A 72089-nucleotide genomic window follows, 5' to 3' on the forward strand; every position below is an offset into this window, starting at 1 on the left:
TTGCCTGTTTGCCAAGTTGTCATAGATTTTTCCTCAGACTCCCTTTCTCTTCCTCCCTGACACTCTGTTGTCTCAGTGTTTTGTTTTTTGTTTTTTTTGCTCTCCCCCTCCATCCTGACTTGTCTTTTTCATCGCTGAACCTCCTGCCCTCAACCCAAACCCACCAAGCCCCTCAAAATGTCACTCCTCAGAGGAAGACGAGGCAAAACAAAGCAGACATGATTGTTCCCTCTCTGCGTGTGTGTTCCGTGCGTGTGCGACTGCTTGTGTGTGTGTGTGCCTTTGTATGACAGTGCCTGTCTGTGTGGGTGGGTGAAGTGTACATGCATATGTCTGCTCAGACAGAATGACGCATGTATGTATGTGTCTGTGTGACCGATTTACCTGTGTCTGCGTTTATTATGACATCTTGTGTGTGAAAGATTTTTCAACTTTTTTAAAGACTTTTGGTTTATATGTGTTTTTTTTTCATCTGCTTCTTTAAATGTCAGGTCAAGTGAAAAAGAAACTATATCTGTCATTAACAAGAGACTCAGTACACTTTGAATTTTGGGGCATTTTAGCCTTTATTTGACAGTTGACAGACAAACCGCAGAGTTGGGTGATAATTCTCTATGAGTTTGTTCCTATCAGCGTCCCCTTTGAAATAACACAGTCTTTTGTCCCATTGTTAGTATAAATACATTGATTAGTGCAGGATTCAGCATCTCCCAGTGATAACCTACCATTAAAATTTTGGTAATATGTTAAAGGTGATGAAAATCTGTCTCCTCATGGTCTTGATGTGAGGTTGAATTGAAATAGTAAGAACAAAGGTGACTGCAAGCTTCTTCACTGTGGGATTTTGCATTGTTGGTTAATCATTAGTTGTCAAAGTTAAATGCTTATTCATGGGGCAATTTTCATTCAATTGTAACATTTAGATAAAAAGATTGAAGAAAGGTAAGGCAACAGTCCATACAATGTTTTACCGAAAATGTGTCCAAGGAACAGGAGTTAAAAATGCACTGAACCGAGACAGTATGTGTGCAAATATCTCTGGGGTCTCAAGACAACGGGGTGAACCCAATTAGTACCTGTCCATCTTTGTTTCCTTGGTAACAAAGGGGGTGTTCGCTGAAAGGTCCAGTCAACAGAACCTTAAACTCTAGAGCCTTGCACTGCTTACCCTCTGTGTATACGTTTGTTTGTGCACAGTATGTGCAAGTGCGTGTATCCCTGCAAAGCTGGGCTATATGTGATCGACTGTCTTCAGGAATTTTTTTGGATGCAAGGAGTGTGGCTGTGGATGAGTGTTTCTGCATGTAAGTCTTGTGTTTGTTAGAGTGTGTTTGTGTGTGTGTGTGTGTGTGTGTGTGTGTGTGTTTGTGTCAGAGGGTGTTTGGATGGCTTTCTGTATTGACAGTGTAAGTTCAAGTCACGACTCAAGCAGCTGCTGTCAAATTACCCTGCAAAATCACAAAATCAAGTCTTTATAAAATGTCTCTGCACACATGCCAAACAAGCCTGACAAGCCTTGTCTCTCTCTCTCTCTCTCTGTGTGTGTGTGTGTGTGTGTGTGTGTGTGTGCGTGTGTGGAACGGCTTCACCTGTGAAGTGAGTGCCAATGTTTGCTCATTCGCTGGCAGCCTAAAAAAGGGACACCCTAAAATACTGGTTGATTTCACAGAAAAAAGGATCATACTGACTCATTTTACATACATTTGAGTTATTGTAAATGCACATTGTTCCTGCCCTCCATTCTGACAGGCTGGTTAACATTTTAAGATACTGCAAAATATTGCAATTAACACACAGCCATGAATGCATAATGCCATAGCTGAAAATCACCAGTCAGACTGGAAGAGGTTTTTTAGCAAGCCGTATTCTGGAAACGTCATCAGGCAGCATTTCTGATATTCGCCTTGCGTGAAATGTGTTAATGTAATGACAAATGGTCATTCCCAGTGCCCAACCCACTGAGAACGGCACTCCACGGCACTATGCGGCCTCTGTTTGCTCATTGTTTTGGTTCTTCAGCCACGCATGTACAGTGTGCTTGAGCGTCATTAACCTCTTGATGTGAGACCAGCCATTTCCAGTAAACCAACTCTGACAGTTTCACCGCAGCTACATACCCAGCGTGTAATGTGTGGGTGTTGCCGTAAGCGAGTGGCTGAAAAAGGAAACTGGAGCATCTAGCAGGTAAACATCCAGAGAGCTCAAACCGGCCCTTACTAGTGGTACATGTGGGAAATCTGTGTTTTCATCTTGTGAAATATTGCTGTGAGGACTATTATTAGACGTAATTATTAATATTTCACATGAAGAAATGTCCAAAAATGACATGTGCCTGTGTGCACGTGTTATAGTGTCTGTGATACACACGCCTCAAGAGAATATTTTATTTACATTTGCCAGGCTGACAAAAACCCATTTGTTTGAACTCGCTTCAATCTGTCCAATTTATCTTTCTCTTAGTGGCCATTAAGTGGCCTTACAGTGTTTTCAGAAAACACATTAACGGATATTTAATCCCTTACTGCATTACTGCGCTGGAAGTTTTGCATAAATTGTTGTGGAATCCTTGTTCTCTGTTGCTTTGTTGCTCTTAAACGTACAACTCTAACAGGACCAAAGTGTCACCGTAAGCGTACTACTGACTAGTTTGATGGCCATTAATGACAACTCTGTTCCAAGCACAGCAGTGAATCGGAATGTTTCAGACACTCGCGCAGTTATTTTGGGGCCAATTACAGAGTTAAGGACATGCAGGTAAAAGATACCGTTATTGATGGCATGCTTGAAGTAATGTGTGTCATAATTCATCTGCAATTTAACTTGATAATGATGTAAACCAGTATGACCCCTGCAAAGATGATGAGGAAGATTAGTTTATTCAGTTTGGACAGAATGAAGAATGCAGCACTTTATGGGCTCTTTTTGGACGGGCTGAAAGGGGACCTAGAATTAAATACGAGGTTTTGATTAAATCCATCTAAAGTCAAAAGCATTACTCCGATATTAAAAACAGTTAATGTCATCGTGTTTCCAATCAATCAGGTTTAACAGTTGCCTTAGCTGAATTTCAAAAAGCCGGGGTTCTTAGCCTGATGAGATTTTAAATCAGGCAATGTTTTTGTGAAAAAAACGGACAGGTGGAGAAGGAAAAGACATATTACGACACAGACAGAAGGTTCAGGAGAGGATGGAAGCAAAGAACACAGTGAGAGGATGTCCTAACAATCTGTTACATTTCAGTGTTGTTCGAGGTTCAACAAAGCAGATGAGAGTAAATAAAATCCACTGTTTCCTTTTTTTCTTTTTATTTAAACCCTCCCCTGCAGTTTGTCCTTTGTCTCTCCCATCTGTGTCCAACATACTGTTGAGACAAGCCGTCAGAAAGGTCTGCTCCTCCCATCAAAACCGGCTAAACACCGAGGGATCACGATTTTACAGACTGACTAAAAGCCTCAAACGACTGAAGCACTGCTTCATTGTCCCATAAAAGTGTGTGGACAGCCTTGTTGTTTCTAATCAGTTGCTCCACTGGCATCGAGAGCAAAATGAAGAAACTGAGAACGTGTTTTTAAAGTTGGAAGGTAATTCCCCTGTTTAAATTACAAAACATGTCTGCAGTTTTATGTTTTCATTGCCCTCTGTATAATAATTTGCAGCTATAACACATTCATCAGCAACATATATCCACACTTGCAAGAATATATATATATATATATGTCTATATATATATTACAACACATTTCCATCACTGCCACACCTGCTGTCACTGTGACAGTGCAAGAGAGACGTCTGCCTCGGCGGATAACTCTGTGGTACGGTAGGTGGTAAAAACACGTTGTGCTTGAGTTTGAACCAATGTCAAAGCGGTATTTGTGATGCCTGGCGCGCGCGTCACGGTATCATAATTTAGCTCCCGGATAGGGGGTTGGGTTTCCATTCCTTTTCTAACGGTAGGACCAAAATTCACTTCCGAAAGTTTGTTTCAGAAATAGGAGGGAACGCATACTCAATAATTGGAGGCCACGGACTGAGCCAGCTTTGACCTTCTCAAACCACGCATACACACACACACACACACACACACACACACACACACACACACACACACACACACACACACACAAACACGCACACAAACACACACACACACACACACACGACCTACACATCCAACTTCCACATGTGGGACACTCACTCGCTTCTCTCCCTCTCCATTGTCCAGACTGATTAATGAATATTTCATATTGCGCACCTTTACTGATATTAACATTTATTATATCATACAATATTACATTATATTCATGTCCATTATTATATTATACAGTACTGTACTATATTATGGTATTATATATTATTATTAAATTATAGAATATAAAATACTATTCTATTCTATGTATGCTGTTACGGTAGTTTTTAACATATTACTCTGTACTTACATATACATACAATATTACTTTACATCATATATACATATAATATAATACGTGTAATAGTAGTTTTTTATGCATGTCGAACCCGTTGTAGTTAAGAATCCGTTCTTGACTACCAGTATTATTAAGGGAGACAGTGGTTGCATGTAGCCAGTGATTGGGTGTTTTTGTTGCACTACTTGTGCTAGAACTGGCCCATCGTGGTGATTTAATTCTGGCCAGCAATGTTCGTCCTCTGCGCTTGTTGCACAAGTCACGAAGTGGATGCAAGAGACTGAGGGGTGTGTTCCCGGGAGAGTTAAGAAATAATAACGCCCACCTCGACCGCTAAATTTCCCAGCAACAATGCTGCTACCGGACTGTTATGAAAACAACTCTTCACCAGCTGTCCTCACCTACTCTATATAGTTATTAGAACGAAAAAAAAAAATAGATGTAACCTCTTTCGAAATACCAACAATAAAAATGTTGATTAAGCCTTTGTATCACAGTTATAAAACACTAAAAGATCATACCATCATATTTGCTGCACTGGGGCCACAGCGCTATTATGTTTTATTGCCTAAATCAATGGTGATGTGACAAATTAATTACATATTAGGTGGCTTTGTTTCACGAATTTCACAGGTGTTGCCATGGAAACATCAGCGCAAGGTGCTCATTCAATGGGTCATTGTTAAATAGCTCATTACTTAAATACCGCGTGTACAAAGATGACGAAGGATTCACGATAGAGAGAATAATAAAAGCGATCAATCCAATCCAATGATTATTCACAACACTTTCTCTTGAGGTGTTTGACATTAATACTCAAGACAAGAACCGAGAGAAAAATTCTGTCCCTGGTCGACAAGACTGCTTGTTTGTTTGTTTGTTTTGTGGGTCTCCTGTTTCCTAATGGCAGTTTCAGTTAACAGTGAGAGTTTATTCTGATCACATACAATCTTCCATGTGAAGGTTTCTCCTTTTCCTTCTCCTCACCCTTCTCACTACTCTCCCCCCTTTCTCTCTCTCTCTCAGAGATTATCTGCTGTCTGCCTCCTCACTTTCTAATTTTCCACAGATTTCTTTCCTTTTCCTCATCTTCAGTCTTCATTATTTCAGGCTGTTTTTGATCTCTCTAAATCATCCCTCTTTAACTCTCATTTTCCTCCACCTTTCGCTGCTACGCTCTCCCTTTTAAAGTATGTATGACGAAAAATGAAATGACAGCATTGATCGTGCAGTTAAACATTTAAAAAGACCAATTTTTATGTTTTCAACAAATGATCTCTTATCTCACATCGGAGGCTGGGGTGGATGGTTGGGTGGACTTTGCTGTTCTATTTCCACTTCCTACTGATAGTAAACCTCCCTTAACCTTGAACCTCCCAGTTCTACTCTGAACCCTGACCATGATCTTTCTTTCTTTCACTTCAACCAGGCCATTTCACTCATTTATTTTGTACATATAGTTGTGGAACGGAATGGCGATTGATCTGGTTTGTTGTTTAGGCTGTTGAACTTGTTTCTACAGTGCGTATACCGTACATTCCTATCCTCCTTTTTCTACATTGCCGTTGAATCTAACTTGATGTATATATAAGCTGCAACACCTTTGAATGGTTAATGTGAAATGTGTTAAGTGCATGTACGCACTTTTTTGTGTCTCTAAGTAGAGTGTTAAATCAGAAGAGAGCGTACCCTCTAACAGCTTTTTTTAAATTTTTTTTTTTTAAATATAGTTGTGGAAAACAGTAACACCTAACGTTGGATTTTTTTTTAATGGCGTCGCCTCCCTGTCAGCGCCCAGCTTCGTTCCCACTTTCGTTTCGGGTACAGTCAGTACCCTACAACTGTTGCTACTCGGACAAAATCAGCAATTCTAAACACCGACCCCATGCAGCGCATGTTTGTGCTCAGGGAGAAAATAAGACTGAATTAGAATGTTTTTTAAAATTCAATTTTTTTTAAATTTTTTTCACAGAGGTGGTAATGGACTGTGGTGGGCCGCCTCAGCGGTGTGTATTCACATAAAGCAAACACCACAATATAGAGGCAGAACAAGCAGTGCTAAGGGCAAAATGAGACTATAAAACTACTTTTAATTCATGCCAAAGATTTGTTAAATTATCCACTCACAAATTTTCAACAGATATTTTATATCTTTTTATATTGGTGATCCTCTGCAGTTAAAATGTTTGGCTCACCCTGCACTGCAGCTCTGGTAGGAGTTAAGTGTCTCACACAAAGACCTCAGCAGGGCCTCTGATTAGAGGATGATCCCATAATCAGAACCAAATGGAACCATGCAGAATGCAGCTGAATGGATTCTGAATTTTAATAAAAATATTCATCATTCGAATAAATGAGAATTTACTCTAATAAGTGTACTTTTTTTTTTCAATACAGTAAATTCAACATTTTTTTTTTTGAGCTGTTTGTACTACATTGTCCAACCATTCGTCCATTTTTTAGTCTTCTATCTGGGTCTGTGTGAAAACTAAGCAGAGCTGCCCAGATGTCTTTCTCAGCGGCCACATCCTTGATCTTGTCCATGGGGATCCTGAGGTGCTCCCAGGCCAGATTAGATCTGTAATCCCTGCAATCTCCTTCAAATTGAACGTGCCTGGACCGCTTCAGGTGGCTCCGATTAACATGACTTGTTGACTGCGGTTCATCCTAAAGCTTCTCTGGGACATACAAGAGCCTATCAAATCTGTAAGTGAATGTGCACGGACGCACAATTATGGAAACTAATTTGGGCTGTTTTCTCTTCTGAAAATCTGTGACCATGTACTGTACACCAGCTCGTCAGTCTTCTCCTCGAGTACCCTTTCACGTCCTTCCTTATACCACAACAGCAATGAAAAGACAATAATTCTGGTGATTTCATGCTCACACTGCTGAAAAAAATGAAACATATAAGTCTGTGCCATGACCAGCGTGTACAAATAAAGGTCAGTCGCTAATAAAGGCTGGGGAATTTAAAAAAAAACTGAGTGGGGTGGAACTACCTGCGGCCTACTACACCAGTTCATGTTAAATTTAGTGCAATGTGCATTTCCGCCTCACTTTTTTTTTTCTTTGAACTAATTCATACTTTAATTCCAGTCATTTCTTCTTTGCTGTACTCCCGCCCAGTGTTAAGCTACCGTGAGCCAAACTCAACACTTCCCAAAGGTTTTTCACATTAAAAGCCTACCTATGAGGGGAAGGCTGAGTGACTTTTCATGTGAAAAATTCTGGAGGAGTTTCATTCATGATCACTTAGCATTGTTTTGGGGGGAAAGAGGCGAAGAACTACACCTGAGATTAAGCTGGATTTATCAGCGCGACAGGTAAACAAGGAGGGTGTGTTGAGTTTTCACTAACTTGGGAACTGGGAAAAATAGATACAAAGGCTTCTCTCTAATATAAGCCACTGAGGTACATAAAGGCTCTGGCCACTATCTGGGATTTTCGTTGAAATAACACTCAGGCTCTGCCCAAATGTGTGATTTCAAAGTGCCTCTTTGAAGTTGACATCCCTCCCTCCCACTGTCACTCATGACGGACACCATTTAATAAACCCGTGTCACTGCTGGAGACAGACTGAATGAGACCTTTGCTTATATCTATTTTTGCCTGTGCTTCATTTGTATATTTACCTTTTCCAAAATGGACATGCTGTATAGTGTTTAGTCATCTATTCAGGTTTTTTCGCACTTCACCTCACATATATCTTATAAAAGAATTTCTGTCAGAAATAAAAATGTGAATTAAAGGGGCTGAATTCAGGCAAGACCCCTTTCCTCCATCTCTGAATTCAGCCAGGCAGTGAGATGTCTAATGTCTGTGTGTTGGTGCACCTCACTCCACCTGCTGTATTTCACAGGAAAAGTGCACCGGCTGTTAACCATCCATGAATACAGATGAGCAGCTTGCTGTGATGTGGCTAGGGGGGTCGCGGCGAGGCTCAGCAGAGAACTAACTTACCACATAATGAGTGATCCTTATCAGTCCAGCAAGAGCCACACAAGCTTTAAATGAAAGGCCCCCGCACACACACACACGCACACGCACGCACACACACGCACACACACGCACACACACGCACACAGACACACACACATACGCTCAAGTGCGCACACAATCTTCTCTCTGTCCCAATTTTGCTCTCTCTCTCTAAAACACACACACACACACACACACACACACACACACACACACACACACACACACACACACACACACACACTGGGAACACACTTTAAATCTCATAGATACCTACAGAAACACAAACAGAGTTATGTCGCTGTGAAGGTACATCTAAATTTTCCAGTTGGTACAATGCTGAATTTAAATAGAGATCACAGAGAGAACCTCATCCTTATCAGGGGAGCTGAGGTTGAAACACTCGACAAAACCGAGAGAGGTGCACATTTATAACCCCAATACAGACTTTGGCTTCTTAATGATACAGTAATAGCCACTTATCGGCTGAGTAACATTTAATGACAGGTGATTCAAATCAATTAGCTCACGGGGCAATAAACATGACCATGGGAAAATAAAAATAGAGCCCGTAGAGGGGTCTTTCTCAGCCCAGAAAGGTTTCAAACACCAGTCTGTTCATACTGTAGGAACCAAGGAGTATAGGAGAGAAAAGCAAAGAGTAAAAAAATAGAAAAATATCTGGCATTTATGGATACAAAATATTATAAATAAACATCTGAGTCACACATATTGAGGGTTAAGTAATACAAGACAAAATGTCGGTTATGGTTAGAAATCTCAGATTAAGTACTATGAATATAAATGCACAATATAAAGGACATAATTGAGACTGGGACTTCCTGTAATCAATTCTATCCTCATTTAACAGTTGGTAAGCATGGTAACCTGATTAAGAAACTGTAAATACTGAGATTGTTCCCCACAATAGTTTGAACCAAAGAAAACTTATGGGTGAATATCTTCAGTGATAGTCCCATGATTTGGATTCACCTTTCCCCAGATAAGAATAAAATGATTTGCTTTTCCTACGGTCAGTCAAAGCTTTAACTCCTCACTTTTCTCATGAAAAAAAATAACATTCTGACGATGTATGTATATTTTTTGTCTCACTAACTGTTAAAGTCTCACTGTCAGTGACTGAAATAATGATGTAAATAGCCCAGCATAATTACTTTAACTTTTTTCATTTTTAGTGAAAAGTTGGAGAGTGTAACTCCTGTCAAGAATGAAATGAAACTGAATTTTTAAACACAGGATTTTTTTTTTTTTAACCCTGAGGCCTCAGTAGACTTAAGCACTTCATAAGCTGGTTTCTGATTAATACATTTTAAAAAATGATAACTTCTAGTTATTGGCATCGCAAAGTGTAAAGTGTCTAAACTTAACCAAGCGAAGGATTTTCCTACACCACTGCACAGGTGTGCAGTTGGTCACCAACTATTCCAGTTGTGAATATCAATCATATGGCAACTACTTGACTTTTACATTAGATTTTATATTACCTCATATAGCATATTCTTGAACTTCTGAAGTCCAAGACCCAAACTGAACAAATTTTGTTTCACACTGGGACTGAGGCTCATTCAAATGTTCTCATACTTGCATCATGGGGAGATCCAAACTGAATAAACTCCATTTTCCACCTTGGAAGCCAGTTTAATTGAAATGCACTCTCTTTCTTGTCATGCGGGGAACCAAACTGAGTAAATGTAGTCTGTCCCCCTGCAGTCTCTCTGGGAGCCACTCTTTTTCAAATGGACTAGTAACTCTTGTCACGTAGGGATCTAATCTAGAGCATGAGGTGAAATGAAGTTAAAGCCACCTACCCAACCCTCATGGACAACTTTTGGTTTAAATCAAGAAGCACTGCCTGAGGACTACAAGGCAGATAAAGTATGTTGTCAGACATTTTTGCATGTTTCTTATCTGTAGTGCACCATTTTACACAGTTCTTCAGACTGTCTCTCTGTGCCTCAGTTCATAGTGTTTGCCTGTAGAAGCATTGGAGCCCAAGCAGCAGTTTGAAAAGAAGAGAAAACTTTAAATTCTTTCTTCTTTATAACTTGACAGGAGATAGATCAACAGAAATCATATTATTGGTGTCGTTAGATACCAGTGAAATAAATTAAAATTAACGTAGAATGTGAAATGGAAGAGAGAGGTACAGGGAGAGAGAGTCTTGGATGATGATTTAAAAACATAACATTGATACTTTTATCACTAGCAGCATATCCTCATCGTGCACTTTATTAAGAACACCTGTACAGCTGCTTATTCGTGCAATTAATCAATCAGCCAGTCATGTGGCAGCAGTGCATTGAATACATTCATGCAGATACAGATCAGGAGCTTCAGTTCAAGTTCACATCAAACATCAGAATGTGGAAAAATCTGCTGATCTCCTGGGATTTTCACACACAACAGTCTCTAGAGTTTACTCAAAATGGTGTGAAAAACTAAAAACATGCAGTGAGCGGCAGTTGTGTGGACAGAAACGCCTTGCTGATGAGTGAGGTCAGAGGAGAATGGCCAGACTGGTTGGAGCTGACAGAAAAGCTATGGAAACTCAGATAACCACTCTTTACAACTGCGGTGAGCAGAAAAACATCTCAGATTGCAAAACACGTCAAACCTTGAGGTGGATGAGCTACAACAGCAGAAGACCTCGTCAGGTTCCACTCCTGTCGGCCAAGAACAGGAATCTGAGGCTGCAGTGGGCACAGGCTCACAGAAACTGGACAGCTGAAGACCGGAAAAACATAGCCTGATCTGATGAATCTGGATTTCTGCTGAGGCAGCAGATGGTAGCGTCAGAATTTGGCGTCAACAGCACGAATCCATGGACCCAAAATGATTTGTGTTAACAGTCCAGGCTGGTGGTGGTGGTGTAATGGTGTGGGGAATGTTTTCTTGGCACACGTTGGGCCCTTTAATACCAGTCAATCATGGTTTGAAGGCCACAGCCTGTCTGAGTACTGTTGCTGACCATGTGCATCACTTTCTGGCCACAATTTGACATCTCAAAAAACTACTTCCAGCATGATAATGCACCAAGTCACAAAGTAAAGGTTGCCTCAGATTGGTTTCAAGAACATGACAATGAGTTCAGTGTACTTCAGTGGCCTCGCCAGTCACCAGGTCTGAATCCAATAAACGGCATCAACGTGAAGCTGGCAAATCTGCAGAAATTATGCGATGCAATCATGTTAAGATGGGCCAGAATCTCAAAGGCATGTTTCCAACATCTTGTGGAATCCATGCCATGGAGAACTGAGGCTGTTTTGAGAGCAGAGGCAGGCCCTGCCCACTATTAGTATTATTTTCGTAATAAAGATCTTGGTGAGTGTACATTCAAAGAGATATACAGCACAGTGCAGAGAGTATTAAGAAAGTGATTGATGTTGTGATGTTGTGTTGGCTCTGTACTCCTGCGCACTGAATTGGATATGAAGCATGACTGTAAGCTTCATGTGCTGATTCTCATCTTAAATATAAATAGTCCCCCAATTTCAGGATAGTAGAAGTAGAAAAGTGGCAAGGATGAGACACAAAAGTTGAGATAGGCCTCAAAGTTTTTCTTTGTTCAAGAAAATCATGATGCCAGTCACTAGTACTATTATGCAGACGGAAAGCAGTTGAGTATTGTAAGATTTTTGTATTGCAGATTGACTATGTCATCAACAATGTCTGATCTGTACTTTACAGAATCTCAAATACAAGCGCAAGTAGTTGCAATCTTGGTTGGAGGCCAGAAAAACTGTTTTGCGGGCTGACACTGGTTGTTTTGTTGTTCTGATAAAAATTGCCCCTTGAGTTGTGTAATGAAAGATACAAGACGGGGCTGAGGGAAAACAAACAAAACGACCACCCAAAACAACTATATACATGTTGTGTTTCATGTGAGTGTGATAATCTTCTGGAGTGACTTGCCTGCGTGGGAACACTTACGTATGTGCACAGCCCCTCCACAAACACACAATAATACAGAAGAGTGAACCCATTAGGCCCAGACTCAACAGTTTATAGTCAGAAACAAGAAATGGAAGTGAAGTGCGTGCATGTCTTTGATGAAGGGCCGGGGCCCCTTGAAACAGAAATTATGGAGTTTATTTACATCACATTGGAGCAGCTATCACCGGCCAGTCCACTTGTTCCACTGAACTTTAAAAGTGTTTCCTGTTATGCTGCAATAACAGGAAACAATTTCTTAAACATTTCCACATTCATGAGGGCAAGTGGTGTAAAAGCCAAGATTTCCTCTGCCTGATATCAGAACTGATGAATGGTGAGACATTTTCAACTCTACACCGGTCCATTGGAATAGGGCTGGAATTTATGATTATTTTCATTATCACATTATCAGTTACTCAAGTAGTCTATAACATGTCAGAAAAATGCCCAACACAGCTCAAAGCGACATCCTCAAATTTCCTGTTTTTTCAGACAAAAAACCACCAAAACGTTGAATTCATACCAATATAGACAAGAGAAAAGCAGCTAATCCTCAATTTTGAGAGGCTACAACAAGTTAATGTTTTGCTTTTTTACTAGATAAAAAACTTAAATTCAGTTTAATTATGTAAATTGATCATTTTTGCACTACTGTAGATTTTTTGCGCCTGCTTTACATCTTACTACAGTGCGTGGTTGTAGAACAAATACACAGATTTTCATGAATGGTATTGTGGTTTTCCAGTCCTGTATCAGGATCCTTTTCCATTTCAGTGCTCTAATCAGGTACTGCTTTACATTTGGAATACATACAGAATGCAACTACCTTCCAGTAACTTTTAGGATGGAAAAGCAGCAGCACTTTGGGTCCTGGAACTGGTGCTGTCATATCTTTCTCTACTCTGAATAATATTACTAATTCTGGTGGTGTACCCCTTTTACTATGCCACCCTCCTGCCCTTTTTCTAATCTTAATCCTTTACACAGGTGGGAATGAATCAGTTTTAAATACGGACAAAGTACAGTGTACCTTATTCTACCCATTAAAGCTACACAAACCATTTTGTTCCCTACAGAGGTGCCACAGAAGCATATCTCAGAGTTCATCACAGGATGTGGTAAGTCAAGGTTTTTCCAAGCTTTTAACAGAGGCTTAGCTGGTAACATGGCCTGGTTTGCACATGGGGATAAGGGTAATATAGTCTCTCAGGTTAGAAACTTGTGGGATAATGTTCTTTGTCTTAAAGAAGAAAAAACAAACCCTTAATACAGTCAATTTAAAGGTATGGTCAGTGATTCTAATCCAATACACTTTTTGTCAAATTCCTCATGGTCCACTAGCTGTGCATTCTGTGGTTGTGCTGAAAAAAAAAAAAATCCGGTATGTGTATGAAGCCCTGGCTCTGTAAATGTGTAACAAATAAAGAGGCTCGGAGCCACAAAGCACTGTTCCAGCAAATCAGCAGCAGGGGCCGTTTGTGCTCGTGCACAGGACAGGCCTGCTTTTCTCCCTCTTCCACTTCCTCGCCCGTGAGGAAGGGAGCCACAACATGATACTGAAACTCAAATGACATCGGAGATACCATCTTGCCAACTTGCTGTAAGAACATTTTACTTGCTACGACACATCTCATATTATTTGCTTTGGAATCACACGTCTTCGCCTGTGTAATATTACACATCCCGCCTAAGTGCTCTTCTGTGGAGTTACACCATAGTAATAAGAAAATCTAAATAGCGTCAGAGATATAACCCCGCCATGGTATTTTCTGCCTCGTTTTTTCAGAATTCGCAATAAACAATGTTGCTCAATTTATCACTCACGGTAGAGTATAAGTTACTGTTACTCTTGAAGTTACCAGCGATAATGTTACCGATACATAGCGAAGCTACTCCTCAGCTTAGACTGGCTCAGATAAGTATTTGGCTTCAACACCTATTTAAATATTGACAGCTTTTTTGTCACACTTTCTACAGTACTACAAAAAAAACATTCAATATGCCAACTATATTTTCCTAGCAATAAAAACTGCTTCCCTTTATTCAAGCTAACATTACCTCGGCCAGCAGATGCTCTGGATTCCGCCATGTTTTTCTTTTGGTCAGCTAGCCGAATTGTTAGTGTTGTTGCCTTGGCAACGCACGTCCATGAATTTAGGGGGCACTGAAGGGAGGAGTGTATTTGTTGGCTATTGAAGTCGAATATCAAAAGTCTTTCTCCAGACTCGTTTACTCCTCCTTTAAAAGGTAAATTAGCTATATGTAAATGCAATAAGAAGACAAAATTTATTAAGAAAATAAGTGCCCCTTTAAAACTAGCTTGGATCCACACCTCTGCCTGTATCTCCAGTCTTTTATCTAGAGATTCAAAAATATCAGGTTTTGTTCTGACCTGATGGCTGTGTCCAAGGATGGAAAAACTGGGGAACCAATTGAAGTTTTGTACGTTGGATTAAGAGTTCAGACGTCATCTTCCTGCAGCAGAGCACAAATCCATTCCTAACAATAATGTAAAAAAACACGAATGAGACGAACGCAGCTGAACACATTATTTATGAGTCTACTAGCAATATTTCTTTGATCAACACGACAACTGTGGATTTAAATGCTACCGCCGCTTCTGTGTCGACTGAAAATACATCGACGGGATGGATTCATCAGTTCCTACTGACTGGTTGGGATGAAGCAACCCATCTCCCAAACACGGACATGATGTCCGACTGAATGAGAACATGAAGACAGAAAAAGCCATTCAGTCTGATTACCAGGGTACTTTAAAAACAATCAACATCAACAAAAAATAAATGGTAAATAAGCCCAAGAGTGCTGAATAATAAGATGCCCAGTCCCCTTTTACTGCAACTACATGTAAGGTATTTGCAGCAATAAAATAAAACACAAACGTGTACATCTTTTCTCTTTTCCAGTGCCCTGAGTGGTCAAAATCACAACCATGTATATAGTTTGCTTGGAAACTCCCAGAAGTTGAAGTATATTGATGAAGACCTGAGTCATTTCCAAACTAGGCCTTTGTAGCTTCTGCCATAACAACAGCACTCCGTTACCTGTTGCTGTAGATGTACATACAGTATGTTTCATTTCATTGAGGTACTATTTTGAAAGGGCACGTGTTAATCACTTCTGGCATTTGTTAATGTTTCCCTTTTGGTCTTTTGTCTCTACAGCATAGTGACTGATTAAATTTGGATTGAATGATAGAACGAGGAATTCCCTCCTTAAAAACACTTTTGTTCATATTACAGTAAATAATTAGAGCAAAAAGTTTGATACAGGACCAAGAAAAGGTCGTTTGTCAATCTCTCTTTCCCAGAAGTAAAAAAAACATTTTAAAAGAATACAAGTTGAATTCTGTAATCCTCCTACATGAAATCATATTTAGCCCAGATATGATGCTGTTTTCCGGTAGCCACGGAGTTGATGCAGTGACTTTGTTAGCATATGAAAATAAAGTCATGTCAGCTGACACACACGTAACCCGCCTGACTCTGTCTCTGTTCTGTTTTCTGTGTTATTCTCTGTAAGCTGAGTATGTAGGTCACAGCGAGGGTGAGAGAAATGTGATTTCCAGAAGGTACATTCAAGGGATACAACATATCGGGAATCCTCACACACACACACACACACACACACACACACACACACACACCCTCATTCTCTGTGTTGATACGTCTTGCGTCATTGGAAATGAATCAGCGAGTCTGTCTTTCTTTATATTTTTCACATATTCATGATGTAAAGGACACATCATTTCATAAAAATCACCAATAAAAAATTGAACTCTCCCAAAGGATGAAGAATGTAGGTCACCATATCAGAGCAGGGCCTGACTTCATCATACAAATATGATGAGTGGGTGGGAGGTCAGTGCAAAGGCATTACGTGCACACACACACACACACACACACACTCACACAATAAAAAAATCCGTCAAGCCAAACTCCAGAGAAGCTGGGTAGGGACACACAACACTTACAGTGTTATGAGTGTGCAATGTAATTGGAAGAAGAAAGGAGATTACAACAGAATTGTACAGTACTTGACCTTGGCATCATCCCTAATGTTATTCTTCATCCTCGTGTTTGAATTTATGATTATTTTTATTGCATCGAAGACCAAGCACAGTGGGCCACAAAGAAAAAGGCCTTTGACTCTTAAGCTATGCATTACCCATTATAAAACATTTCATTTTGAAATGAAACTCGTAGTGAAAAAAAGGCTCAGTCTTCTGAAGAGAACTTGAGTGTGCTCTCTTTAGCTAAAAGACAGATCTTCAACGAAAATTACAAAGCCTTAAAATCCCTGAGCAGCTGGGTCCAATGTTAAGACCGTTGTCTTGTAAGGGATAGTGGTTATATGCTTTGCAGCCAAGGCGCATTTTGGCTAGAGTGGGGTTTGAACCCTATAGCTCCTGGTTGGGACAACACTGCTTTTTTGTTTTGTTCCGTAGCGGGAATCTCCGAGGGCAGATACTATATCAATATATAATAAAAAGAGAGTGATTTCAGACTCAGCAATGGAAATGCAGACAATAATGGCCTAAAATGACTAACTTGTTGCTTCTTAGACACTGAGCGGCAACTGGAGTAGCTGAACCTGAAGATCTGAAACTCACAGAGAGAGAGATTTTTTACACTGCTCTCCCTGTGAATAAAAAAGGTTAAAACTCCCCAACTGTCACACTTGTGGGTTAGATTTTTACACTAATTAGGCTTGTGGGAACATATTGACATATAATATTCATGCGAACTGTCTGGCAGTTTTTTACTTGTCTTGTCACAACTCTTCTCTTTGATAACATCCTCCACTCTAACCTTTATACTGATTTAAATTAAACCCAAACAAGGAGAAAATTAGAAAAGCATAACATCACAAAATCTTAAAAAGAAAAAAAAAAAGAAAAAAGTAAAACGTAAATAAAAGCAGACGTGTTCTGCAGAAGCAAATCAATTAAAACTTTAAAAGTGGTTGAAAATATATATGGAATTAGTTAGGTGCCAAAGAAAAGTCCAAAAATGGGAAAAGAAGCAGTAAAAGGAAAATATGAATGTGCTTTACTGAAGCTAGCACAGTAATTAAGTAAAATTGCCTCCACATTTTTACTGGATGTGGGTGTTTTCCATGGTAGTTACACAATTATCCAGACATTCCAAGTAATGTCCAGTTTATGTGTAAGAATGACTATGTTAACACTTTGGTACTGCTCTCCATCTCCTCCTCTTTTTTTTCTTGTATGTCACACATTTCTTTTCTTATTTCCTTTATTTTTGATATCAAGGGATATTTCACCCACAATGGACGTCTGTGCGCTCAAAGTGATGTCCCTGGAAAACGATGGCCTCAACACATCCAGTGAGATTTTTTTGGACAACTGTAATCATCACTTCCCTATTATTTTCAACACAGGGTGATTATTAAGTACCCAAAAATGTCACAGTCAGGATCAGCAGCAGGGTGACTCGTGAAATTGGTTCTTTACACGCCATCATGTCACATTTTCCTTTCTGATATAAAAAATGAATGTGAGACTAATTCAAGCAGAGAGATGAAATCTGAACAATATTCGCACGGTTTGCGAAGCACAAGTCTTTTTTTTACGCATGTAATATTCATGCGTAAAACGTAATGAACGTAATATCGTTCCAAAGAAGAAATGGGTAAACAAAACTTGTGTTTTCATGTGTGGCATCATGCTGCTACAAAGAATTTAGCTGTTAAAGGGTTGAACTACTTGTGGTCAGTGACAAGAGGTGGTAGTAAGGACAGTGTATGTTCTTTAAGTATCTTCGACTGTAACATATTTTAAAAAGTTAGTTTGTAATCAGTACAGCCTCAGTATTTTTAATGTGTCACTGTGTCAGTTTACCAACAATTTATCTAAGAGAGGCTCTTTTATAATTTACATTTACAGTTACTCAGTCTGCAGACGCTTTTATCCAAAGTGACTTACAAGTGAGGGACAACACTAAAGCTTCAGTGCAGTCGGAGACCTTGACCTAAGTACTAAGCACTAGGTCTGTTCAATGAGACAAAGTGCAAGGAGATCAGGTAAAGAGGTGCACCGAAAGTGCACAATACGTGCAAGTTAGGTATGTTACGGTGTTAGAAACGTTAGGAGAGGAGGTTCTCTCGGAAGAGACGAGTCCTCGAGAGATTCTTGAAGACACAGAGGGACCCCTTTGCTCTGATAACGTTTGGTAGTTCATTCCACCATCTGGGAACCACAAACGAGTCACTCTGTAGGCAAGCATTAGTGACTTGGATTTGATTCGGGTGGCCATCGGTGGCCAGTGGAGGTCAGTGAGCAGCAGAGCGACATGTGCTCTTATAGGCTGATTGAAGACCAGACGTGCCGCCGCATTCTGGACCATCTGTAAGGGTTGCACTGTGCGTGAAGGGAGGCCCGCTAGTAGTGCAGTGCAGTAGTCGAGGCGGGAGATAGCCATGGCCTGTATCAAGAGTTGGGTGGCGTACTGAGTCAGGTAGGGGCGTGATTTTCCTTATGTTGTATAGTGCAAAGCGGCATGACCGGGAGACAGATGCAACATGGTCATGCTCAGTGATTCATGTTTGAAGCACAAGGACAGCATTTCTCTTGATGATTAACCCCACTACACTCTCTCACTTGTTGCTCTCTGGCGATCTACTATTGCATGCATTGACTGTGTGTGGGAGTCCATGTACTGTGTTCATATAGCAGTCTTAGTATGTGTTCGAGTCAAACAGAAGTAAGTAGTTATAGTAGTAAAAATAAACTCAAAGCCAATTACTAACCAAAGTTAATCAACAGGCCGTCTTCCCAGCCCCTGATGTATTTCTTTTAAGTTCAATTTAATCTTTTATCCTACTAAGATACGTTAATATATGTCTTCTTCTTGACAAATAGGTCTTAAAGTCTACAATTCTAAAAGCAAGTCATTATACATTAACAATTTGCCAGCCAGCCAAGATGATGTAACTTCACCACAGCTGCATTAAATGAAGAGGAGTAAAAATGGATGGGACAGTTATATTTGGTCTTATTGTGTTGGTGTTAGTGTGTTTGTGCTTACTGTGTGTGCCTCTTGCATTCCCGGCATTTACAGTATATGTTTATCAAAAACAAACGACATATGACAACTATGCATACAGTTTCCTTTATTTGTGACTGACTAAATTACCATGGGTGACAAAATTAAAAGAGCACGAAACAAATCCCATCTGACGTCAGCCTGCAAGTCTGACCATTTGTAGGAGACAGTACATCCGTGGCTTTGTGTGGCCCAAGTGGGACTGTGTTCCGTTCAATGACAAAATTGACGGAGACAGAGACAGAAAGAGAATGAGAACGAATCAGAGATTTTGGGAATTGGACTCTCATGTTAATTTTTTTCATCCAGACACCAAAAGAAAGCATCTACAAAAGAATAACTAAAGGACCTGGACATGTGTGTGTACATGAGAGTGTTTAAATACAGTATGTGGATCTGTATGATTGTGTTTGTGTATGTATCTTATATTTTGTGTCCATGAATGTTTGATTGAATACTGGCATGAGGGAACCGTTTTTAAAAGAAACCTCAATAGACACACTCAAGAACTCTGTATTTGTGGGCCTTAACTCATTTACTAAGCTGCACTGAATTTGTGTGTGTGTGTGTGTGTGTTTGTTTTTGTCTAACAGCTCATTTGTTCTACAGCCTCTGTTGTTTGTATTCTCAGCTGATAGCTTTCTCATCTGAAAAATAGGCTAGCACTTTTTGTGCGTGCGTGCGCTATTGTGTGCCCTAACTCTGCGTCGGCGTGTTAATATAGGTCTGTATGTTTGTGTGAGTGTGCGCGTGTGCGTTTGCCCAGCTAATTGAAAAGTGCCACTGTTGTAAACAAGCCGAGAAGAGAGCGAACATTTTTCACGTGGCGGAGGGGCTCTACACAGCGGGGAAGCGTGTGCGTTTGTGTGCCAGTGTGTTGTGTTTGGGGCCTGCCAACCTCAGACGGCAGTCACTTATCTTGGGTACTTGCATCATTACGTCTCCTCTCTCATCCCCTCCTCCACTCGCTCATCTTCTCTTCCTCTCATCGTCTCATCACCTCTCCTTTCCTCCTTTATTCCCTATTTTGTCCTCTTCCTTCCCCCGTCTAATCTCTCCTTATCGTGATGTCCCATTGGCTACGTTACCACTGAGAGTGTAATGCCTAATTCTGGGTGTAGTTCAGTAAAGGTTTTAGTCCTACTGAGAGAATTAGATTACCTCTACTGCACAGGAAAGAAATTATGATTTCTACTTGTAAATATCCCTCTAGTGTTGTTCTCACTGACATCTACAGTAAATGTGCAGTCGACTTGAGACGTGGACTGCAGACAGACATAAGTGACACAAAAGAGGAACTCATCAACTCGACCTACACTTGAATGCTATGAGAGATGACTTCATGAATCCATAAAGATGTGGAAAGAGTGTTTTTGCGTTGAAGAACTTTTGACCTGATTAAATCCTACAACATAAAACGCACACAGGCAGGGTTTTGCACAGCCACACAGCTTGAACATTCAACCATTTGGCCTATGAATTGGAAGGAGTTATTTTCAGCAAAATAAACAACATCTTTGACAGCTTTGAAACAAAAATATGAATAGTTAGCATTTAGAAATTGTTACTTGCCTTGGATGACATGAGGATTGTATCGGACTTATACCCGAAGACTTTAAGGGACCCTATGGAGTTTTCAGAGCAATTTGTTTAGGAGTGGATCCCAATTACTCTAGTATTTTCTGCACAAATGTCAAGAAATGCAGCAAATGCACTACAAAGGTTGAGGATGACGAGGACTGCTAGCAACCAAACATGGGTGCAAACAGTGCAGCTTTAAATCCTTCCAAAAATGAGCAAATATGTTATAAGGAAAGAAATGCATTAATCTGTTTATTAGGCCAGAAGGATGCGTGCAGTTTGGTTGAAAAAGAGAACATGTAAGCATTTGTTTACCAACCCCCCCCCCAAAAAAAAAACCACGGGTATGAGTCTACAGTCCCGCTAGCAGCTCTATGAGGCTATTTTTAGGCACTGCTGAGCTAAATGCTAACATCCCAATACCAGCATGCACTCATTCACATTGTTGACATGCTGATGTTTAGAGGACAGTGATTACCATGGTCACCATTAACCTTGTGATGGCACTACAAAAAAATGTCATGACCATTAAGCCTCTGGGGACCGTGGACGGCTGTAAGCAAATCATGGTAATCCATAAAAATGTCCTCTTGACTGTTAGATGTAAAAGTAAAACTGAAGAATGTTCTCTTGATCAACTGCAACTTCCGCAGCTTCATTCAAAACGCAGCTGAATTATTAAAAAATACAGAACGACCCTTTTCCCTCACATTTTATAAATACTACCACTGAAAGTTAATTAATTCTTCACCTAAATGACGCTACACTGGACACTTTGTTACTGCTCTGACAACTGACAACTCAATTAAATTATTTTGATGAAACACTGAATAGGAGAAAGCTTCACTGCAGGGGAATGACAGTAATGAAAGGAAAAAACTTTGTTAGGTCAGTCTATTTCATTTATATAGAAGAATGGCAAATTACACTTTTGAAGTATTTATATTAAAGCATTACAGCCTGGATACTCTGTCCATTAAAATGAAGGTCAGAGTGAAAATAAAGAATGGGGAGCATTACCATCACTTTCAAGTAAAAATGAAACGATAATTAACATGTTAATGAGCAGTGTGTCTGTGATATTAACACAGTAACCCACAGTCTAACACGTTGTATATTGATTCCGCTATGTAGAGACAACATGTGGCATTAGTTACAGGCTTGCAGTTATGATGCAGGAAAATAAAAATTGCCTTAAGCCAGCGTGTGTGTTTGTGTGTGTGAGTGTGTGTGTGTGTGTGTGTGTGTGTGCGAGTGTTGAATTCTAGACTTTGAGACACGTCTCAGGGGGATTGCTTCAATTTGCATTCCTAATTCTCAACATAACACAACATTCAGCTAAAACTCTCCTTGTGTGTCTGACTTTGGTGAATTAACATATGTTACGCTGAACATCTTTATGAGTGGACAAAGAAACACATTTAAGTTTACAAAATTTTGAATGAGAAACACATTACATGACTTTTGTGGTTTAAATTTTTAACTAATCTGATATATTTTATACAGTTGAATGACAAATGACCTTCAATGAGTCTGGAGCCCGGTGCAGCGGGAACTTGTACTGAGGTTCTTGAACATCAACATCGAATATTCCTGTCCTGCTCTCAGTTTTTTGTGTTGACGTGCCAATAACAGAATGAAACATGAGCACCTTGTTTCATGTGACTCTGCCAATATGAAATAGCTGTGGCTGACAGTTAAGATGAGTCATCCCAGTTTGGGATTGATTCCTCTCCATCTCTGTGTGGAATGACAATCACAGGTCTAAACTGAGCGGCAGTCTGTTGACATCTGCCTGCTACAGGCTGCCAGTGTTTGTTATGATGTTTTTAGGAAGCAAAAAAAAAAAAAAACTAAAAAAAGAACTATTGTGTACGTCTGTCAAATTTCATATTTTGCAAGCCTAATTAAGAGTGTTATTTACTTCTTTCGTTCACTTGAGACAGGAGATGTAACGAAAGAGAAACTATACGTGTCTCCAAACACTCACTCAACCATACCAGGTGTTCTTTTCCTGGTATTTCATTAGAGTTTCTTACTTAAGTCCCAGAGATAAATGAATGTAGAAGATTAGCATTCTTAGCATATTTGTACGTGTGTGTGTGTGGTGGTGGTGGTGGTGGTGGTGGTGGTGGTGGTGGGGGTCTCTGTACTGTAGTCTGTGTTGTACATTTGTACCAAGAATGATTTCCACGTGTCCTGTCAGGCTTCTCTTTCTGTATTGAATCCTTCTCCGATCACATCAGTGTTGCCGCAACTGTTGACCAGCTTTCCGTGCTTGAATATCAGCCTACAGTTCGCCTGTGTGGTGACATTTTTGAAATCTCTGCAATCCGAAGATAAAATATGCAGGTAGCTCAGTGAGTTGCTCAGCCAGTCATGCAAACCTCAATCTCCAGTGAGTGCAAAAGACAGCTCTCACCTTACAACACAACGCCAAAGAGCAGTGACACTGGACCACATTCTCGCTGAATTCGTTGCATGTGACAGATCCTCTTTCCGTGCCACTGTATGCAATACGGATCAATGCAAAGAAAGATGGTCACAATCAGAATTTATTTTATATACAAACAAGAATGACGACAATAAAAGAAAATGCTGTATATCCCATTTTCTGTGTCCATTGTTCGGCATTTTAAATCTTTTTTTATAACATGGAATCCCAAGTAATGATTTTAAAACCATCAGTAAAGACATTGCATTTCAAAAGTTGAATGTAGTAATTAATAATGTAACACATGTAGATAAGACGGACTAATGTGAAGGAAACCAAGAATTTCACTTACCACAGTGTAAGCCAATTATTCACCACTCAACATAGACCCTGATACGGAGCAAACACATAGATGAAAAAGTGAGCTTGGGGAATGAGAAAACTTTTATAGTAAAATTGCTGTAGATATTGTTCAAGGAAATAAGATGAAAAAACACAACACACAGTTGTTTCGGTTTTTCTCACACAAGCGTTGCAAATACACACTCACATAAAAACAAGCATAGTGTACTGGCAGAACAGTGCGAGTCTGTTTGCGTCTTGATTAAAGGAGGCGAAAAATGGATTTTGTGTTTGTACACACTTCTGTGTGCATGTTGATGTGTCTGGTTGTTCTGGTTGTGTGTGTGTGTGTGTGTGTGTGTGTGTGTGTGTGTGTGTAGGCGTATATCTCTGTAAAAGGCCACTTTTGGGGACAAATTCCAGACTGTAGACCAGTTAAATGGGGTTGACTTGTCCAATTGGGGACAAAAGCTGTGTCCCTGATCGGGAAAAAGCTGATTTTTGGTCAGTGGTTAAGGTTAAGGTAAGTCTATGTGATGTCCCCACAAATGAACTAGGTCATCATTTGTTTGTGTGTGTGTGTGTGTGTGTGTGTGTGTGTGTGTGTGTGTGTGTGTGTGTCCATCCCCTCTCTGAAGCAATCTAAATGACTGCCCGCCCCCCTTCTCTCACACACACTTCCTCCTTATTTGTATTAATCTCCCTCTCTCTTTCTTCTCCTTTCTGCACTCTTATATTCAGATGCATGACTCTGCAGAGATCTATACTCACATGAATATGAGCTAGAAAGGAAGATGAGCTACTCTAAAGTTTTCTTCAAGTACAAGAAGGAAGACATTTCGTTGGGGAACCTGGGCTGAGTGCAGGCGCGTGTGTGTTTGCTTGTGTGTGTGTGTCTGTGTCTCTGTGTGTGTGTCTGTGTGTGTGTGTGTGTGTGTGTGTGTGCGAGTGTTGAATTCTAGACTTTGAGACACGTCTCAGGGGGATTGCTTCAATTTGCATTCCTAATTCTCAACATAACACAACATTCAGCTAAAACTCTCCTTGTGTGTCTGACTTTGGTGAATTAACATATGTTACGCTGAACATCTTTATGAGTGGACAAAGAAACACATTTAAGTTTACAAAATTTTGAATGAGAAACACATTACATGACTTTTGTGGTTTAAATTTTTAACTAATCTGATATATTTTATACAGTTGAATGACAAATGACCTTCAATGAGTCTGGAGCCCGGTGCAGCGGGAACTTGTACTGAGGTTCTTGAACATCAACATCGAATATTCCTGTCCTGCTCTCAGTTTTTTGTGTTGACGTGCCAATAACAGAATGAAACATGAGCACCTTGTTTCATGTGACTCTGCCAATATGAAATAGCTGTGGCTGACAGTTAAGATGAGTCATCCCAGTTTGGGATTGATTCCTCTCCATCTCTGTGTGGAATGACAATCACAGGTCTAAACTGAGCGGCAGTCTGTTGACATCTGCCTGCTACAGGCTGCCAGTGTTTGTTAAAAAAAAAACTAAAAAAAGAACTATTGTGTACGTCTGTCAAATTTCATATTTTGCAAGCCTAATTAAGAGTGTTATTTACTTCTTTCGTTCACTTGAGACAGGAGATGTAACGAAAGAGAAACTATACGTGTCTCCAAACACTCACTCAACCATACCAGGTGTTCTTTTCCTGGTATTTCATTAGAGTTTCTTACTTAAGTCCCAGAGATAAATGAATGTAGAAGATTAGCATTCTTAGCATATTTGTACGTGTGTGTGTGTGGTGGTGGTGGTGGTGGTGGTGGTGGTGGTGGTGGGGGTCTCTGTACTGTAGTCTGTGTTGTACATTTGTACCAAGAATGATTTCCACGTGTCCTGTCAGGCTTCTCTTTCTGTATTGAATCCTTCTCCGATCACATCAGTGTTGCCGCAACTGTTGACCAGCTTTCCGTGCTTGAATATCAGCCTACAGTTCGCCTGTGTGGTGACATTTTGAAATCTCTGCAATCCGAAGATAAAATATGCAGGTAGCTCAGTGAGTTGCTCAGCCAGTCATGCAAACCTCAATCTCCAGTGAGTGCAAAGACAGCTCTCACCTTACAACACAACGCCAAAGAGCAGTGACACTGGACCACATTCTCGCTGAATTAGATTTGCATGTGACAGATCCTCTTTCCGTGCCACTGTATGCAATACGGATCAATGCAAAGAAAGATGGTCACAATCAGAATTTATTTTATATACAAACAAGAATGACGACAATAAAAGAAAATGCTGTATATCCCATTTTCTGTGTCCATTGTTCGGCATTTTAAATCTTTTTTTATAACATGGAATCCCAAGTAATGATTTTAAAACCATCAGTAAAGACATTGCATTTCAAAAGTTGAATGTAGTAATTAATAATGTAACACATGTAGATAAGACGGACTAATGTGAAGGAAACCAAGAATTTCACTTACCACAGTGTAAGCCAATTATTCACCACTCAACATAGACCCTGATACGGAGCAAACACATAGATGAAAAAGTGAGCTTGGGGAATGAGAAAACTTTTATAGTAAAATTGCTGTAGATATTGTTCAAGGAAATAAGATGAAAAAACACAACACACAGTTGTTTCGGTTTTTCTCACACAAGCGTTGCAAATACACACTCACAAAAACAAGCATAGTGTACTGGCAGAACAGTGCAAGTCTGTTTGCGTCTTGATTAAAGGAGGCGAAAAATGGATTTTGTGTTTGTACACACTTCTGTGTGTATGTTGATGTGTCTGGTTGTTCTGGTTGTGTGTGTGTGTGTGTGTGTGTGTGTAGGCGTGTATCTCTGTAAAAGGCCACTTTTGGGGACAAATTCCAGACTGTAGACCAGTTAAATGGGGTTGACTTGTCCAATTGGGGACAAAAGCTGTGTCCCTGATCGGGAAAAAGCTGATTTTTGGTCAGTGGTTAAGGTTAAGGTAAGTCTATGTGATGTCCCCACAAATGAACTAGGTCATCATTTGTTTGTGTGTGTGTGTGTGTGTGTGTGTGTGTGTGTGTGTGTGTGTGTGTGTGTGTGTGTGTGTCCATCCCCTCTCTGAAGCAATCTAAATGACTGCCCGCCCCCCTTCTCTCACACACACTTCCTCCTTATTTGTATTAATCTCCCTCTCTCTTTCTTCTTCTTTCTGCACTCTTATATTCAGATGCATGACTCTGCAGAGATCTATACTCACATGAATATGAGCTAGAAAGGAAGATGAGCTACTCTAAAGTTTTCTTCAAGTACAAGAAGGAAGACATTTCGTTGGGGAACCTGGGCTGAGTGCAGGCGCGTGTGTGTTTGCTTGTGTGTGTGTGTCTGTGTCTCTGTGTGTGTGTCTGTGTGTGTGTGTGTGTGTGTGTGTGTGCATGCAGAGGCTGGGTACATAGAGTGACATTATAAAAGCCGGGCAGATATCAGGAAGAAAGAAAGCAATTTCTGAACAGAGCTGCATTTTCCTGTTTATTGCGTGTGTGTGTGCATTTTAGTTGTGCACTGCACTGTAACCCAAACAAACTGACTGAGGTAGGAAAATGTTAAAACCACCACATCTCTGCTTCTCTTTCTGTCCATGAAGGATGTTGTTTTTCTAATGCAGCTCATAATCTAACTGCAGATGGAAGCAGGCACTCAGACACACATGAAACAGGGACAGGTGATTCTCTCCTGTTGCTGTCAGCAGACGTAGCTTTTAATTGTTACCCTTCACGGACTGACGGAGACAGTTGGGGAAGTGGGAGACTTTCGTAATTTTTACATTCTGAACACTGCAGCGTGTTCAGCTCTGCACACAACACTTTCACCTCTTCTTTTTCACTCCATTTTTCAGACTCAGCTCTGGATCATATCACCTAGAGAAGTTCTCTGGTTACACGTCTGCTGTGAGAGGTGTCACCGAGGGCAGTGAGGAGGAGTGAAGGAGTCTGTTGGAAGAACCATCTACAGCTTCAAAACGGGAAGACTCCTGTCTGGATCCATGGCAGGCAGATTGAAACATGGAACATGGAAGTACAGCACACAAGATGCTCGACTACTCCTCCTACTCAGGGGGTCAGGTTATTGAAGCTATCTGTTTCACCAGACAACACGAGGCTGCAAAGCACAGGCTCAGTGTTGGATCATTTGTGCCAGAAAATACATAGAGTTTCTCACAACGCAGAATCACCAGTGTTGTGTTGAATTAATAGGAGCATTGAAGTATGACATTTTCACATCGTTAAATGATAATGATAAATCAGCTGTGACAGTTGCTGAATGAAGGATTAATAAATTGCTCTAGATGTCAGTGGGGCGTCCTCCAGCAATGAGATTTAATCGGCTTTTAGCTATTCACACGGGTCAAGCTCCCTGGATCCTTCACTTCCCATAATGCAACTCAACAGCGTCTCTATCAGAGCCTTCGTGCCGGGAGAATGCCCACATCCTTAAAACTCCCCTCCTCTAGTTTGTAATACAGGCTTTTCTGTTAAAAGTGTGATGCCTTAAAGTCCAGCTGAAGAACTACCTGGAGAGCCCTAAAATGCTTAACGACAACCTCTTGTGATGAGCAAACTGATCTACATGAGCATAATCGAGTAGTGCCATGTGAACATAAATGTCATGTGTATTGAATGTCAACATTTCATGAGATCTTGGATTTTGTTTTGCAGAAAGGTAAAACTGGGACACTGTGAACCTCATGCTGTACATTCTGTATTTGTGGAACAGTGCATCCTATAATTACATGGCCTTTTCTACCACACCGAGAAGAAGATTGCATTTGTTGATTTTTTAACAGTGTCAGTTTATTACAGCAGTTTGTACTGTCTTAAATATTCTTATCTATTTCCCAATTTCCCTGTAGAGATGATTGAAGTTTTATCTAATTTAATCCATTCTAATCTCATTTCCCTTCAAAATGCTCAGCTCGAAATATGCGCAGCTCCATTTGAATCATTTCTGTCTTTGACTGTGCGCTCTCTGCTTCATCGTCTGTCCCTGATAGCAAACTGACCTGCCCGTCTGCAAACTCTCAAGCTCATCAAAGGGCATTTTTCAAGTCATTCATAGTCCTTTGTAAGACCCAAGGCTCATTTCCCCTCATACAGACTTTATTTTCTTTCTCTACCGACACAGTCGCAGCAGTACATTTGGGTAACTCATTGGCATGCACCAGACGGGTGGAGCTGACGAGGTTTATTAAAGGGATCTGGAGCCTGATGCTGTCTCCCCTCATTAACCTCAGGAGCACCTCAGACGGGTTGTCTGGCACACATACAGGCACACTCGCACACAAATGAATGAAGGGTGTGAGAAGACGAGGTACAGAAGGGGAGCCAAAAAACAGAAGTTAAAAAAGCATCAGGTAAATTTGAGACGAAGCAAAAGATGGGGTAAGGAAGAAAGCAGGAAAAGAGGGAGAAATAGACTGAGAGAGATGGAAAGAAGCATTGAATGGAAATGCTGATTCAGATTTATCAAACTGTATCTTTATCTTATAGTTTTGTTCATCATGGGGAATGGTCATGATAACATTTTCTTTGGAACTTCTGTACTTTTCATTTCACTACAGGAGCTACGAGGATTCCCATGCTACTATGGGAATCCTACTACTCCGACTACTATCTGTGTGTACCTTCAAACTTTAAACTCAAATGCAGGTGTTCGAGATGATTCTGTTGTTTTCTGGAGTTTTTATGGATTATGCAGAGCAGGATCACGTCTCGCCTTAGTCTTAGTTTCCAAAGTCTCATATTGGAAATTAAAGCTTTCAGACCTACACTGACAAATTCAAGAGTTTCCCTTTCAGGGAGAGAAAGAGAAAGAGTGAGACAGAAAACAGATAAACAGCAGATCGAGAGGTTAGGTGTAACGTAATTTAAGGTGACACTGCTGATTAGAGGGCTCTGCAACCTGACATTCGTTGCTTTACTGCTTAGCCAGGTTAACACACACACACATCCTCTGCATAAATCCAGTCACAATTTACAACATGTACTGCAGATACACATAATCTCACTCTTTCTTTCTGCGGTCACACACACACACAGAGGTCGAGTCTTCTTGGCGTCATTAGCCAAGTTAACTCTGTCGCTTTTCTTTCTCCTCATAGAGACACACACACACACACACACACACTCACACACACACACACACACACACACACACACACACACACTACAGGTCTCCACTGTTAAACGAAGTCAACTGATGCTTACTGTGTCTCGGCTTGTTAGCTTCCCAGCCCATCAACACACCAAAAGACCCACAAATGTACACCTGTCAAACTTACATTCAAATGACACATTGATATACACTTACACAAATTAAGACGAAACATCAAGCACACACAATCCCTGTCGCTCACTGACATATGCACACACAGTGTCTGCGTCTTTGTGTCTCATCTTGTTAGCTTTGTTACCCAGGCTAATTGACAGTTCATTACCAGGTTGTTCTCTTCACACAGAGAGCGACTGGCAGTTCCAAGTCTTGTTGTGGAGCTGCATGTTGAATTTTCAAACAGCGCACTTAGCCAACTGCGCTGCCTCAAAAAAGTCTGTTTGTACCTGTGCAGTTTCTGTCTGAAATCTGTGTGAAATTGCTAAAAAAGAAAACGTGTTTTTAACAAATGTCTCTACTGCAGGCTGGGTCTACCTGAGCAGTGAGTAAAAGCTTTGTTAGAGGGTTTCCAGGCCCATGAAGTGGCATCTGACCCAAGGACCCCCTACTGTCTTACCTTAACTGAGATACAGTAGACCCATTAATTATGTTAACTAGACCCAAGTTTTTTCAAGCCAAGTGGATCCAGAAGAAGTACAGTCTACCCTGTAATTAGGACAAATTCTGGTTAATAACAATACTGACAACTTAATAACAACGCTCTGCTTGTAGCTGCCCGTATAACAACTTACACTGCTTTATTTACTTCCACCTGTTGCAAAAACTTTGTGTTTACCCACCCCTAAGATGGGTCAGGGTAGTAACATCAGACACTATGTACAACTGTGTTAGACTGTAAGGTCTGAACTAAAAATCTATTATATCAAGTATGAACTTGCATTCTTCTTAGGCCGGACTTTGAACTGTGGACCTATCTCGTGTTAAGGCTCGAAACACAGCTGTACATCTTTTATCCTTACTGTAATGTAAATGTAAATTTGAAATAAAACAAAATCTTATTTGCCGCCTCTGTTTTGGGTTGGTCCTCCTTCGCCAGAGGGTCCTCAACCATTAACATTTGTGGTATGAAATTGAGAAGAGACGTGGGTTAGGCTGTCCACTCCCATTGCTGATGGTTGAAACAAAATGTGTGCTGGGATACTTGTCCACCCCAAGACAGGTCCCAAAAGCATTCCCAATAAAATGGGTGGAGCAAGAACACTTGGGAGGTGGGACAGTACTTAGACCACGACTGATGGTGTTTCACAAGTCCAAGACAACACAGCTACAAAAACACAGATTGAGAATGGCCTCTTGTATTTCTTGTGGACCCTGTCGTTCCCCATTTCTTCACCAGTTGCCCTCCACAACTTCTCCGCCCATGCCCGTCACCTGACCCTGCTCCTTCCTGCACGTCTGTCCCTCGTTCCCACATCAAGCCACACCTCTCCACCAGTGTATACATGTACCAGTGACTCTCCCATTCCCATTTGCTAGTTTGTCAGTGTTACTTTGCGTTGTCTGGCATTCCTGTCTCTGTGCTCCCCGTTCCTGTTAACCTGCCTGTAATCTGTCACCTGTTTTTAGACCCGCTGCCTGTCTCTGACCTGCCTTCCTGCCTCTGCCTTTCAGATTTGTTTTCTTGCTCGGACTGACTTCTCGTTGCTGACTGTAAGTCTTTTTTTGACTGTAGTATTTAGTGAAGTCCCTTTAACTCAACCTGTTCTGGATGTGGTCCTGAGTCTGTCAGACCCCTACTTGGAACATAGTAGGTTTGCAATTATGTATGTAGTAATAAGAGGTACTAGAGAATATATCCTGGACCCATCTGTGTACAGTCTTCACAATACCGCAATTTATTTGCTGGCGAACACTCCCAAATGAGCCTCCAGCTGGGATCTGCCCTCTGTTGGTCAGCTAGGACTAACCTGATGTAAATCAGATCTCAGCTATGTTTCGGATTAAAACCACAGGCTTCACAGTTTCACTCACAGCAAAACAAACAAATTAAATACCAGTCAATTTTCTGTCAGGAGCGGTGCATTCTTTCCCATTTTACATGAAACAACACCCACCAGATGGTTGAAAAGTAATGGAAAGAGCTTGTGAAAGAGCAGATCTCAAATCATCTCGAATCTGCACACGCGTCAGATGGATGAATCCTTGTTAAGATCTTACTGGCAGCATGGCACAATGGGAAAACAGCTTATATTTAATTGCTTACTTTACATTCCAAATAGACAGGTTTTATATAGATTCATTGATTACACACAGACTGTGGACATTGTTTTGTCTGTCTTTTTTTTGTTTTGTTTTTTCACGTACTATGTGAGACAGTCATTTGTCTTAAAAGTTGAAAGATGAAATCAAACTCAATACCACTGTCTGTGAGCATACAGCTTTTAAATAATTTCTCTGTCTGGAACCATCGAAGTCCCAAAATGTCTGCAATGCAAACTAATGTAGTCATCTGTTGAGCATCTTATTACGCATGCCTCAGCGCCGTTAAATCAATTACTAATGAAATCTTCTTACTCAGAAGGCCTTCTGGGAAAATTTGATGTTCCCCTCTCTCTGTAAGAGTTTATTTCTTGCCTTGTCTTTTCATGCTGCTCACCCCAGCTTACTTTTTTTTGTCTTTTGATTCTTTCTCTTTCTTTGAATCTCTATTTCCTTGTTTGTGTTGCCTGCTCTCTTTTTTCTATACTTCTCTTCTGCGCTTCCTTCCTGTGTTTCTCAGGAAACCCGTACAGTCACTAATAGATGAGTCTAATTCACGCAGGCATCAGGCGTCTTCGCTCTCAACTAAGCTGTCAATCGCACTGCTATAAGGGTCTGTTCCATATATACATATAACAGCAGACAACAGTTGGGGAATTTCTTTTTGAGTCAAACATTGCGTGCAGTGAGCGGTGACCACAACCTCCACTGAACCTCTGACAAATGAGCGAGATGAATAAATAAACGGTTGGTGATAAGTAAGCTTCACTTTTACTCTGTCAATTTAATTTGCCTTCAAAAATTCTACAGTTGTAACCCCTTCTCATGTGTATCATGTGATTTATCATTTTGTTATTTTTATTAATTATCTATCATGTAGCTTCATTTCCCCTCCTTGACGGTTGTAGGCCTATGTCAAAGACTATCATTCTCTGCAGCAGAAGTACTTGTGTACTAAATGACTTGAAATTGCACAAGGACATGCATGCATAGTAACACGGTTGAATGTACTGCCACGTACACTGAAAACAGTGAAAAGAAACTAAAACAACATACACGTCACACTCGAGATGTCCCACACATCTTTATGTACTTGAAAGGCACTTCATGAGCGCACAAACACAACACACACACACAAACCTCAATTGAATAAAGCCAGGACGTCTTTGTCTGCAAAGCAGTTTTGTTGTCAGACAAAATAGCTGAGCTGATGTTGTTGCTGTTGTAATTACGCTTGGTCTCACAGGGAGCTGCCGGTTAAGCTCTTACCAGCTGAGAATGAAGGCTGAGGGGGGAACACTGACATCAGAACAACCAGAAACTGTCACGCGGCAATGTTGTCACACAGGGAAGCAGAGAGAGAGCGTGTTGGGGGAAATCACAGTCATCACAATGCAAAGTTATTAAACCGAGCCACAGAGAAAGAGAGTGAAATCTGCAAAAGAGGGAAAACAAAGCAGCAGAGAATTATCAGTGGAATAACAGACGACACTTGTTGCTTTTATGCGATGTCATAGCTATTTGAGACCATTTTGCCGGAGTAATTTTGAATGGCAGATGTTCCTCTTAGTGTTCATAGAAATGGAACTGAAATCAGAAAGACTCGATATCTGCAGGATTTTGCAGATTGCTTCCATGAAGACACCATCATTTTTCTTTGTAAATTTTGAGTATAAGATGATATTTCTGCAAAACAGTGTCTCAGTCCAATGTTTGCAAGCAGTACATCCCACTTTTTAGCCGAGAAAAGGTAAAGGACCAATGGAGACCAGGGATTCAGTCCACGGCAGGGCTCTAATGTCTGCTACATAGTCACAGTGAATACATACTCCTGCTAACACAAGATGGAGACATAAACAAGCTCCCACACTAATTAACTGGCTTTCTTTAGGCCTGTTTGGGTTTATTAGCTGATTTTGGCTGACACCCCACAAGAGGACTTTCAGATCATGAGTTAAAAACGTGAGGCTCCACTCATAATGGCAGATGAGAACACCAGAGCGCGCACACACACACACACACACACACACACACAAACACACACACTACCGATTCCAATCTCAATCCTTTATTTTGTAAAATTACTTTTTGGAGAGTCTCAAAGGTGAGCGAGACGCTATTGAGGGAATATCTCGACACTAGCTCCTCCAGCTGAGTATGATCCCTCCTTGATTGTCACTGAGAGTCACTTTTTCATGTATTCTCAGAAAGCTTGTCTGAGTATTCCTTTGAGAAGGCCGTTGTTGATGGTGCCGAGGTACTCTCTGTGCGCGTGGGGTGAGGTGTCTGGTGGTATGACGGGGACTACAGGATGTGGAGGGATAAATAAAGAGACAGATGCATCGTACATAAATGAGGGCATGTATGAGGAGAACTGCATTACAAAAGACAGGCCACACCCCTGGGCCTCCTACAAAGCCCTCATTGTCTCTTTAACCTTGTCTTGATCATAGTTTTTAATTAACTGTGATTCCACTGTTACCGTACCCCAATGCGCAATCACAATGTGTAGCTTGTCTCAATGTATCCGCCTGAATAGCAGCATACATCTGCTGCAACATTTTACTCTCCATATTGGGCAGTTAGGCCTTGCCATGACTTTATTGGTGCGTTTGAGAGTCAGCGAAGTCGAGGAATGCATATGTTCTGCAGGATAAGGGGCTGTGACGCAGCAGTCGACAGTTTCACTGTGACATGGTGTCCACCATGTCCATTGCTGCAGCCAACATGCTGTATTTTCAGTTACCTGGTAAAGCAGTTACTAATGTGATGTATGTGTGTGTTTCTTCCATATGTCCACACTGGAGGGAAAACATTTTTTTATCTTTAACCATATATATATCTTTCTCATCCCTACACTAATGGCAAAGAAAACTTATTCAACATTATTTGAAATTAAAAAGTATTTTCATCACACTGTCTCTGCAGGTATTCACAACTTTTCTTAACTGCTTTTAGATGGTTATTTCGGTTCCAGTCAGCACACAGACTATACGATTGGGCCCCATGATTCAAAACTACTGTTTCAAGCAAACATAACCATTCAAGATGACTGTATAGTTAAAACACAATAGCAAACAAATGAACTAAACCGGTGGAGAAATTCAAACGAGCATCTATCAAGCCAGAAGAACCCTAGAAGTGGTAAGAACTCCAATATGTTAATCTGATTAATGATCTAGTTTTTGAGTTCTCACAAATCAACTGTGACATAGAAATTGATATCTGCATATTCATAATATAAAAGTATTAAACATCACGATATCATGTTTCATTTTTTTTAAAGGGATCAACCAAAGAAACCCTTTCTGCAAAAAAATAGATTCTGGAAAGGAGGCAAGTAGACCATAGGTTATTTTTTTATGCCTGTGATTACTTTCTGAAGAGCTATTTGCTACTTTCAGATATGCCAGTGTCATTTATGCATCCTGGCTAAGTGGGTTTTTTGGTGGCCAAACTCCAAGTCTGTGCGGTGGATTATTACCTGGATTGTTCCAGTTATTAATGTAATTATCGCTTGCCCTCCTTAGCCGTACTTGGCACTGCTGTGAAACTGCGGCCCGACGGTTTCTCTGCACTTGACGTTACACTGGATTGACTGTGCCACTTCTGCGAGCATTTTAGTGTGGCTGTCATTGCAGTGACCTTGCAACTTAGAGTGGAGGTTGTACAGACGCAGCTGCTACTGTTTCCTCAGCTGATCTATATGTGTAATTAAGTCTCAGAGTTGGTGATTACCTGTCCGTGATCGATAACACATCCAGTCATATCCTTTCTACCTCGGGCATATGGCGCACATACACACAAACACACACACGCACTGTAGCAGTGTAGCATTGACTTCAAAACGGCCTTGTTATTATTCAGATGCCAACTCGATTCTGAGTCTAATGTTACTGTTCCTACATGGATGTATGGTTTGCCATGCATGATCTGCTTTAAAAATTAAAAAAAGGAAGCTATTTCAGATGTATGACAGAGCATAACAAGTTTCATCATGTTCCATTTATTTAATAAATAGATTGTTTATTTTCCCCCGAGGGCTAATGGCTCAGACCAACAATTATTAGAACTTCTTCAGGCAGAATGTAGATTATTTCTCGTTTAGTGACCATCTATTAGAATGCATGGCTCACAGCACACAGGAGAGACTGTGGCAGGCTTTGTGAATACATTTCAGAGAACAAACGGATTTCAATAAAGAGAATTTTTGCCCTTAGAAAAAGCCTTTCATAACACTGCCCTTTGTTATGTGCAGTTGAAAAATTAGATGTGATGTAAGATGGCTCCTTTTCCCACTGATGGCGACCTATTGCAATGCAAAGGCGCACAGAAACAAAGAGGAGTCTGTCACAGTCATGGGGGGAATCACAGAACTATACACGAACAAGGCATTTTGCTCCTTTTGCTGCTTAGAGGCCGGCAAAATGAGACTGGTTGGACTGGGCAGCTCCCTGATGTCTACAAATAAATATGTAGGAGGCAAATGTTGTGGAAAAAGAACTTAGTACTAAGCTTCCTGGGAAAGTAAACATAGTATATACTGCATATACACAACTTTAAAACCGGTGGTTGGTTCTAATGTTGTGGCTGATCAGTGTATATATTAAAGTCATTGAAAAAAAAAAAAAAACGATGATAGCTAGACAGATTTTAAATAATAAATTAAACAGGGTTTTTGTGTATATAATTAAAGCCTCTTTGTCTTTGAAAAATTGTGTATCTACTGTCTAGTCAAGTGTTTTGGCTGCACTTAATTAAAGAGATATTGTGCATTCTTATGCTTCCCCATCATGACTCAGGCTCACATTAAATGTTGTCTAGAATGACAGATTTCATACTAATTGTTGCTCTCTTTGTTTCACCAAATTGTTGTTGATATGCAGTGAAATATGAACAGCTACCCAGGTAGTTTGCAGCTTTGACGGTCCATAGAGATAAAAACAAACCTGTTAATAAGTCAGAGTGTGAAAAGCTGATATTTTATGTTTGGTCTTTACCCACACTATAACCATACAGATCGATATGAGGGCAAAACATTTGTCAAATTCATTACGTTCCCGGATTTTAACATATGGTTAGTGTCTCTATTAATGCAATGCAATTTCCGCTCATGCATTTTCATACTTTCATTTCAGTTCATACTGAAAACCAAACTGGATTAGTGTTGATTCGTGGTATATTTTCAGAGTCCAGTGTCCCTGCAGAAGACTTAGATTGTATTAAAGGTAGAAGATTTGAAGATGCAAGCATTTGTTAAAATTCTCCCAACACAGCCAGAGGAGACACTGATGCGCGATACTCTAAGTCAAAGTCTTTCAGCCAGTAAGTGGAGCCAGTGACCACACCGCCACTGCAGAGACGTGACTGAGCTTCTAACTTTCTCTCTGTCTGATCATTTTACAAGTAAATACAGCCGGAATCACAGCACAGCCGTTGTCCTCAAGTTCTGTGTCTGGTGATTTTGTAAGATGATGTCGCGGTGACAAAATCAGGATTTCAGCAGAGCAGCAGCTTGGAAATGGCTTGAGTGACTGCTGGTTAAACTTTAATCTGAACGGGCCGCGTCACAGTCACTATTTCATACTTGTTCCTTTATCTGACAACAGGAACAGAAAAAAACATGGAAGTGAGCTTTGCATGGAACGTGGAACAGCTTTATTGGGAATTCGGCTGTATTAAGTTACTGTATGTGTGAGCACAGACAGTAGGAGAGAAGAAAACAGATAAAGGGCTGAAACCAGCTGACACTAGGCAGAATGCAAATGTGATGCGCTGACATCATGAATATGCTAATTGGCAAATACATCATCTAGCGACATTTACCGACTTTTCCATTAAGCTTTAGCTACTTTCCATTGGAAGTAGTTGTGTCCTCGATTTCGCACAATGGCCATACGCGCTCTAGGCATATACCACATTTTGACCTGGTCTTGTTTATGATGATTATTTTGATGCATCTAAAGAAGATAAAAAGGCCCCAATCTAGTAATTGATGCCATGATAGTTTACGGCCTTTTAAAGACCACATAAACACAAATACACACACTCATTAGGGATTTGGGTCCACATGTATCGCATGTTACTTGCAGGTATTTTTGCACATATGTACGCATACATTAACATGCATTATATTTCCTTATTAACAGCAGCATGCATTCAGAGAGCGTCACTCTGCTGTAGGGGGTGAACTGCAGGTTTGAGATCCGAATATGCAGCACTCAACTTTAGACCCCTCATTAAACACTCACTGCAACTCAAACCAACATGGATGACAGCTGGAAGAAATCTACAGAGACATACTGACAGAGTGAGACCATAAGAGAAGAACCAGGAGAAGCAGGTGCTGGAGAGAATCCTGCATGGTTTGAGTATGCGTTTGAGATGAATAGATCACTTGACTTTTAAATATCAATGAAACAGATAGTGAGTGAGGAATTGAGCGCTCTCCAGACAAATGAACACGCATCATTCCAACACAGCTCCAGGATTAAAGAGAGACACAGACTGAGTGAGAGACAAGAGAAGATGGACCTGAGTAATGAGGCTAACAAGACAAGAAATGGTCTGAGAGAGATGCGTATAGACTGATAAAGAGATTACTTTAAATTGGTGGGGGATAGTGGGATCTGGAGAAATCCAATTAGCAGACAATCATTTCCAAAGAGAGGATTCTTCTATATTGCAGACCTGGTCAGCTCGGGTCAAATAAACCACCTCTAAATTCTCAACACTGATGGTAACATTCATTCTGAAACTATCTCAATCCATTCTTCCAATGGCCACAAGTGCAAAGAGCAGCAGTTTCCAGCAGGGGTGCCCGAACTTTTTGGTTGTGAGGACCGGCGAGCTAGCAAAGAGTGCTCCCACGGACCAGTTCGGGAAGGCGGGATTGAGCGCACTGGAAAAGATACCCTCAAGACTTGTTTTAAAGTTTTAACACAATAAAAGGAATCTGATTTGAACAGGTTTCCACATTTTTATAGCTCAGTGAAAAATCCAGTATTTATTAAAATATCCAAATCTGTTAAAAACAAGGACACTGAAAGTGAGTGCCAACTCCCCCAGAATTGAGAACATTTCCCAGCTCATATCATGGCTTTTCTCCAAAAAATCATTTAAAAATGTTTTGATAAAAATTCATGGGACCTTGCAAAATCCTACACGCCTTTAAACTTTTTATATACTGTATCTGCAATGAATATTAGCACTTTCCCATAAAAAATGTTTCAAGAAAATCAAATAATCCTTCTGGGGAAAACATTCAGTCAAAATATCTTAAAAAGTTCTTTTCTCAGTTCCAAGGCCATATGTATATTGATATTTATATCTATTAAAATTAAAACTACAGGTATATACTGTATATATCCCCCTCCTATAAAACTTGTCATCTCAGGTTGATTTTGCTCCTCAGCACATCTCAACCACAAACATAAATAATCAAAGTTCAAAATGTTTTGACTACATGCTGTGTTCCTGAATTGCATCTCAGTAGTTGGGGATCAAAAAATGTCATTAAAATGACTCAGTATCATAAATGCAAATGTCTGCTGAGCAAAGATGGGCAAAGATAGTCTGTTTTTGATGTCAGTTTTTAGCCAGCAACAGCGTTCTCACAACTTAACCACCTGAAGAACAAGCACAACATTCACGTCCAGTGACAACCTTCCATAGGAGGTAAGATCTTCTCTAAGTAGTGAGGCAAAAGGTAAGTGCATGGATCTTAGGTGGTGCTAGTTTTGTTTAATCATGACTGTGAACTTTGTTAGACCTTGAATCTTAATGTATTTGTGCTTTCAGTCTCTGTAGCCATGCTGTGTCTCAGTTGTGCCTCCTACAAAATGTAACTACATGTTGGGGCTGTGTTGGTTATGTGGATGCCACCAGAACTGTGACTGGCCTTAAATCTGGCTTTTAGTTGCCTCTGAACCACAATGTAGTTCTAATCCACAGATACATTCAGATGAATGGCATCAAACTAAATTGATTATTGAAATTGATTGATTTGAAATATTATGATACAAAACACAGTTTTTGTTTGATAATGCTTAGCATAAAACCACTGAAAAAAACCACTGACTACACACACATACATACACACACACAAAACTGCAACAAAAACCTTCAAGTTTACTCCCCTGTATCCTGAGACACATACATTTAAATGCTTTCTCTATCACATGATTGAAAGAGTGTGTGTGTGTGTGTGTAGCATGTGTGTGACTAATTCTTTGGAAGACAACTCATTCAGATTTGGCAGAAGGTGTTTGGTGACACCATGTACCCAGTGCTGGGATTTCCCTACAGGCACACACTGACACATACTCGTTCACACATGCACAATTAATTTTCTGGGCCGAAAGAGGGTTAGAAGTGCTAATGTAATATAAACACTCCTGTTTTCACACACACAAACACACACACACACACACACACGTATCCTGGGACAGTTGGCTGGCTATGAAAGCAGCTCTCTTGGCATCATCTGTATCTCTTCACAACTACTGGATTGACTGCATCCATGTGTCTTTTCCGTCAGTGTGTGTGTGTGTGTGTGTTTGTGTGTCTTTTTGTGTGTATGTGCACATTTTAGATATGTCCGTCGGCCGAGAGAACTCAACGCAATGTCCGTCGGCCGAGAGAGCTCAACGCACTTCAACTTCAGAAAACACATGCAAATAGAAAAAAAAACCCACAAGAAAATTAAGAAAACACGTTCATCTATTTGACAACACATGCGCTGCAATTACTCACAACACGACCAAATACAGAAACGTGCTGCAACTACCAGCTGTAGTCTTTACCCAGGGTAAGGTACTGAATAACCACTGCAACTCTTTTTAGTTTTAATTTTTCTGTTTAGGAGTGCTTGCAGTTTTCCTATTGATTGGATACCAAATCACATATGGGCACTTGGGACACATTTGAGGTGGACACATAATGCCAGATGTGAAATGAAATCCATCTCTACTGGATCGTGACCTAATCTGCCCAGAATTATGTAGAAGTATTGACAGAAGGTCAGAACAGAAGAAGAAAATGCAAAAACTTGATTTCATCAAAGCAACACCGCAAACACATGCGGACTAAGTCAATCTGTTACTTTTGTGGATCTCAGACTGTCTCTCCATGATCTCCATATGTTATGACTGAGGAACGTCAGATGCTAAGTAACACCCATGTCCAAAGGCTTGAAGAACAGTTATGTAGAACTGGGATCATAGGACTGGAAACCAGATGCTAAGTAACACCCATGTCCAAAGGCTTGAAGAACAGTTATGTAGAACTGGGATCAGACATCATTTTGAGTCATGACATGTTTCACGTACGCTCGTATGTGTGTGTGTATGCAACGCACTTGTGTAAATGTGTACCTATGCATGTGTGTCTATACTTAAGACTGCACCTTGACTATTCTTTTTGATATTCGATATTCAACATACTAAGAGAACCATGTTTGCTTCTGAAGTTCTCTGTGGGGTTCTTGACCACTAATAACCAAGTGGAGCCATGTTTTTATGAGTGGATCCCTGTTTTGTGTGTATTACATGTGCATCCTCATGCGCGTATGCTTGCAAACAGCATGATTCACAACCTGCCCTCAGTTTCACACAGATCTTCTGATCGATAATTGGATGTGGTTACGCACTAAGAAATTGGCGCAATGCCGCTACAAAGACAACGGAGAAGATTTATTCATGTAAATAATGCATGAAATATATATATTTTTAAAATGGCTTTGCAAATGTGCTATGAGGAAGGAATTGCACTCAACACATTTGTTTGACTGTCAACAAGGCCCCCAGTACATTTTGGTGAGTAATGCTGAATGTAAATATAACTTTTGTTTGTTTAAAAGCAAACTCCACAGAGAACCTGCTACTGCCCAGGTTTTTAATCAGAGTCTAGAGGTGGCTAAACCTAGATTCATTCTATTCTAATAGATTTCACAAAAATCCCTTTGTGCTTAAAAAACTAAACCTGGATAGAACCTGTTTTGCTAGCTGAAAGAGGCTAGCAGTTGATTCACAGTGACCGTGGCTTCTACAGTTGTTTAACAATTTGTTTTTACCTTTTGAACCTGTTATTTCAGCTGTTAAGAGGTCAGGCTCCCATTGGCTGCTACACTGTGGATAAGCTTGATGAATGATTACATTTTTAAACTTACAGTTTGGCCAGCGATGATCTTGTTTAACGGATGAAATTTCTTTATTTATTTTTTGTCATGTCACGTTAACCTATTTTCTATCATTATTTGTCGTTACTTAAATGTTAGCGTTGAGAGTTGCATTAATTAGCCAGTCAGTTCATTTAGCTTACAAAGCTAAATGAACTTTTTAGCTAAATGAACTTGCTAACACACCCGATTGGAAGCTAAATGAGCTGCTCAGATTTACTGAACTAGCTTCTCTCCGCCGATGACAACAGCCCAGCGTGGTATGAAGTACAGCTAGAGGTTACAAATACAAAACACTCTGGTGTGTCACAGAACATTAGTCTCCATTTAGAAAGAAATCTACCTTGTAAGGCTATTTGCTTATATTTACTGAGCTGACAAACCCCTGTAACATTAGAAATGTCTTTAACATACTTTATCTCTCAGTTTCTAGCCTGTTCGATATGTTTGGCTATTTTTTCATGTTCAGTCAGACGTTTGCTCAAATGCCCCCCCAAAATGACACCTGCCACGTTTGCTGGGGGATTTGGCGAAACTGTAAAACTGTAACTTGTTTACTGTCTACCTTCCTCATATGTAAGAGTCTCTGTCCAGATCCTGTTCCTCATCCTGTTTTTTGTTTTGATTCACTCTCACTGTTCTGTTTCCTGCCATATGTTTTCTGTACCTTCACTCTCAGTCTATATCCCTTCTATCTCTGGCATTCATTGCAGTTTCTTTCCCCCTCTCTCTTTCCTCAAAGGGCACGTTGCAAGATGCTCAATGTCAAGTGGGGCCAACTTGAAAATCAAAACACTCAGCTCATCTATCAGCTTGTTTGTATCTCCAAAAAGCCTTTTATGCAGGAAATAAGACAACAGCCACGAGTTTGCACTGGGCCTCTGCCCCCTCTTACTCCCCCTTAAGTTGTTGTTGACAGAAAGTTTTCTGGTTTTCGTTTGCGATTCCCCTGTAAGTCAATTTTATTCATAGAGCAAACTCAACTGCCAAAAAGTGTTTAAGAGACACAGAAACAGATAAAAACAGGATTAATAAAAACAAGCGATAGAACAGCTACATCAAGAGCTCAAGGAAAGCACTTGCTTTTGATTCTTTTTATACTTTAATTGGATTGCTTTGGGCAGTTTCCTGAAAAATCTATTTTTTTTTTTTTTTTTATATTATTTATACTGACAGTTGGCTAAGCACACATTCTCTTCAGGAAAAAAAAGTAGAATTATAAAAGACTTTTTATCGCATGCGATATTTTATTAATATATGTAGGGTATAATACTCATTAGCATATTTGCCCTTTTATATTTGCTCTACAGACGGCTTACTGTTCTGATACAAATGAGAGAACTTTTAGTGAGAATCAGTTCTTCCTTTATGTATAGAAACATCTTTGCCAAATTCAGTCATGAAAAATGCGTCACCAAATATGAGATTGCAGGTTAATTTTCTGTAGTTCACTTACAAAGTACACACTCGCTATTGCTGATAGGCACGGTCCATGTAAGCTGCCAAAGAGATCTGCAGATCAGTGAACGTAGTTATTCATTTCTCATATCAATCCAATTTGGAAAGCCTCAGGCTACCAGTAATGGATCCATTTTATTTTCAATCTGTGGCCATCATTTATTTTGAATTGAATTGAATTTATTTTACTACATAGAAGATTATAAAATAGTTATGAAACAACATTTCCCTCACACAAAGCGATGTTCAGGATCTTCGGAGACTGAGCAAAATAACAACATCTGTGATTTGTTCGGTGTCTAATAAAGTTTATGTTTACAGCTGGCGAGGACCCCCTGTGGCTCTGTGAGTCTTGTCTGTCAGGAACAAACATGGACGTATTGTGGAATTGCTGTAGAGCCGCAAAACTTTGGAGGGTGGATGGTTCTGGCAGCAAAGCATGTGACTTGAACAGAGGCGACTTTTATTCCTCTCTGTTTTCTTCCAACAGTCAACATTGTTTTCTTTTATCATGATCGCAGTCTTTCCCCAACCTTAGTGTTTTTGTGCCTAAACCCCAAACAAAACTTGACCATATTGGTGGTACATCAGAAATCAGTCATATGAATCAGTCCCATTTTGGAAATCACTGACATACAGTATGTTAGTGACACATGTCGAAGTTTATTATTTTAATGTATGTATGGACTGATGTGTGTGCATTCATATGAGGGCATGTGTGTGTGTGTGTGTGTGTGTGGTTGTGATTCTGTGATCTCCCGTTAACAGTGTTTTTATTGATGAATCCTCCAGTCATGTGAAACTCTGTTTACCCACGTTGCCACTGGCTTCAGGGGTGCCATGGCAACACAGTAAGTAGGATAAATGACATCACAGCTCCCTGCCATCGCACAGCTGGAGGGGAGCGAGAGAGAGAGAGGTCAAGAGGCAAAGATTGACGACCCTGATCAGCAAGAGAGAGAGAGGGAAGAGAGGGAATATGGGAAGAGAGGAGAGAAGGAATGAGACACATGCTGAAAGAATAAAACAGGAGTGATGCTGTGCTGTGGCGGAGAGGTGGAGAGAAGAAAGCAGATGAGAGAGTGGAGATAGAAAGGAGGGTGGAAAAGTATAATGGAGATGTTGGGTACAGGAGTGAAAGGGGAAAAGGGTGATTGATATACATCTTGATGAAACTGTAATGACCTCTCTGGGGAAATTAAATGTTACTGTATAATTATTTATATGTGACATTGGTGGCACGGGCTAAGAATATGTCATCAGCTCACCCAATATCATTAAAGACACGCTGGCTCCCTTTACACCTGCCATTAACATGTGTATAGCATTCAGATTATGTCTATATGAGATTTCTACTTCAACTCTGGCTCCTGAAAAATATTTTTCATATTTTGTTTTTATACTTAGCTTTTCCAAATATCTTTTGGGGGAAACCTAATTTCTGCCTGGAGCACATTTATCGGCAACGTTTTTTTTTTCTTGTCTGGGCAGTGTAATATTAGTATACTGTGTAGGAGATGTGAGGAGGAGGCCGGGGTGGATGGTTTACAGAAAAAGCACACCATTTTTTTCACCTTGGGGGGCTAACTGGAAGCTGCATCCTATGTAATAAAGCACTTAAGTTCAGAAAAAGGGTTTTGGTTTTGGTTAAATATTCAAAAAGTAATATCCTCCCATTCCAACCAAACAAATTAATGTTGACTTTTTCAGTGTTTTCCTTATAATATACTCTAATCTTAAATCAAGACCATGATATTTCCCTAAACTTAATTAGTTTAACCAAATTAAGTTTCGTAAAAGTAGTGAAAGTCACTTAAATATAAAAATCATTCTTTCATTGTACTTGCCAGAAGTAGCTCCATTTTTCACATACATGAATAATAAACATCACACTTTGTGGGTAATATGGTGAAATGTGGCCCTCGTCATCTGCTGAAGATGGTTTAGGTGACCTGATTGCAGTCTGTCTTCAGTGGGTTGTTCAGTTCATTTAATATGCCACTAAAAAGTTCAGTACAAATCCGCTACACCCAATAGAAATCACCCAAGATGAATGTTAATACAGGTAAAATGAGGGCAATGTCAGTCGTGGTGCAAGAGGACGTCATAGTCAATGCAAAGGGACAGAGCAGTAAGTTTAATAGGCTGCAGCTCAGCAAACACTTTGGCGTTAAGCAGATGTCAAAGGGACGGCCTGTACCGGCACTGAGAGCCTCTGCAAATATAGTATCAGAATGAAAGCTGAGACAGCGACCACAGTCGCTCATAAGTGCCAAATGGACCGGTCTGTGATATCAGCACCGCCACAGACTGTATCAGTTCAAAACAGTTCCCAAAGCTATTCTAATGGGATTTTTTTTTTTTTTTTTTACCTTCCCAGTAATATTATACAGGACATTAAGACTGATGTTAAAACTGCATGTCTCTGTCAATCAGATTTTTGCTGAGGGACTTTACCTATCAACCTACATAAATACAGAAAAAGCCCCAGTTATGTTATGTTCAAGCAAGAAAATACAGTGCTGTCCATCTATCTATCACTGTTCCGCTTGTAAAAACAAAATGAACCACGTAGCAAACCATTTGGGCACCTTAACTAATTTTGATGTTCAACAGAATGTATACTGTCATATTATTTCATGAGTCTTGATACTCATCTCATGACACTGAGCCAACTTCATTACCCATCATTCTTCTCTGCCTCCCCAGATGGTTATCGGACATCGGCACAGCGCCTCGCAAATGAATCCTTCACCTTGGCAGTCTCCTTACCGTGAACAGGTAATGGATACGCAGGCAGGTGAACGCACTGCAAGCCAGTTCATATTGGTTCCACTCACGCGCAGGAACGCACACACCTCAGAGTCTGTTAATGTTGCAGACAAAGGAGATGCCGATCGATCGCTGGCAAGGCCAGACATGAGAAAAGCACTATAGTCAGGAAATAATGCCACACACACACACACACACACCCTGCTCGGCTGCTCACAGGGTGTGTTAAACGCTGATGGAGGCAGCGGTATGAAGGTGAATGGTTTGTGATTAGAAAGCCCTGATGATAGAGGAAATGTTCAGAAACATTCTGCTGGCAGTTATCTGCTCACAGGCCGGGAGGTTCATTTATCAAAGACTCTTACCAGGGTCTCTTGTCAGTATTCTCAGGGTCTGCAATAAAACTTGATTTGGGAGTGTGCCAGGTTGGCACAGAGTGGGTTTTTAAGTCCGCCAACATAGATACTGACACTGACACCTGATCAAAAACACTGACAGGAATGTTTGATCGTGGTGTGAGCTGGCAAAAGTTGGCCAGCGGGTGGTAAAGTCTCAGTCTCACTTGGGAGAGCATCAAACTTTTAATGTGAACGTTGCTCTTATTAATTCGATTTTATCTGTGGTCTTGAATTTTGAGTAGAGTTCGGGGTGCAGCTCAGTGGATGACTGTTAACTCCGTTATCCCTCAGGAGGAAGGCAAGCAAAAACAATCATCAGAGTGCCTTCAATTTATGGCATGCCGTGGCCGATAGACATGTCAAGACTACAACTGCACAATCATAGCTAATGACCTGCATGATGTGCCAATGTGATTGGGCAGGAGGGTGGGAATCAGGAAAGTCAAAAACGTTGACACGTCGCAGACGAGAGGAAGCAAAAAAACAAAAACAATCCAAACATGCTACCGTGCTTCTTGGGGCCTTGTGAGGCATCCTACACCTAGTATCAGCTGTCTTCCATCAGTTCATTACATGGGATAAAATGGCGTTAAAATAGAGAAAAAGAGTTGTACCCGATGCTTATTTTCAAGCTTATACCGTGAAGTCTGATCCAGCATAAGGATCTGAGTTTAGCCCCTTCTGGATTATGTTCTTCCCCTGTTCATATGATGTGATTCCAGTTGATGCGCCTGGTGGATTACAGACGCGCAATTTCTCTTAACTGTCGCACCTATACCAAAGATTCCCTCAGTGTTTGTGTTCCTGATCATTGTAGAAAAACTGAGCCTCGCCCTTCTCCTGTTGCTCTCGTCTTCCTTTGTTTTTGAGTACAGCACTTTGACCAGGTTAAAAGGGCCCAACAGTTTGATTTCTACAAAACTGGTATACAGAATGTTTTTTCAGAACTAGTGGCAAACTAGAGCTGTAATTTGTTAAAGTTATGTTGATGTCAAAATGAGCTGTCTTGACTGATTTACCCAAATGTTGTGTTGAAATAAGGAGGGAAAACTAATTTCTGTCTCATTATATAGTATATCAGTGTCTAATGAGACTGTATAATATGAATGAATGTGCGGTAAAATAGAGGATAAAGTGCATCTTAATAAATGAGTCAAGCTCTACAAGCACACTAAGAGGATGTGCCAGCAGCAAGATCATTAAACTCAATTTGCTCCTTAAAATGACAATAAACCCAGGGGTTAAAACACATACAGTGCTTCTCTGACGGCCCTCCAACCCATCTCAGCTGGGGTACCAAACACCAACACACACAAAGCAAAACACCCTACTCAACGTAACCACCGACCTAACCAGTGTGACTCTGAATTACAGCCACCCAGATGCACAAACACACACACACACACACATTTTGGGCTCACAAACTTCAAACTTGACTACTCTTGGTGTAAAAATTAAAGGTCTGCATTGATTTTCTCCTTTTTTGTGAACCAAAATAAGCAAAAGTGTAATAATATTTTTCTTAAAGTTGGGAAGACTTTACATGCTGATAACTACATGCACTATTCAGCCAGACCATTAAAACAGGTTACTGGTTTAATGTTTTTGAAACCATGTTTTTTAATGGAGCAACAATCATTTAAATTTGAAATATTCTTGAAGAATGTCACACAATCAAATCAAAATAATAATCAATAAATCAAAATCAAAATCGAAAATTGCTATCTTTAGAAACCCCAGTCATTAAATTAACTTTCACTTACAACAATGCACAACATTTGTTTGTAATGATCAACTGAGACCAAACAGTTGGCCCAGCAGGTTATGCAATATATAAAAAGGGGTTTACTTTGAGCAACAGTTTGTAAAAGCAAGTGTTGTTTGGTAATCATCCCACAATATTGAATTAAAACAGATGTTATATCCTCTAAAATGTTGTTATTTGGCAAGTAAAGGTTTTATGAAATATTATATTAACAGTCATACTACACATAGAGCCAAAGAAGACGGACACATCCACCATGTGAAAAACTGACACCTTCTTTCAAAAATACTTTTAAAATGCACTTTCTAAATTGGTTTGCCTAACGCTGTAACGCTGTAACGCTGTAACACTGTTTCTCCACTCAAATATGTAAATCCTACACATAGATTTTGGACTATATACTGTCTGGATAAACACTGTCAACACCTTCGTTTATAATTAGGCATATAAAATTTCTGACTATAAATAAAATGCATAGGAATAGAAGATAAGAAGTGAGGATAAATGCAGTAAGCAGTGGTTCCTCTAAGCAGGCGATTTTTATCTGTTACCCACTACATTTATTTGTCTTGGACTCTGCTGGACCCCAGAAACAACCTCTGGATTTAGCTTTGTTAAGACATTGACACAGTACACTAGGTTGGCCAATTAAATTGGAACATTTGAGAAATCACGGCTGTTTCTGAATCAGAGAGAAGGGATGACATTGGACGCACTTATCCGATGCAGAGGCAGTTTGGATAAAAGCACCCATTAAATGGTTTATGTTGAGACTGAGGGAAGAAGCTCAATTAGTCCATTTGGGGGGAAAGGAACAGCAAGATGTGGCTTCTCGTATTTCACATCCATCCTGGGTAATGTTTAAAGTGTAAGGCAGACATTGCAGCCTGTGTATAGTTTATATGACATCAGCTTCATTTCACTAACGTTGCTAATCTTTGCTGCTTTCCTTTTATAGGTAAAAACATAAATCCGTTTAATGACACATCAGGGGTTCAGCTTTCTACTCAGAAAACAACCGCTGTGATAAAATCCGGGCGGTGCCGCAATGTAAGTGTGTGCTTCAAACATCCATTATCAGCTATTTTAGGACTAAGTGTACAGGTTAGAGGATACTTAAACCTAAAACCCTGTGAATAAGGGTCATTTTTCATGATGTTCTCATCCCTGTAGAGACTGATCCTCATTTTCCTCTGGTTACTCCTGTCATTCTCTCTGAATGTAACACCTTCAGTGAGGGAGAGGGGGACCAGCATCTTCAGCCTTCATTATTGTTTCTTATGCAACACTATACATTTAAAGTACAGTTACTTCTATTTAATCTAGATTTCAATACTAGTTTACAGCATATTCATATTTAGAAAATAGTTTTAGTTGTATTTATTAGTCATTATTTTCACGAGGAGAAGGAAACCAAAGCTGTGAATAGATGTGCTCTGATTACATGTTTATATCCATCCGATCTCCTCAAACAGAGAAATTCACGGAAACACTTAAGGCAGGATAATAGGAGTGAACTGCAACGTGTCTTCTCTTAAGCTGGACCATTGTTAATATTTTTTTTCTGCACTCTTTGTGGCAAAAAAAAGAAAAGAAACTGGCCACATGTTACCACTTTCCTGTCCACCTAAGACTTGTATTTTTCCACTAAATTACAGTGAATTCGTTTTCCTTTTTTTTCTCTTGCTTTCCCAATTCCCAATTTAAAACAGGTGACAAATTAAAGGGAAAACCAAAATAAAGTGTCTTTGTGAGGTGTTGGGCCACCACGTGCTGCCAGAACAGCTTCAATCCGCCCTGGCATTGATTTTACAAGTCTCTGGAACTCTACTGGAGGGATGAACACCATTCTTCCAAAAATATTTCCCTCATTTGGTGTCCTGATGATGGCGGTGGAGAGCGCTGACTAACGTCGGTCCAAAATCTCTCATTGGTGGTCAGCTGGGTTGAGAGCTGGTGACTGCGAAGGCCGTAGCATATGATTCACATCATTGTCATACTCATCGGACCATTCAGTGTCCCCTCGTGCCCTACAGATGGGGGCAGTGACCCTTCCCTGTAAGGGAGCGAGTGGACCCAAACCATTCCAGCAAAATGCCCCTCACAGCATAGCAGAACCATCGGATCCCACCCACTGTGGGGGCCAAGCCTTCAGGCCTGTACCGTTCTCTTGGTGTACGCCACACATTCAGTCGTCCACTTGTCGAGAATATGGTGAAGGATGACTCATCTGACCTTATCACTTTTTTCCCACATCTCTGTAGACCAGTGCCTATGGTTTACAGAGAACTTTACGCTGAACTCTCAAATCTGCATTAATCTTTGTAATGAGGAGTTTATGCACTGCAACCCGTCTATTAATATCCCTCTCTACGTAACTGGCGATGGACTGTTGTTGCTGACACAGTCTGGTCACATCCTGCATTGACATTCTCAGTCACCTGAGGGAGAGTTGCTCTTCTGCGCTGTCGACCACAGTTTCCGACCCTGTTTACTGACGTCTTTCCCATAGATCTAGATGCAAATGTCACTTCCGTCACTGTTCATACTGAAACCCCAGCCAGTTGAGCAGTCTGTGTGGCTGAAGCTCCTCCCATCTGTGCCCCTACAATGAACCCGCTTTCGGAGTCATTTCGCTCTTTTCTTCTTGCCATCTTGATACAAATTCAGAATCAGCTGGCCTGATCGGTATTTTAATACCTACCACAGAGCATGATTGGATGTTAATTGCTTAATTGTACCATGCAGTGCACCTGTGTGGAAGGATCTGCATTTGTTCTGTTTCTCTGCTTATTTATTCAGGGTTTTCCTTTAATTTGTCAGCCATCTATATTTTTCTTTTTTTGTCAGTTCTGCTCTGTGCTGCACCTTAGGAGGTAACAAGAGCAAACACAAATGCACACGCGCACACGCACACACACACACTCATACACACACACAGAGAGAGAGAGAGAGAGAGAGAGAGAGAGAGAGAGAGAGAGAGAGAGAAAACAAGAAACACTGAAATCAATGTTCACAGCAGGATCTGAATGGACAACACTAACCTAACTAAAACTATTAGCCTCTAATGGGGAAAACCAATATGGGCAGGCCTAGCACTTCAATAGCATGGCTCAGAATGGGGCATTATAACACACAGTGAATACTTAATGTCAGCATGCTAACTTTATTAGCAATGTGGCTCCACGCTGGTTATGGAAATAGGATTGACTGCAGGATCATGGGGAGGGAGTTGACACACTAGCATGTGCTTTACAGTGGAAGACAACTGAAGTTAAAGTGTGCACGTGAGAAAAGCCTAAATTGGAATATGGCATCCTTCTGTGTCAGCATCAACACACAAGAGTCTTATAATATGACTCCCAGGGTCAGTAATGGATTTATAAAACAACATTCTTGGCATGAGGTATATGCATATGTCTGTGTGCACACATCTCTATGCTATGTGTGTATGCATATGTACACCAGTAAGTGTGTTTTTAAGTCCCTGTGTGTGTGTGTGCGTGTGTGTGTTTGTGTGTGTGTGTGTGTGTGTTTGTGTGTGTGTGTGTGTGTGAGTGCGCATGTCCATCCTCTAGGAATATGTACCTATCGGCATATTTGTCATTATAATTGAGGCCAATCTCCTGTGTGTAATAGAGCTGACATATGACATGCATCTTCTTCCTGAGTGTCTGATAACAGACGACACAAATAAGGATAAAATGTCAGTTTAAATCATGAACAAATGGAAATTGAAAGCAATTGTGTCTGTGAAAGATTTCAAAATAACAAAATAACAAGCGTGATGGCAAACAAATGTCTACTATTAAATGTGGATGTTTTCGAGGGCCAACTTGATATAATATATTAACTTAAACTTAATACAGATTATTTAAATATTTTAGTTGGTGTTTGATGAACTTGACCAACAGACCATTAGACCAATCTGATGTATCTGTAAATCTGTTGAAGTATCCTTGAAGTGTCCGTGGACAACGACAGATTTATGTACATTTCATGACATTTATGCTTGCACTCTGTGTGGAATTAATGTCTCAAATATGGAAGCAACAGCTCATGACACACTCATGAATTGAAGTGAATCTAATTTATATGCACTTATCACATTTTTATATGTCAGGCAGAGCTAAAAAATGTCTGGGTAAACGGTGGAACTTTAGCAACATGAAGCTTTCAAATATTAAAACTGCACTAATCAATATTTGTTTATTAACAATGGATCAAATGACTAAATAAAAGGTACAAAGGGTTGCTCATAGTGACAAACCCACTGAGAATTATCCCCTGACTTTGGAGTTCCTCTCAGAACTTCAGTATTTTAGTGTCTTTCAGCTCATTGTTTTGGTTCTCTGGCCTGCAGCTTTACTGTTTTCTCTGTTCCTGGGTCAGTCTCCCCACTCTTACGGAACCTTATTTAATCAGTTGTATCTCAGTTGTTTTCAGCAAAAAAAGCTCTAAAAGCTCACTGTACATCACCTCTCACCAAACCATGGACAGATAATATGGATATAATACGACACTAGTGTGTTCCTCTGCCCCTATGTGGCCAAAAAAAAAACTGCAAATGCTAAATTTAAATTGTAAAAGTATAAATTGAAAAATGTAGAGTAAATATAATAAAGTATAGGCCACTACAACCAAAGACAGAGCACTCTACACGAGTGAACATACGCAGATGGTGCAAGCAGTCGAGCAGACTCTCTCACGAGCAGGTGGGAGCTGGAGAATGGTATACATTCCCAAGGTAATCAAGTATTGTACTGTAGCCTAATGTGGCCTCGACGAGCTCCTCTGCTTCCTCACAGCAGCCAGCAAAAATCTCAAAAGCTCAGTGTTTCCTTTGAAATATTAGTGCATGGAAAACATGGACTGAGAATGAAAAACAGACCAATCAGCCAATGTTTTGAAGTTGAACTGTGTATTCTGTTTGAGGCTTACTGCCTTTGGAAACTTCTGAGCAACATGAAAACAAGAATTTCAACAGTGACATAGATATATTAAAAAAAATCGATAGTTTGGCCCATTTTTCACCAAATATTTATTCATAGACCAATGTGGTGGATAGTTGAGTAGGAACTTGCCAGAGTATCCAGAAAAGCTGACAGTTTTTAGAATATAAAAGCTAAAAAAGTGCCTGGTTCCCAACGTGCGGATTACTCATTTATTGTAAACACAGGTTAAATATCAGCATCACACTCAGTTTTAACACTGTGACAAACTTTCAAACATCTTTCATTTCACCTCTCACTTGCTGCATATAGCACATTGCCACTTGCTTTGGCTTTTTAACACCTGAGCTATGTTGAGGGTTGTCTCTGCACTCTGCACCGAAATGTCTTGTAAGCTCTGCGGAGGACACCGCAACAATGAGCAGCACCCTGACAGGAATGTGAGTCTGATCAAACAGGCCTCTAACTGCACCTGACATTTGCTGTACATCAGCAGCTTCAGAGCTGAGCCGGTAGTTGTATTTTAAGATGAACAGGGGATAGGTGCATTCTACACTGTCACTTTTCAGCTTTGGATATCCATTTCTGGCATCAGCCACTTCCTTTGTAAAAATGTTTTATCAGCTCTTTCTGGCTAAATATCTCTGAAAACTGGACTGAAGCTCTCTGCACATTTCAACGTACTGTAATATATGCATTATCATAAAAAACTTTTGAGAAACGACATCTCCCTGTTCACACAACTTTACATTTCTTGACAGTTTTTCAATACCTTGTTGCGAGACCTTTTTCCTACTGCATAACTACTGTGTTACTTTAGGTCAGACTCAATAATGCCTATTGCCTGAAGTTTAAACATCAGATTGATTAAGATGATGTTGACCTGGCATTACTCCAATGTGCCTGTTGATCCACTTAAAATCAGGATAACAAATTGACCTGCAATCCACCCACGTGACATTCAGTTTAAAACTTTTCTGCATCATCTCTACAGGTTTACCTGTCAACTGGCCATAGTGTGAATTCATTTTCTTCAGCAAGGAGGTTATTTTTGAGACATTTGTTTCGTTTTGGTTGTTACTCGTCAGGGTACATCAAAATTTCTGACTGTGAAATGTGGTAGAACACGCTAAACTAAGATGGTGAACACGGAAAACATTATAGCTGCTAAACATCTCTGTCAATGTATGTTCTCATTTAGCTCAAAGCACTGCTGTGCCCATAAGTCTCTTGAGTATCTTGAGTATCTAACTGAATTTCGATTCAGCCAGATTTTGAAATTTCTTCACATTCATAATATTCTCGAGAATACGCTGAAAGATGACTCATCTTCCTAATTTTTCCGGAGTCACTAAAGCGGCATCTGCAAAGAGCAGACAGAAAACAATACCAATATGAATAACATAACACTAAGGTTGTTTTCTAACACTTCAGATGCTATTTTTGATGGATTATCAACTATAAAATTGGCTGTACTTTTAGTTTATTGCTGCTTTTCCCAGTGGTGTTAATAGCGCTAATGTGCGAGTGCAAGCCGCACTTTCAAAGCCGCAGCAAAGCTCAGACAGGGTCACTCAGAGGCACTGACTGATAAAAATATAAATATTTATCCATTCATTGTTATTTTAATGTTAAAAAAACTTTCATATTGCAGCTTTAATTTAAACTGACACAGAGTGGTGTCGTGACACTTCTCATTCTAGTCACCGATATTTTATCTATCAGCTCAGTGAATTTCTCAGTATACTGTTTCGGTTTATTTCATTTGAGAGAGGCTGACAGGCACAAGGTCAGTGTCAGCAAACAAAGTGACAATGAAATGACAGCTGGGTAAGTTGTGGAAGATAACATGGAGTCCTTGGGGGGAAGTTTAAGGGTGAAGGTCAAATGGGTGCTATTTCTGGATAGGCAATTCTCCCTAATGTGAAACTTCAGATCAGCTGTGTAAAACCGCATAGCTAATTTACTCACGACAGCCTCATGTGCAGGGAGGAGCGCAGCTGAAAAGCAGCTTCTTTTTGTGTATCCAAAACACTATAGCAGAGGGAGGTTGGCAGATAGAGAGCTGACAGTTGAGCGTGTTGTGGAAGACAGTGTGGGAGGCAGTGATGTTTTCGTCTCTCTCCCGGTGAGTCGACTCTAACCCCAGATGACTCCAGCACAAACCGTGTTCCTTCAACAACCAGAGAAATATGTTTGTCTACCTCTAGGCATCTTGGCTTCTCACCGGGCTCACGCACACATTCCAGAAGTAATAGGTTGGAACTCAGCTCATGACCTTGCTTGTCATCTTTGCTCTCCTTCGCTGTCACTCTCAACTACATGAAAAAAACAAACAGAATTTTACCCATATGATAGCCAGAGCACTGAAGGCAAAGTAGGGAGCAGCCTTGTGAGACAAGAGGCACCTGATTCCCGTTTACTTCCCTTTATCTACATTGTCTTGTTTCAGGTGCTGTAAAAGCCTGGGGATGAGACTAGAGCTCTGGTGATGGAGACAGGAGTAATCCCGTGATTCTACAGGATGCCTTTTTTCTTCTCATGCTGCGCACACACAGAAGTGTGGCGCTGACTGTCGCTGCAAACCAGAGGGACAGAAGCTCGGTGGGTGCAAGGCTCTTCACATTGTTCGTGTTATATAACAAAAGAGTTTTGAAGCAGCTGTCCAGCTAGAAACAGCAAAAGGAGGTTGAATAGAGGAAGGTTGTTGCAAGAATCCCCTTGACCGGCAAGAAAAATCTTCTTCCACAGGCGAAACTGGCGTTACTGACAGCTCACAGGACTGAAGCCGTATAATGTTTGAGTAAGATGCAATACTGAGGAGATTTAAAATCTCCTGAATAAAGTAATGTTAAAAAAATCCTGTGTGTTTATAAGCTTCCAAAATACAATACAAAAAGTGCAGGTGCAAGCAAATTTGCAGAAGCAGAACATAGCATGTAATTAAAAAATGCGAGAGGACTCCGCATCCTGTCAACTGATTTGCGCCCGATTTAGCTTAAAATGCTGGGTTAAAAAAAGACAGAGACTTGTAGCTTTCATGTCTCCGCAATTCAAAAACATGAAAATGTAATGCTTTTGAATGTGCAATGGACTCTATGTTGTGTATTTGTGATCCAGAATGTGTTCACTGTGATGTTTCTTTTGGATTTGGTCACATTTAGACCTAAATGCTAATTTGAAATTCTTAGCCATGGACCAAGTAGGCTACAGAACCTCTTTTAGAGGCATGAAAAAATCTACTGTATCTTGACCGACACGACACTGGAAGTTTCCAACACTGTTTGTGCTTTGACCCTTTAAATACCCCTGTTTGCGCATGTTGACTCGGTTTCAGGCATGAAAAGAGCAACCGGGAGCCAAAGAGGTGCCTCAGCAGTCATCCACAGAGGAATGCGACCTGAAAAAAATGTCACTAGATACTTGACGTGTCGGATTTTGACAGTCATCTGAGTGCAGCAAACTGGCTCCTGTATGTCTGAAGTGGGCAGCCTCTCAGGGTGCTGATACTAGCTTGGATCTGCGCTGCTTTGACCTTATCCGCCCTTCCTGACCTTCAGACTGACAGGGATGGCTGATGTCTCTTTCACTGCTGCTCAACACTAAACTAGCAGTGATCACTGTCTCCAAACCCCTTTGGCGCTTTGGCCAATTTACTTAACCGAATTAATCTTCATTAATCGCAGCTGATGCAATCTGCAAATGACTTTTGCCATTTCAACTGTCCGAAGCATTGGTCAAAGGCTAAAACTACAAAGCCTTTGCCCTTTGCTAACGTGAAAAAAGAAAAAAGAAAATAAATTAAAAAATGTGACACTGCATTCTTCTCATGAAATATGTTTTCAGTGGGACCTGTATGAGTCATGGATTTGCAGAAATCGAAATTAAAAACTCTGACGGTAGCTGCAGACGTACTGCACGCCCGATAGGGAAAAGAGGCTTTATAATAAATTTCAGGGTTGATAGTTTTCATTCGGAGTAATAGAGGTTTGGGTTATCCATAGAAAGTGTTATCTGAGATACAGAAAGGTTTTTTCAGCAGGGGGCCATGATGGCCAGGTCAATCACCTGGGCACTCCGTTAATTGTTTGGCTTCTAAAATGGAGTTTTCATTCTATTTTCAACTCAAAAGCCTTTTTTACAATCGGCAAAAACTAATCATAACAACCAAAGCGGAGAGCACTTCATTTTTAACACTCAGCCCCTTTACCTAGATCTTTTTTTTATCCTTATAAGTGTATAAACTCAGAATGGAGAGAGAAAGAATAAAAGAAAGGTTCAAATATAGAGAGACCAAAAAGAAGTGAAGGGTTTACAGGGACAAGCAAACATAAGCTGGAAAGAAAATGGGGGGAAATGTGATGGTAGAAGAAGAAGTAAGAGGCAGATTCAGAGTGGACAGCAAAGAGAAAAAGACAAACAGATCAGACAGAGACAAAGACAGAACAGAGGAAGATGAATGAGACCTTTTAGTGCTCTCGGTTGTTTTTCTATTCTTTGACAAACAGTGACGAATGATGGATGAAATAAAAAGAGAGACGAGTGAAGGGGATGGACTGGCGTCCCTGGAGGCATCAAATAAAGAAGTAATGTCTTCATTACACTCCAGTCTCCCACCATCACCCTCTGCAGTGAGTTACTATGTGTTTACTGTATGTGTCTGTCTGTGTGTCAGCTGCCTGATGCTGCTGTGGATGAAAATCTTGTTGCGTTCAAAATGTCAACTTACGTTTGAAGATACAAATGAAAGACCAGTTTATCCACTGAGGTTGCCTGAAAATCTGTCGTTGTTCCTTGTACATTCCTATATGTAAAAGTGCATGTTCCCGTTACACTTCTGTGTGTGCGTTTGTGCGTATCCTGTCACTGTCTGTCCATGGGGCCTATTACTCAAGCAGTGTGTTAATTATTCTGCTAATGCTAAAAGTGCAACTCCCTTTGAAGATGCCCTCATCATCAAAATACACTTTAATGAACAGTGTGTCTCCGCTCGTTTACAACTCTTCTAGTGGCTAATTAACCAAAATTCGAAGTGAGAGAGCCGGGCCGTATGTGCGTGTGACTATATTGATGGTCACAGAGGAATACACGGCACAGTGACAATACAGAATAAGAAGTGGGCAAATCACGGGGATGTGAGTGCATTCGATTTTCTCACCCTAATAAAGGGTTTCAAAAGGACCCAATCACGTCCTTGTTTTAGAGATGATTTAATAATCTTCAAAAACCTCGTGCAGCGCTGAAACTGATACATACCAGCCCAGTGGATCACGTGTGTAGCACAGAAATAGCAAGTGTTTTGCAATGTGCAGACATTACACAGCATTTTCACACTTCCTGAGCATGGTGCTGCCGCACAAATTTCGTCTGTCAGGCCATTAAAGCGTGATGGCTTCATGAGTAGAATGTGCATTACGCTGCTGGGTCCAACTCAGATCATTTCAGATCTTGAAAAGATGGTCAAGTCAGTTTCATTTTAAAAATGGAGCTCTGTTCTAAGGGCATCTGTGCGGGATACTCCAAAAGAATGAGGGTGTATGCAGCCTTTTGAATTTAAAAGGAAAACATAAAATTGCTCTTATGTCGTTCATTTTAGACAAGGCACTTTTCTTGGGCTGACCTCAAGTGGAGTAGAACCAGCTTTAAACATTTTAAACACAACAACAATTTAAAACGACTAAATTTTCCACCTGCTCAAGATCACAGCTGTTTGCCACGTAAAATCTAGTTTTTAACAGTGGAGTACAGATATATGGCCATGAGCTTCAGCACTTTCTTGTCTCAAAGCTTCTATTTCTCCCGTTGTACTCTTGGTATAACACAGAGGCCAAAAATCATGCATTTATACAACAATGGTATCCGTGGCAAAAATCTTTATCTATGATTTAGCCTGCATTAGTCCTACAAATGTTACGATGCCTCCGTTTCAGCATTTCTTTCACGTTTTGGTGAGCAAATAATATTGTAAATGAATCACCCACACACACATGCACATCGCTTCTGAAGGCTTTGGTGAATCAAGTACAGGACCTGTGGTAGCTGTGTAATACTTAAAATAATTTGCTGAACATTGTACCTTTTTAATAGTTATCAGGCCATTACAAGTTGTTTGTCAATTAGGGCTAATAGCTTTTAAGATAATGAGCAGTCGAGACTCTAAAGTCCACAGTTTTTCTTTTCTTTCTTATCTCTCCCCACATCTAAATGAGATCATTAACTGGAGCTCAAGCTTCACAGTTAGTTCGGTCGGGACTCTAACATCAAGTTTTTAACCATGTACTGTATCAATAAGCATTTTAATTCGGCAATGTGGTTCCACTCATGCAAAGCTCTGGAGCTAATCTGAGCAAGCCTGACACAGACTGTCCTTGAACTCGCAACCCCCCTGCTGGCAGGGCATGGTGAGATACACAACATTTAATGAGCATGAACACGTATTAAAATGGGTCCTAATACTGGCAGAGGCTGGGGAGCCGGAGGGAGCAGAATTTCTGATAGCCGGCGGCAGTGTGGCAGTGACGATACAGAGCTCCGTGGCGAGCGGCAAATGTCTATGGACCGCCTGTTGTGAGAGACAGGTCATGGACATAAAGTACATGATCGGAGGCTGCATGGAACCTGTGACTATAAAATGACTCCTGAACCTGCCTGAACTTCCAGTCTTATTGGTCATAGAATTGTTCCAGCCATGCTGATGGATCCCATAGTACATGGCTTGCAGTTGTGAAAAGCAAAGTAAATTTAATTATGTACTATACCTTATTAATTACAATTTTGGGATGCTTTTTTTTACTCAAACAAAGAATGTGATTTGTCTGATCTGATATGACTTGTTCCACTACTTAGGTCTTGTCACATTTCATTAGCTCAGTAACATGGAGTGGATTATTGTGTAAATCTAAGACTCTCTTGTAAGAAAAGACCCCACTGGTCGGCTCAGCAAGCAGCTTATTACAAGCCATAGGTACATTTTATTGTTAGGCCGTAGTTATTACGACGGGAGCAAAGGAGAAAATCAGGTGACGCACTATAGAGGGTGACAAATTCCGCGTTAGGAGGAGGTGGGACGGGTGGTTGGAAACCGCTGTGTGTTTCCCATATGACACAGATCAGCATTGTTTCTTTTATCCATGACCATTCCACATCCTGTCCTCTAACTTTAAAGAAGTACATATTTCAACCAGAACCGTGATCTTCCTCTAAACCTAACCAAGCAGCTTTGGGGCCTCATTCTTACAAAACTGTGACTGTTCCGGAGCCTGAACTGTGAGTTTATTATTGTTACCATCAGGACGAATGTCCGGTACGCCTGCCGCTATATCTGGATAAGCAGCCCATATGGTTATTTAAGGTGGAGGACTCGTTGGTAAATGCAACATATGTGCGTGTCATTTTTTTTCTTCCATCTTCTGCCGTGCATATAGTTTGAGATACTGGCAAATCCTGCAACACATGTATGCAGCAGTTACCACTGTATTAAAGCTGTAACAAACTTTAATACGTTATTATTGTTTGTGAGGCCAAAGACACACACCTCCCACTTATTAAATCATCACTGTGCCCATATTTACGTACATTATAAAAACAACCCTCTCAGGTGCTATATTAAACAAAGGCCTTTTAAAGTTGAACTGAGACTTATAATAGGTCTCAAGCCTTTGGCTAGTGGGTCCCCACAAGAATACTAATGTATTTTAATAAGGCTGGCTCCCAGGATGCAAGCTAAATTTCCCATTAGGGTCTCTGGGATGAAGGGCTGAAAAAGCCTGAATTACATTTTGACAAATAGTTATGACTCACTCTCCTAAACTCCTCGCAACTCCCTCTTGCTGGTGTCAACGCATTCTTTACAGTATCGGCTGGTTGTGGTGGCTTACATATTGGTGTTCTGCACCATCAGGTCAGCCTGGCTACCCATGGGCTCTTTCTCTCGCAAGTCTGGGGAAACAAAAAAGGAACATAATGGCCCGAAACAACCCGCGAGATCTCGCTGGAGCTATGATTAGTTTTCGAGGCTGTCGGGTTTTTGACACATATTTCAGGGTAATAAAAATCACTCATGCCAGACTAATTTTGCCACAGTACAGGTTTAGATTCTGCATACCCATGAGAGCCGGGCATAAAAATGGGCTCATTGTTTATTTATAAGTCCATGTTTGTTTCAATATATGAATAAAAAAAATTTTGAGAGTAAATAATCAACAAGTATAACCAAATGCTGGGACTTCAAAGTCTCTGTTTCTATGTATGTTCTGGTAAAGAATAATTGAATAGAAATGCAGCACATATGGAGTCAAAAAGTCTCCAGTGAATGTAATTTCACTAGCAACAGAAATGCTAAAGGCCTAGCAGGGAATTAAAACGAGGTCACGTTTTCTTTTCCATAGGAACCAGAGCCGATAGATTTCAAGTGTCTCATGGGAAACTTGAATTCAGAAAAGCCTGAAACAGGGGCCTCATCTTATGCTGTTAAGATAGTTGTTGTCATCAGTTTCAGAAATCACAGCCCAGTACAATAAACAGATACAGCCCTTTTCAGGGTCCCACTGTGAGCTCTTTAGTGCTTCTGTACTTGAGCTGCAGCCTCTAGAGGAAGAAATGGGAATAACGAAGTCTGCTGTTTTCTAGGGACCCAGATATGCTGTGTACCAGGAGCAACACACAACTGCAGTAGTACTGGGGGACAGATGCAAGATAAATACACAGTAACTGTAGCTAAACAATATCCCACCAAAACTGTGTTTAAATGAATTCTCAGTAGAGCAGCTCCACAACCCCCTAAGAAACACTTGGCTTCTGTAGCTGTGAACTCCAGCAGACGGTTGCCCGCAGCACATAACCTCTGCAGCAGGACATGCATTGTTCCACAGTAGCAGAGACAGTGGGGATGGTGAAAAGAAAAGTGCAAGTGTCCTGGATGAAACTGAGAACCCCTTTAAAATCAGTTCCTCTGTTACTGTGCTTTTGCCTGTTTCTACAATGGTGTTTTCTTTAACATCATCTGATGCAAGATATTTCCTTTCATGTGGTTGATAAAACATTATCCAAGCATGTATAATCAACTCCTTCCATACCTGCACATCAACTTAGAGTTCCGTTTCAAAAGTTCGTTTTTTTTTTTTTTAAATTGGATTCATTTCAAAAAATTTTTAGGGTATTAAAATTGTGGATGCTAGTAGGTATTAATATTTTAGAAATATATGTCTACAGAAGCGTAAGTTAGGTAACAACTCTTAAATTCGGTAGAAGTTAAGTTTCCAAACGTTCCACATGCTGTTAAAAAAGTACAGTCAGAATGTGTAACGTGTTTTTCTGATGAAACAGAACTTGACTGAGAATGAATTATGAAACTAAACTTTCTCTTTGGTTTTTATTACACAAATTAAAAATGGAGGACTTTGACATACGGAGAGATTTACACATGCACCCAAAACTGATGCCACGAGAGATGTGTGTGTGTGCGGGTGTGTTAAACTGTGTCAAATCAAAAAAAAGGGGAGCATGCTATCGGTGTGATAACTCAATCCTTCTCTCTCTCTGCTGTGTGTAGCCGTACTCAGCCTACATAATTAATTGTCCACAGTTCAAATGTAACATCTAAACACTGCATTTCCTCGTATAGCTCAGTCGGATACAAAATGCAGTCATGTTGCCAGGTTCATGGATGAGAAGCCCTTTGGGTGCCAGTGGTAAATATATATGAACTCAGTATGACGGTAAGGTCCTCTGGATCAAAGAATCTGTCAAAAAATACAGCAATTTACCATATTTTCATATTCATTGGCTGTTTTAGATGCGGTAATCGGTTGCTTTCTGATGTCAAAAACTGTATTTTAATCAACGTGGCAAAAGAAAAGCCTAACTAAGATGAATATACTGTATGCGATGAAAAGTATTCTAAACTTAGGAATATTTGTTGCCAGAGCACTGGGGGGATTTTAAACCGATTTACTAAGACGGACATGAGGAGGAATGTTCGAATGTTCAGTGTTTAAAGAATGTTCAGAATCAACACGTTTAAAGTAAAGAACGCAAACTTATGTCTCTTTTCGAGCCTTTTCTGCCCAAAAATTGTCAATATCACAGAAACGCAGATCATTTTTCAAAATGTAAGGAAATGTTTCAGATGAAGGATTTCAAAACAAAGTAATCTGCATTTGAAAATGTGAAATAATTTCACCTTGGAAGCAGTTTTCTTTTACATTTAAAATGCAGTCCATACCTTCGATAAATATTCATTTCATCAGTCTGTGATGTTCAGTGACCTCCAGTTATTTTGTAATGATGTCTTGCAGTTTACTTCTGTAAAAATAACCTCCAGACTACCTGTAGTTCAGGCAGGCTCTTCCCATATATCGTGGCGATATATCTTCAGGCAATATCCATGAATTCGCATGGATTGTTCCACCTAGCCCTAGTTAATACCAATGATTTTTTTTCTGTGTTTCATTTTCTTGTGCAAAGTGGACCGCAAACGGAAGCTACTGAGACACTTTATCTTGCAGCTGGTTGCACGGGGCACATTAGGCTAAAAATGACTGCAATCACACCCTTAATGTGCAATGCTGATTTCATGCTATGCTTGGAAGAAAAGGAATATTCAGTTTTTCATGACTTGGGAGAATGCACGCATTATTCCAAGATGGTGATCATTTGCTACATTACCGTCGTGCTGATGAAGATGAAAATGGTAACTGAAAATTACTATCCTCGCAAAGTCATGACTTCAGTAACTCAAATAGTAAAATTAGCTACCTTCTTTTACTTTTAATCAGTTATCTATTGGCCTTCATGTGATGACATCTTGCTGATATGAATGGCCTGTTCTATAGGTCAGTTCCGGTAGCTGACTTCATCTGAAATGGACCCCGTGGAAAACCTACCGGAACCGCAAATTGATTTTCAAGAATGAGTGAGCTGATCTGAGAGGAACCTGAACACAGCCAGACTCGACCCAAATAGACCCGAGGATAATCTGACCCGATCCAAAAAGTGGTCGAGCCCAGCAGACCCTAAGAGAGAGACACTAACACAACGCTGGCAGCAGCGTGATGTGCTGATCAATTAATTTGATCAATTGCCAAGTGGAAAAGCAAGCAGCAATCTAATAATAACAAAGTGCTAGGAACAAATGTAAAGTCATAGAAACTAAAACAATCTATTTATATGCTTTGAAGACAAGTTTAAATAAATAACTCAAAGTTAGAGTTCCACCTCCTGCACCAACCGTAGCAAAGTGGGTGATAGGTAGGTTAGCACACAGACTAACCTCTTTAATGTCTGTGAATCAAATTCCAAAAAACCGTCATTTAATAGCAAATCTTGTAGCCTCCAGATTGTCCTGAAATAAACTCAGCTTCAGTTACCTCGTCACAGCAAAGCTCTGGTGAGCTGTGAAGGTCACAGTTCTCAGTCTCCCTTTCGCCTCAAAACACACCGCTTTCTCCTGCAGTGGTTGTGAGTTACCGGCGCCGATACCGCGTATGCTCTGGTCCCATCAGTTCCACTCAGGTGTTGGACGTATTGACACACATACCCTAGTCCCGCGGCATTAACTAAAACGGGCCTTAGTCCCTCAGAACCAAGTGAACCCTGTGAAGATTGAAGACTGGTTACGCAGTGGATGTATATGGATGCGTAACTTACGTTGTTTTTGTCATTTATGTAACGGTAACACAAATCTTTTTGGGAGATTCTTCCGATATTGGCAACATGTGATCATACGTCATTACATCCAAACGCGATCCCCGTGTGCTTACTGAGGGAGACCAGGCAAAAACACAACACTGGCTCAACAGGTTTTTTTGTGAGATTAAACTGTAGATGGTGACTGAAGCAGAAAAGCAGACATCACTGTCAAGCTAATTCTTGCTGGTTGCACGCTACATAGTATGTATTCTGGTCTAGTTTTAGGGGGGGGGGTGTTTAAGGACCGTCCTCACAGACGTCCAAGAGTCAAGGACATGAACGAGTGGAATGAAGCACCGGGATTAAAGCCAACAGTGCCATAGCAAAGTCACACTGGCGTCTACATGCTGCACATGCAAGCAGTCAGTCCCTCAGTTATTGTTTGTTTATAGGGTTACTCTCTTTTAACGAAATAACATATCGCGGCACACATTCTTTATATGCGCCTGTTTAGAAATTTAAAAACTCAACTTTCTTTTGACAATATCACTGCAGCAATTTCCAGATACGCAACTATAATCACTACAGTTTATGAGATGGGTTTAATATCAAGTAATTACTGTCTATCTGTCAGCTGGGGCAAAAAGACGGCTTCATAAAGAAGTTGCAGCACTTCAAAACCTGTTTACTGGTCAGACGTGATAGGATGTATAATTATCCGACAATTTCCCCCATGGAGAGGAAATGTCTCACCAAGCCAAATCAATGATAACGGATTATGTGCTGCGTGATGAAAACAGTGCTTAAACTGCACTGATTTTAAACATCAGAATTTGTTTTCTTATCATGGGGATTATGAAATAGCAATTCCATCAAGTGTTCTATGGCTCTAGAGGGAACCGAAAAAAGTCTGGGAAAATTACCTGAGTGATGTCCGCCCTGTATTATGTGATGCTGTGCGAGATTGGGCTATAAATTTGAAAAGAAAAACCCACAAAAACTTCCTCTGGGGTTGGGTTTTTTTTTTTCTACTTAGGCACGTTAGGTTTCTTGGGCAGACTGGATAGGTAGCCAATAAGAAACAGCCTGGGGTAAATGCTACCAAGAAGCAGACGAAACTAGTATCGCTATCAAATTGCTCAAACTACTTCTGACTGAAGACTGAAACTTTCTAGTCAGATTTTAAAAAGGTATAAATAAAGCTGTCTCTCCAAGACGCAAATGTAATGTTCACTTCCCCCACCTGAACTCCAGCTTTGGTGCATTGACCCCCTTCAAGAGGCCACATGTAAATGAGTGTATAAATTGCATCTGTAATTTATCTGGATATGAAACAAAAGTGTGTAAATGAGGTCCTTTTAAGGGTGAATTGGCTGCTTTCAGGCTTAGGCAGCTAGCTAATGGATCCTAAACTATGTTACACCACCTTAGACCTATGAAACAGTCATATCTGGAAACTTTTTAAATCATTTATAAGACACCTCCATATCTACGATTCCTCAAGACCCACAATAAATAAAAACTGACAAAACACTTGCATAGGCTCTGAAGTCCACCCATTCGTGTTTAAGCCAGAATAGTGTGAAGATCAGTTCCTCTGCGAGATAATGACGACGCTGCATTTCTCCCAAAAACATAACAGCTGTTATGTATTTGGCAGTGTGTCGCTGTGGAAGGCGTTTCAATTCATTTGGAGAGGTATTTGCTTTCTTTCTCCTCTGAAACAAAGAACTAAAGTGCTTAAGTACAATGTGACACTGCACAGTGTGTGTGCGCGCGCGTGTGTGTGTGTGTGTGTGTGTGTGTGTGTGTGTGTGTGTCTGTGTGTGCAAGTGTGGAAGACTTGGAAATATAATTTTGTTTCTGCTTGGGTTTGGTAGAATGAAAAAAGACATTGCATTTCGATGTTAACATGAATTTGTCTGTGTGCCTTGACGCAAGCATTATTGTATGCACTGCATATAAACACTAATGAGATATTAACGCGTTTTTTTGGTGTGTTTTGGAAGGAACACACATGCGTGAGTTTGCGCAGACACGTCTGCAGACAGAAGGAAAGTGACTGAATTTGAGTATGGTTTTACGCGTATGTCTGTTTGCCTGCTAATGTTTCTGTGTATTCAAGAGAGGCTGAGACAGGGTATTAGTGGGCACGCGCGCATAAGATACTGAAACATTAGTTGTTGACACATGACGCAAAGCAAACAGCTGCATGTTCAAGGTTACATGAAAGGGGTGAAAAAAGAAGTGACTCAGGGAGAAGTAATGTTTCTTCAGAACGGAGCGAAAAGAAAGAAAGAGGTGGGGTAAATACAGAAGAGAAAAGGAAGTAAGCTGGAAGGATATTAGCAATGGTGTTTGTTGTTAGTTGAGGCTATTTATCTGGGAGAAGCCAAATGTAATCGGTGCTTCCCCTCCCCTTCCTCTTGTCTCTGTTATCAGTGTTTGATGCAATTAATTCTACCGCAGGGCCGGCTCGCCAACAGGAGATAATCTTGTGAGCAAACACCCAGGGAAATATACCATGACCCTGAAAGACAGACAGAGAGACACGGGCAGAGATGGAACAATCAGAGGCGAAAAGGCAAAGACACACGAAAGGATAATAAAAAGCTAAGGAGAGATGGAGTAAAAGAAATTAGGAGAGAGTAGAGCTGAGAACGAATGGAGGAAACAGAAGAAGTAGATACAGAGAGGAGAAGAGAGAAAGAGGGGGGGGGGAGAAAAGGAACAGATTCCAAGATCTGATAAATGATTTTACATCTCATCCGTGAGTAACGGATGAGATGTAAACATTATGAAGATGCAGCCTGGAGGAGCTGGAGCTGTTCGTCTGTACTGTATATGTGTGTATAGTCATTAGACTTTACTGACTGTATTACCACTACTTTAACTATTAACCCTGAATGCATTGTAACATTTGCTTTTAAACCATTTTTGGCAGAATGGGGGTAATAGATCTGCACAATATGCTACCAGACACAGAGCCCTGATATATTAAGGCCTTGAGTTGTTATGGTGAAAACATGTTCTTGTCCCTTCAGAGTCGTGTTTCTGTCAAACCTAATGAAGTCCAACATCGTCCTCCTTTTAAGTCTGGTTTGGTCTTAACCAACTTCTGAGGAGAAAAAAAAAGGCTCTATATGTTCCACTTGCATCTTCTTCTTCTTCTTTTTTTTTTTGTTTTGTTGCTGAGAATAGTTGCTTTCTTCTGAAAACAATGTTGATGAAATCAGTGACACTGATCCAAAAAGTAGCCTACATATGCCCTAAAACCATAATTGTGAGCTAAAAGAGGCTGGTAAAAAAGCTCTACAAAAGCAAAGTTGGATAATAAATATCTCTAGCTTCATCACTGCAAGTGACCCCTTTTACATTATATGCAATTACCTGATTAAATGTCAACATAAAAATATTGATTAATACAGCTCGATACAGTTTGAACATTTCAAAAACTTGTTTCCCAAAGAATACATAATAAAAGTTCTTTTAGTATTAAAAAACTATTTCTAAATTGTTGCTCCCTTTTCAGTAACCGAAATGTATTCAAAATAATAAATCTACCAGGCCTATGCATGTTTCTCTTGTAAAGAGACGGTAGGAATACCGAAAACATAAATTACACCACTCTATTGTAAGTAATGTCAACCAACATTGATCATATAAAACAATGTTGGAGTATCGAAGGCTGCATTTTTCTCTTTGTCATGTACTTCAAATGTGGAATGGGGAAAATGTCACCACTAGGGAGACTTTCCCACAGGTCGTCTGTGCAAGCGGCTTATTACCACCCATAGTTACGTTTTATTGTTAGGCGACCTCTGGTGGCCGTGGTAATTGTGACGAGAGCAAAGGAGGAAGTCAGGTGACGCAGTATAACTACGGACAAAGTATGAGTTAGGAGGAGGGTGGAGCCGATGGATGGGCCAACAAAACACAGGACTTTCACACAGGAAACTGCCGTTTCGTTTCCGCATGAAGCCAAATGTCAGCGTTGTTTGTTTAATCGATCACCGTTGCGCATATGTTGATTATTATAACCATGACGACAAGATAGTTAAAACCACAACTTTAAGAAAGTACTTGTTTTAATCTTTCCCTAAACCGAACCAAGTAGATTTGGTGCTTAACCTAACCAAACTTTGACCGTTCCACCGTCCCTTAAAGGCGTGTTTATCACTGTTACCATGACGGCTAAGGTCTGGTACGTCTGCCACTACTATGCGCCTACAGGTCGAAATTATTGTTGTCTTGTCTGAGGGTACAGACAAGCTACCTATGTGGTGGTTTAGGTTGGAGGACTTGTTGCCACTGGGGCATTTTCCGCATATTACGTCTTTTTTTCCTCGTATTAATGCAAAAATACAATAACAGACACTGAAATTATCATTAGGCCACTGAGGAGAGGAATTAACATTCACAGAGCAGCACCTCACATGTCACATGAATGAACAATGGGTCTTAAAATGCCATAGGCCTACTTTTGCTTTCGGAAAAAAAAAAAGATGAGTCAACATTTACCTGGTATAGGTTTTTGGCTCAGTGAGGGAAGCTTCAGTTTTTTGACCCTGTAAGCGAGTTTTTCTTGGTTAGTTTATTTCATTGTAGGCAGGTACAAGAGGCTTTGCATGTCTCCCTGCAGAGTGGTCCTAAATAGCCAGGCTCTCAGTGCAACACATACACTTCACGTTGTGCAGAAATGCGTATGCAATTTCTTTTGTGATTCCGTGAGATACTCCTCTCCAAACGGGTGTAGGCACTGTGTGTGATGGACAAAATCATTATCTAACTGGCCTATTAAACTTCCTCAAGGGAAAGTTTAAAGGTTGACAACACACATGTTTTCTCTCAGACATACAGCACCATGTTTTCCTGGAAATGCTAAAAATTCACAAGTGGTAACTGTTAATATTCAATTTTCTAAGCAACATTAAATAATGCATTTTACACCTATGGCCAAGAGCAATCTCAATGCTGTAAAAGACTATTAGAAGATAGGAGAGGAGGATGAAAAAAAAATATGAAGAAGGGTAAAGTGTGTAGGAAGTGTGTGGACAGATCTCTTTTTTAACCTCCACGCTCTGTATATTGAGCTAAATGAGAAAATGCACATCAGTCCTGAGAAAATCATTCTTGCCTTGTCCCTTCTGCAGGTTCATGGATACAGAAAATACTTTGAAATGCAAACAATGCCGTTACCTTCACGCTCTGTAGACTGATACAGTAAAAGAGGTAATGCAAGTTTACTTTTCCTCAAGTCTTCTTCTGAATCATTTATTTAAAAAAAAAAACTCCAGTCCACTCTCAGTAGGATTTCCTCCTCACCTGATCTGCCAAATGCCTGTCTCACTTTTTCTCCTACCAATTATCATTCTCAGTGGTTAGTGTTCTGCTTTTCACCACCAGATAGTCAGTTTCCTCGTTTGTGTCTAGCCATCTCTACCTGTAACCTGCATCCATTTTTACCACCCGTCTGCCCTTCACCATTCAAATGTTTCTACCCTCTTCTACTGTTTTTGCTGGTTTTGCCTGCTGTCACTTTGCTGAGGTTTTTATTTTTTTTTTAACCAGTTACTCTAAATTCCCTTTAAACTCAAGAATAAGAATTGTACTGAGTCTACACTCTTTCGTTATTTGCTATCTGTATTAATTTTCTGCTATTTCAGTCAGATAACGTTATGGTTTCTTTATATGCATATTGGCATTTGGATGGTGCATTGTTTTCCTGGGCTCATTAGTAATGACTGAGGATACTCAGAATATCTTATGAACACATCAGAAGAATGCTCAAAGTCAGTCTTTTACAGGTTACCATGCATTCAGAGTTTGGATATATTTTAAGGAACGTTCTAGCAGCTAGATGAAATGATTTATTAAAGCAATCGTAACCAAGGACTTGATAAAGCAACCACAATGAGCCTACCATTGTACAAACTTGATGCAAAATGTTAGACCAGCACTGAAAACAGCAACATTTTGAGGAAAGAAAATCAGTTTAAGTGGATCCTCAAACCCATGAGTATTTTTCACAACAATTTCAGCTTTGGGGAACTTTGAAACATATTCATGCTGCTGACCGAGACAAAATCATATTGACAGTGCTAAGATTTGAGGGGATCAGAGAGCCACACAGTCCAAAAACAAAGAAATATAGTCTAGATAATAGTCTGTTAGCTGTGTTGCCCCATCCGCTTTTATATAACCCTGCTCTGCCTTGTAAACCGCCCCTCAAAAAGGGCATTGTTTGCAGACCGTTAACAGTTATTAGACAGCAGAATATGATACAAATACCTCACCTCTCTGTAATGAAATGAAAGCTTGCAGCTAGCTAGCTTGGACAGCTATTGTGACTGATCTGCTAATTTCCACCCTGCCAGCTAGCGTGTCAGCAGTTAGCAGCTACAGAAGTTTGTCAGCTCTCCAGCACAACAATTCGGTGCTCTGCGTCCTCATCAACACAGAAAAGAGGACAGTGTACAGTTACTGGAGAAGTCAGCTCTGGATAAGGGCTGCAACTGTATAACCCAGACTTAGTGATGGTCATAAAACTTCAGATACAAAATTGCTGTTGGGGAAATTGTTTGTAGCCCTGAGATAAACTTGGGACCTGTTCAGGATGTATCCCGCCTCTCTCCCAATGTCAGCTGGTATTTGGCTGCCGCCCCAACGTGACTCTCGCAGGATAAGCGGTATAGCTCATGGATGGATGGATGGATGAAAATTGTTGGTAACTTTATAGTCATTTAGTAAATTGG

This window comes from Xiphias gladius, chromosome 11, assembly GCF_016859285.1.
Source record: "Xiphias gladius isolate SHS-SW01 ecotype Sanya breed wild chromosome 11, ASM1685928v1, whole genome shotgun sequence".
NCBI classification, from domain to species: Eukaryota; Metazoa; Chordata; class Actinopteri; order Istiophoriformes; family Xiphiidae; genus Xiphias; species Xiphias gladius.